Here is a 72089-nt window from a genome sequence, read left to right on the forward strand (position 1 = left end):
TCAGGTCAAATAGTCGTATTAAGCTTTCGTCTCATTTTATTTTATTTAAATTATTACAATTTGTTTAAATTTTAATACAAAATATAATAAATAATTTAATTTTTTTTAAATTTTATAATAATAATAATATTAAGAAATAATATTTTAATAATATTTTATATAATTTTTAAATTAATTCATCTCATCTCAACTCACTATGAAACTTAAATAAGAGAAAAAAAACAATTAGGAGCTTATGCGGACATTATTGCCTTATTAAATTATAACAAATTAATAAATTAAAAAAAAGTGGGAATTGAACCCGACGTGAATCGAACATGCAACCTTCTGATCTGGAGTTAGACGTGCTATCATTGCGCCACGAATCTACCACTGATGCAATTTATTATAATATTAAAAAATAATATTCTAACAATATTTTATATAATTTTTAAATTAATTCATCTCATCTCAACTTACTATTGAAACTTTAAAGAAGGAAAAAAAAACAATTAGGAGCTTATGCGGACATTATTGCCTTATTAAATTATAACAAATTAATAAATTAAAAAATTATTATTATAATATTAAAAAATAATATTTTAACAATATTTTATATAATTTTTAAATTAATTCATCTCATCTCAACTCACTATTAAAACTTCAAAAAAGAAAAAAAAACAGTTAGGAGCTTATGCGGACATTATTGCCTTATTAAATTATAACAAATTAATAAATTAAAAAAAAAAAAAAAAAAGTGGGAATTGAACCCGACGTGAATCGAACACGCAACCTTCTGATCTGGAGTCAGACGCGCTACCATTGCGCCACGGATCCACCACTGATGGTAGTCTGCCAATATTTAATATATAATCATTTATTTGTTGATCTCCGTTCCCAGTTTCCGGGGAAGAACTCGTGGTGTGGGGGTTGAATGAAGCTGTACTGGATGACATTCAGATTTGTTCTCGGTGGTGATCTTCAGAAACCCTAACCCTAAATCTCAATATAGAGCATTGTATTTATGACATTTTTCATATCCACAACCCTGAATGGCATTCATTGACAGACTTCACAGTTCATTCCATTTCTTTCCAGGTAAGCACCCTAATTCCTTTTTTCCTTTGTTTATGGTGTATCTGAGTTGTAATGTTACTTCATGTTTATGATTTAATTAATATTTATTATTTTCCAGCAAATTGTGGATACAAAGCAGTCAATTTGGGGTTCAAAGCATTCGAATTTAACGACCGGCGTTTGGGCTAACTAGTGGTAGGCTTGGCCGTTGCCGACCACAGACCCACCGGAAGTTTTTGGCACTGACAGCGGTTACCGGTTCGGCGAGTTGCTGGGGAGAGGACCAGAGTGACCAAAATGAGGCTGTCATTAAGATTGGAAGAATTTGACGTGGCTGTAAAAGATCGGCTAACAAAATTTCACGGCACGATCAGCTCTTTCCTTCCCATTGCTTTCGTGCTTACATTTTTTTTCACACTTATCTTTTATGTATTTCTTTTTTTTTATGTTTTTTTTTCTATACAAATTTGATTAAAATAAAAGACGATACATGTTAGAGGAGTGGGATTCCCCAACAAAATATCCCAAAATAACAACTACGGTGCAAATGTGGTGAAAAAAAAAAAGATTTTAAGACTAATTTCTTGGTCTCTACCCAAGCCTTACTAAGAGAGAATCATCTTAAAAGACGTTTTAAAGGTAAGCCACCGCTGGAAGTTGTGCAGCGGATGCACTGTAGTTAAAAATCTTGAGGTATTTGTTGGTGAGGTCTTTAGTCTCTCTCATAAAATCATCGGTTAGGGAAAGTAATAACTCCTATATATTGGCAGAAGAATGGCAAATTTGTAGTGGAAGAATAGTCAACCCATGCCTCTAGAGTGGTGCGTGAGGACCACGTGCTGGTGGAATGGAGGAGGGGTCTGTCCGATTCGGAGGGTGAGGAGTCTGCTGGTGCGACGCATGAAGACCACGCTCGAAAACAAACTGCACGTGAGGGCCACACGCAGACATTTTGGGCGCAGTTCCATGTTGTCCCAATAAATCGGCGGGAGGGGAATGTCATGATGGGGCGCATGTCGACTGTTCATAGTCGGAGTGCAACAAATTTGAGAAAATATGTGCCGGTGGAAAAACACTACCATAAAAGCGTATTTACAAATAGGTAGTGGAAAGGAAGAGGAAAAAGAAAAGGAAATGGAGAGGACTTGAAATGATTGGTTTTCTTTCTAGAAAGAAGGTAGAGCTTCTCTGTCTAGAAAAGGAAAAAGGTAAAATGGTTTAAGAGGTATTTCTAATACTTTGTTAGTTTTTTTAAATGTTTTGAAAAAGAGTGGTACTACTCTGTCATTCAAACCGCTGCAAGCGACCTCTAGTTCAAAATTATCTTTTTTATTTTTTTTAATTTTTTATTCATATTTTTTTATTATTTTAAAACTTTTTAAAAAAAAATCAATATACTAATAGTCACTTTCTTAATTATTAAGTAAAGAAAAAATAAAATAAAATAAAATAAAATACATGAGGTATCAAAATGAGGGACAAGTTGAGTAGGCAAAATAACATTATTCTTAGAAAAATGTTTGAAAAAAGAGTAAAATTAAAAAAAAAAAATTACACGGCGAGAATTCTCGATGGACTAAACAATCTTTTAAAGATAATAGGACATAGTCAAGTACGTTGTGTATATAATATATAAGAATAATTCTTTTCATCGATCACTATTTATTACCCCACACTCTATAAAAAAAAAAAAAAATCATAATACGTGAGTAGCTAAGATTTTTAGAACCAAAACAAGAAAATCATACACTGGGACAATTAAAATCCATCACCACCGCCCGAAGGAACAATGTTTTGAAGAAGAAAGCTTTAAGCTCATTCATAAAATGATTAAATGTTACGTTTGAGAATATTGAGTGGGTTGTGACTAGTTGCTTGATTCCTTGTTGGTAAATATGGTTGGTTCGTTCAGGGGAGATGATTAATGCATGTGTGCTACTTATGTTGGTAAATACAGTTGTTTTCAGAGAGATGGATATTTTCGGAAATTCCTGATTTTATTGTTATTAGGATTTATTCTACGGAAAGTTTAGGGCCATTTAAAGGTTTTGGTTATGTTCTTTTTTGGCTTTCTGAAGAATTAGGTATTGGTTATTTTCTTCCACTGCTGATGAATAGATACGGTGGCTCTAATTTCACAATAGGTGTTATGTAATTTGAGTGTCTTTTGGTCATCAGTGTAATAAGAGTATATACCACAAGGAAGTGGCTAAGATCTGATAAAAGAGGAAAGACATGGTGTGTATGATACTGATCTTTAACACCTTTGCTTTTCCCCTTAAGATCATTCTTTTTTTTTACCTTTGAATTGTAAAACCTATGCATGATGTGATCTTAGGAGTGGTTTTTGCTATATGACCCGTTTGCCATTTATTTACTTATTTTTTTTCTCGATAAGCTGGTTGTAGATATGCTCCCAAGTTTCTAGTTATGACATCCTCTTTTCGCCAATAATGGGGTGCTTTTTTTTGTTAATTCCACTCAGTTCAAGGCCTCTCGAGTATGAAGACAGAAGATCCATTCAATAATCCGTTGGAAAAAGTTGTGAAAAGCAATGCAACCACTGAAGTGTGCAGGAAGGTTGATCGTTTAGCCCCAGTAACTCTGACCCAAGAGCAACAAGCCATCCATCAGAAGAGGAGGCCATGAGCGTACCAGTGGAAGAGACCTTGATATGGTGCCTCCTGATGTTGACCCTGATACAATCAGGTGGATTCCTGCAAATCATCCTTTTACAATCAGGTGGAGGCCATGGCCATGGGCCATCTTTAGTCTGGCTGGAGATAGGCAATATTGCCTTCTGAATCTAACCATGTCTCATTGGACATATAGCAAGTCCCTGCTCTACCCAGCATCCATCTATTGGTATAATTGACTACAGAAGTTGTATAATTAGATAGGAGCTTGGTTTAAACTGTATCTATTCTATCGGCATATCTTGCATGCATGAAATTGACGAGACTTCCAGGTTATCAAATCATTTAATGTCACATTTAAGGATGATAACAAAAAAAAAATGATGAATAACACCTTTCAAAAAACAAGTTTATCATCAATACAATATAATAAGAGAGACGAAAATATAATATATAACATAATTGGTGTAAATAATGTAATGATCATAATTAAACCCATCTAGACACCGAAATAGAGAATCTAAACATAGCTTTAAAATAGGTAGTTTGCTTTGCTAGCTGAAGGTATGAAAATTCTTCATAATTTTTGTTCTAACTACTTTCAATAATTTGAAGAAAAGTAAATATATATATATATATATATATATATATATATATATATTTCGCGATACTAAATGCATAGCATAGACTTTAAATGTGTTTATCTCTCTCTGAAGTATTTGGAATAGAAAATTGTAGAAAATCCTAATCTCAAAATACAGGTACTGTTGCACAAGGTGAGGCTCATCTGCTAAAGGATGAGCCGGATTAAAAGTCAATGATTTCACAACACATTACACAATTATGTTTTAAAATGTAAAATACCTTATAAAAGTAACGTCATTTTATAAAAACATCTTCATTTTAAAAAATATGTTGTTAAATCTGTTGCATAGATATCATTACTCTTTCAAAAATAAGCAACTAAGACCAGTGGGCTACATGAGATAGCTAAATATATCAACCTCTTTATTGAAAAAGTTCCCAATAATTTATCATACAATAACCCAAAATTTTTTCAATTTCTTTAAATCTGGAGACTATTTTCATGCATAATGAAACCACAAGAAGAAAAAAAAAATTTAAGAACAGACGACGGATGACATCTTTAGTGGCTGAAACTGCCGACTAACTGCAAAATCTGTTTGAAGTATCCAATTACTCGCTCTTGACAGCAGCAGCTTTGCTTGCACCAACAGCAAACATCTCAGTAATGACTTCCAGTGGCATGCCTTTGGTTTCTGGAACCTTTAAAAAGATGAATATCCAGGAGATGACACAGAAAACAGCATAAATACCAAAGATACCAGCAAGGCCTATTGCACTGAGCAGATCTGGCAATGAGTAGGTGACTATAATGTCTCCAATCCAGTACGCCAGGGCGCAGATTGCAATGCAGAGGCCGCGAACTCTTGTGGGGAAGATCTCAGAGCATAGAATATTAGGAACCGGGCCATATGCCATGACGAAGCAGCAGAAATAGACCACAACACAAGTGACTGAGAATGCTGCATTGACAACTGTGCTTATTTCCACAAGCTGGGAAATTACTAGAATGATGAGAGTCAGAATCAACACTGGAATTGTAGTGAGTAATAGTGTCCTGCAATAAGGGGTTTATTAGTTCTAATCGTCAAGAGTATAATTCATGAGAGCTACATACGATAACATTGATGCAGATAAAAGATGTCGAACTTAATCAACCCACTGAGGAACAGGTGGTAAAGTAAAATCCGCGGGGGGGGGGGGGGGGGGGGGGGGGGGGGGGGGGGGGGGGGGGGGGGGGGTGTGGTTGAATCACCTTCTGCCAGTAATATCCATGAGCCTCATGGCTATAGCTATACAAGGAAGCATCAACAAGGTTGTGAATGCACTGATAAGGAACGATGCGGAATTTGTACTGAGCCCTAAGTCTGCAAGAAGTACTTCAACACCTGCATCTTCCAGAATTTGGGGAGTGTAGTAGAGAACACCATTTATTCCAGAAAACTGCACGTGTATAGAAAAAAAAAATATGGTTATTAACTTCACTACACTAAGCATTATAAGAACTTGATTGACCAAAAACAGATTTTCATGCAGGAGAAACTGGTAGAAGATGACAAAAATAATTCTTTAGTCCATAACTGTAAAATATGAGAGCAATAAGACAAATATGAGTTAGGACTGACAACCCATGAGAAATCCAGTCCATGACTTATCACATCAAATAATCGTGAATGAACTATCACTTCTAAAGAACGGTTTCCGAACAAGAATTCTTCAGTTTTTGAAATTGACAAAAAAAAAAAAAAAAAAAGTATGGGATAGGAACACAATGGTTTATCCCCAGGGATTAAGAATGACTTAATTAAAAGCCTCTGTTCCTTCCAAGATTCCATGAGTTGGAAACCACCATTTTCAATTTAAGATAACAAGGAATGAAGGAAAGCTTGTCATGAAAGACAAAGATATGATCTCAGAGGGAAAAGAAAAATGAAAACAACTTTAATACACATAGATGGGCTGGCCTCGTGCCATCTGGGTCACTGCTTTTAGTTTGAGTGACCAGGAGCGCGAGTACTAAAGAAATCAAACTTAAGCAGTGGCAATGAACAACTGTGACCTGCAAAACAACTGAATTCCAAGCCAAAGTAATGCGTGCTTAACTACTGGTTCGAGAGGACTGGTCCAAATTGGGCTTCTTAGACCAGTTTCCAAACTGGTAAGCCACTATGCAAGAATTGACAGACTAGGTCACCACTTTCATTTTGAAATAAACTGGAGCAAATAAGTATAAAAATCAATGACATTTAAACATTCGCTACCTGCTGAAGTAGCTGAATTCCAACTCCAACCATCAATGCATGCCTAACCCCTGGCTGACGAAGAGCAGCCCAAACTGGTCCTTTTGAAGCAGTTTCAGATGGATGAACCATTGCTGGTCCAACTGGATGCTGCTCCATAAGCTCTTTGGTATACAGAGCAGGCTGGCTTACTAGAGCAGCAGCCTGGATAAACTCACCCTCTGCGGGAACATCTCCTCCAGTAAGTGAAACAAGGGACCCACGTCGGGTTCCAGGACCCCCATCCTGGTGCATATAAATCCTTTTAAACCCTCCTTCCTTCTTTCCATCCTCACCTATTCTCTCAGTCCATTTCCATGCCAACTGCCAGCCACCACCAATTCCTGTACTGCTAACTGCCTCCCCAGTCCCTTGCATGAGACTGCTATGGCGCCTCATGCTCAGAACACTGCCATGGGATTGAGGGGGGATCATGTCTTTCTCCATGCTGGTTGTCTGACGAGAGATCAATGGACTACGCAGATTGTCATCAGAGTCTTCCCCTGCGGCATCTGATGCATACTCCTCACCTTCCCTATGCTGGCTCTCTTCATCCCACTGTTCATTTTTAACATGAGGCTCAGCAGTGCTGAACATGCTGCCAAAATTAGGAAAAAGCATGCTTCGCATACTTCCCGTCTCAGGAAGCTTCTCATGGACACTACCAAAGAGTGTCACAAGTGGGTCCATGAGTGGTACACTTTGGTTCACCATGCTTCCCTGGCGAGAGGCAAGGCCAAGAGAACTCTGTCCAGCGACAGCAACAGGTTTGGCATCCCAGTAGAGACCTTCTTCAGGTCCATATAATCTAATTGTGTCTTTCCGAGCAGTTGGTTCCTGAACATCATCAAGTTCATCTGCAGGTCCTATTATGTACTCTTCTATAGATGTTTCACCCCCAATTCCAAGACCTTCAACGAGCAAAGCCATCTCACCTGTGTATCAACAATGCTTTAGCAAGATAAAAACATAAAAATTTCGGTGAACAAAAAAGATTAAAACAAGATTTAGTTAAAGAAAAACTCCACATGGAAGTAAAAGTTCTTATGTTCATAGATTTAATTGCCATAAGATGCACGAGAAGAAAGAATCTTTTGTTTTCTTCTTTTTTAATATTAACAAACATTACTGAGACGCAAGGAAAAAAACAGATGAAAGGAGAAAGAAAGGAGGTTACTCAATTAAGAATGCCGCAAGTGACACTAGCATGTTGCTTGAAACAATGATTATCTTGGGACATGGTACAAGCACACGAGTTTATTTAAGATTGCTTCTTTAGATCAGAGTATGCATTACACTTTCTTTTATTTAGCAAATTATCTTTCTATGCCTCCCACTCATTATCTATTTCCAGAAACTACAATTTATTAATATATAAGGCTTATATTTTGTTCCCAAACATTTTTTAATACTGCATTGCCGAACAAAGATGAAGCATATTTTGAAAAACAAAATACATTAAGCCATCTGATTTAAAAAATAAGACACATTTGCGTGTCTTGACTTTAAGGGGATTCTCTCGCAAGGAGTTTGAAATATTTGCAATACATTTAAACATATTTCAAATTTAGATTCAAAATGATATAATAAAGTCATTATTATCCATCTACCTGTGATCAAAAACTCAAAAAAAAATTGTCAACAGAGTTTCTTATAGTCAAACAGCACCTATCACTCCATAAAAATTCAACTGTGCTAAACAATGACCAGTTAGAAAAAAGAGAATCTTATTTACAAATTTTTACATCATAAATGTTGAAAGTAATATTTTGAAATGCTTTGAAAGCAAACAAAAATGCAATGTCTTAAATTTTCAAACGAAAAATCAATTATCCATGAACTTGTAATATATATATATATATATATATATACATATATAATTTGGGATAATAATGCACACCAATCGACATCTGAGTCAAGGAATGTAGAAACCAAATGGATCCACAGAGATAAGAAGAGAGGCCTCCAATTTCATATAATGAATTGCATTAAAGAATGAACCTGAAACGTCTTCCCTGCCACGTAATCTCTGGAGAACCTTTTCTGCCTCGGTCATCTTTCCTTTACTCACAAGCCACCGGGGAGATTCAGGCAAGAAAAACACTGTTAGTGCAAAATATATGAGAGAGGGAATGGAAAGAATTCCAAGCATTAACCTCCAGCTGGGTGAGGTCATCAGTGACATCCCAAAAATCATACAATACGCCAAAAACATGCCCCCCGAACCAGTGAATTGTGGAAGTGTATTTAACAATCCCCTTATTTCTGGTGGGGCAGTCTCAGATACGTACACCGGGATAAGAGTAACCGCAAGACCAATTCCAAATCCATCTAAAAGCCTTGCTAAACATAGGACATAGACATTGGGTGACCAAAACATTATCAAACCACTTATGAAGTAGAGCATTGATGATATTATAAGCATTGGACGCCGGCCAACCCAATCTGATACGGATCCTGAGAATGTTGTAATACATGTGGCTCCAATGAGAGACATGGCCACAACAAGACCTTCTACAGTAGTTCCCAGGTCAAAGTCTTTCGTTATATAAACAACAGCCCCTGAAGGTAAAGATACCATCACAGAAAACTTAGCTTTCTATCAGTTAGGCATAAAGATAACATTCAGCGCCAAGTGGGGACCCAAAAAAAAAAACGAAACAAAGCAAGGGAAAAAAATGCCACAGTTGGAGACCATTAAACAGATTCAACTGTCGTAAATAAGAGATTCCAACAAGTTAAAGAAGGGTTACCGGCAATTGTAGCATTATCCCATCCTTGTAGAAAGTTGCCAATTGTAGCAGCAATAGCCACTAGCACAGCTCCCTTCATCTTCGAACCAATCAATCAAAGTCCCAATCTAGAACTAACCTGCGAGAAAAGGGAAATCTAGAGATTACACAAATTAAACAACCAACCACTCCCACCACTAAACTAGATCTAACACACTTATCAGTAACCGACGAGCAGAGTACATTCACAACCACACATTAAATTAAAAATGCCAGCATACCCACATACCTAAATCCATAGTAACCAATCACTACACAACCTATTTAAGAACACATTAGAACACCCATCAATATCAGCAAATCAATACACCAGAAAATTCAGATCTTTCGGACTCCTTACCTCTTCAACTCAAATGGGGACAGGTCAGGCTAATGTGAGAGAGAAGAGAGACCGACAGAATGAGTGAATTTTAAAGTACTCGGGACTCAGAAGAAAAAGGGGTTCCTTGGAAGAGAGGGAGGACTAACCGTTAAAAGAACAGCTCTGTGCCTCTGTAATCTTTCCCTGTATCTAGGGAAAAGAAAAAAATCTCGATGTGAACAAACTGGCTTCTTGAATGGAATCTCTTAGTATAGGAACAAATATGAGCCTGTTTCTAAACATCAATTTGCAGAGGAGATCAAATTAAGACAGGAAGAAAGGTGCGTGAGCAGCTCTGGCCAACAACCTTTCAAAGTCCCTCTACACTCTTCTTTGATCCACTCCACCCGCTGCTTTGCTGCTCACTCCTCGACAACACTTCTGGTCCAGACACCCTCAAACCGCTACTAAAATATACGTTCGGAACTGGAAAGGATTATTTTTTATGGCATAACGATAAAAATCATGAACAAAAAATATTCAAGAATATCAGCCAAGACTGAATAATAAATTATACATACACACACATAAATATATATATATATATAACTATCACACAGAGAGAGAGAGAGAGGGAGCGAGAGAGAGATTGTCTAGTGCATGTGTGCGCCAGCAGTTGCGTCTGACTCTGCGAGCAAAACCTACTAATCTCAAGGCTTCCAACCGGTCCAAGCAATCAAGAACCACCACGGTAATTTTTTTTTTTTTTTTTTTATTTCTCCTGAATTAAAAGTTACTGTACATGGTTTTGTTATTTCTGTAGTCTACCGTATGACCCTTCTCCTCGGGAGGTCTATATACGTATATATACACACAAGGATTGCTTCTACGGAATATGTCTACGTATAAAATAAGAAAAAAAATAATATTTATAATTATAAAATGCATAAATATTATATATTTTTTTAAAAAAATAAGTAAATATAAAATTTACATAAATTTACATAAAAAATTAATTAATTTTTTAATAATAAATTCTAAACTTTTTTTTATAAAAGTGTATAATATTTACATAATTTATAACTTTATTTAATATTACTAAAAAAAACTCAATGCACCCTAGCTTTTTAAGTAAGCCTTCGTCTAAACTTTTTACTACCAAACAAAACAACAAAAGTCTATTCTATGCCCAAAAAGTAACAACATGGAAAGAAAATTCATAGGTTTGTACGGTTTCGAACTGCGTAAAATGCAAAAACTTTATTTTTTCAACCACGAAACGGAACCAAAATTCATAGCTGGCGTCGGTGGCAGAAGATATTTACTTGTGTCCACGATTTTTCAGCCATTTTGTCCAATGCTCTGCAACATTAATTTTTGAACAAGAGTTAAATTATAAATTCTTTTTTAATATAAAATAAATCTAAATATCTTATATTAAATTACATTAATTTATAAATTTATTTTTATAAAATTTTTATTTAAATCTAATAACTTTTTTGTAATCTCGTAATTTAAAAAAAAAATACTAGAGATCATGCATCAATAAATAGATTCATAAATAACTTCTTTAATTATTATTATTTTTCTTTGGTTCAACCAATCGTCCATGCTAGCACTTCTCTCCCGACAGTTTGTATTTTTGGCTTAAATTTTGGTCAACTTTACTTGATTAGATTGGCTGGACACGCTAGGTTTAGAAAGTGGGACACCATCTTCTTTAATTTTCATAATAAATAAAGAAAACTTAGGCTTCATTTATTTTTACAGATAAGATAAGATGAATTGATATTAAAATTAAAAAATTAAATAAAATATTATTAGAATATATTTTTTAATATTATTTTTATTTTAGAATTTAAAAAAGTTAAATTATTTATTTTAATTTATATTAAAAGTTGAAAAAATTATAATAATGAGATGAGATGAGATATTTTCTGAAAACAAACGAGGCCTTAATTTTAAACTCAATTTTCAAATATTTGATTGAATTGATTTCAAACAAAAAGGCCGATCCCATAACTACACCATAATTGGTATTCAATTTCAATCAATATTGTGTTAATGCCTTAATTTGCACAACAAGCCAAAATGAAAGAAAGAATTATCCCCGACCCACGATGGTGATTCGAGTCTTGATAGGGTGCTCTTTGCGTTCATCCATAAAATAATAATAAAGAAGCAAATAGAAATAAATAAAGAGAAACACAGATATTTACGTGGTTTGGCAAAAAAGCCTACGTCCACAGGTTGTTTGAGGTCAAAATCCACTATGATTAGTCATTTTACAATCTCTCATGACTTCACATATTACTCAATACAATTGAGAAATTTCGTCTAGCGTAGAGAATGATAAGAGAGAGAAACCAAGAGAGAATTCTGGAATACCTCATTCTATTAAAATGAATAATATTTACATAGTATTTAGACTGGAATAGAAAATAAACTAAAAAGCACTCTAGCTTACAGTGCACGTGAGTGTAGGTAAGTGAGAATTAAAAATTAATACAATATATACTAATAGCCCCCCTCAAGTTGAAATGTGAAGATTAAGAATACCCAGCTTGCACAAAAGACTACAAAATCTATCGAAACCTAAAGGTCTAGTAAAGAAATATGCTAATTGATGTTCAGAAGAAATATGAAGAGTTACAAGATCTTTATTTTGAACGATATCTCTAACTAGATGACAGTCTATTTCAATGTGTTTAGTCATTTCATGAAAAACTGGATTAGTAGCAATGTGAAGTGCTGCTTGACTGTCACAATAGAGAAATTTTACAATCTCTCATGACTTCACATATTACTCAATACAATTGAGAAATTTCGTCTAGGCATAGAGAATGATAAGAGGGAAATCGAGAGAGAGAAACCAAGAAAGAATTCTGGAATACCTCATTATATTAAAATGAATAATATTTACATAGGATTTATACTGGAATAGAAAATAAACTAAAAAGCACTCTAGCTTACAGTGCACATGAGTGTAGGTAAGTGGGAATTAAAAATTAATACAATATATACTAATAGCCCCCCTCAAGCTGAAATGTGAAGATTAAGAACACCCAACTTGCACAAAAGACTACAAAATCTATCGGAACCTAAAGGTTTAGTAAATAAATATGCTAATTGATTTTCAGAAGAAATATGAAGAGTTACAAGATCTTTATTTTGAACCATATCTCTAATTAGATGGCAGTCTATTTCAATGTGCTTAGTCATTTCATGAAAAACTGGATTAGCAGCAATGTGAAGTGCTGCTTGGCTGTCACAATAGAGAACTGGTGCTGATGAAAAATAGATCCCAAAGTCATGGAAAATATATAGGATCCATTTGACTTCACAACAGGTAAAGACCATAGAGCGATACTCAGCCTCTGCAGAGGATCGTGAAACAGTGACTTGCTTTTTGGATTTCCAGGAGATTAAAGAATCTCCAAGAAATATACAAAAACTAGTAACCAAGCGTCTGGAATCTAAACAGGTGGCCCAATCAGAGTTACGGAAACCTTTTAGCTACAAGGAAGAGTTGTTGGGGAAGAAAAAACTTTGTCATGCAGTAGCCTTGATATATCTCACAACTCAAACTGTTGCATCATAATGTGATTGACGGGACTGATCCATGAATTGACTTAAGGTGGCAACAGAAAAAGATAAGTCAAGTCTAGTAAGAATTAAATAAAAAAGACAACCAATTAATCGTCTATAAGAAGCTAGATTATCAAGTAAAAGACTTCCATAATCAGTTTTAGAAAGTCTTAGATTTTGATCCATTGGACTGCCAACAGGCTTGGCAGCTAATAAACCAGCATCATAAACAATGTCAAGTGCATACTTTCTCCGAGAAAGATATGCCCTTAGTGGATGGTGTACCTTCCAGTCCCAAAAAATATTTCAAAGGATCAAGATCTTTTAATTTGAAATGCAAATTGAGAAAGTGCTTAAGGGCAATAATAGATGGAGAACGATTAGAAGCAATGACAATATTGTCGACATATACCAACAAAACCATAAAAGATGCACCAGAACGTTTGGTAAACAAAGAATAATCATATTTTAATTGAATGAAACCATAAGCAATTAGTGTGGATGAGAATTTAGAGAACCATTGTCTAAAGGCTTGTTTCAAGCCATATAGAGATTTGAGCAATTTACAAACCCGAGTATCTCCAGATTTAGAAAAACATGGAGGAAACTTCATATACACTTCTTCTTCCAAATGGCCATGAAAGAATGCATTATAGACATCCAATTGATATAATTCCCAGTTATTAATAGCAGCTAAGGCAAGAAAACAGCAAACAATAGTTAGTTTTGCAACAGGTGAAAAAGTATCAAAATAATCAATACCTTCGCGTTGGGTGTATCTCTTTGCAACCAATTGAGCCTTATACCTTTCTAAAGTGCCATCAGATTTCAACTTACACTTGTAAACCCATTTACAACCAATTGGTTGCTTCCCAGGGGGTAATTCAGTGAGGATCCATGTGTTATTTTCTTCAAGAGCAGTAATCTCAGCTGTCATTGCATCCTTCCAACGAGGGTATGATATGGGTTGATGGAAGAATTGGGGCTCAAAAAGGGAATCAATAGAAGCACAAAAGTGTTGATAGGAGGGTGAAAAATTAGAATATCAAATAAAAAGAAATAAGATAAAGAATACCTGATGAAGAAGAACCATCAACCAGAGGAGATGGAGTAATTGTTGCATTTGAGAGCAATGAACAATGGTAACGCTGCAAATAATTAGGTGTCTTTCTATTTTGTATAGATCTTCTAAGAAGGACGGGTGGTATGGTGGTTTGGGTGGAATCATGAGAGGGGGAAGAAGAAAGTGGAATATGAGAGGAATGAAGGGATCTAGAAAGTAAGGAATATGGAAATGAAACGTTGGAAAGAGGAATGAGTAAAATAGGATTTAATGAAGGAAAAATATTTTGTGTGTCAAGAGTCAGGTGATGATATGGAAAATTTGATTTAAAAAGAAAAATATGTTCATGAAATATGACGTATCGAGAAACAAGAATTTTATGAGTGTGAAGATTATAAAGTTTGTATCATTTGATGCCAATAGGATATTCAAGAAAGACGCAAACTTGAGCTCAAGCAGAGAATTTATAGGATAGAGAAGTACTAAGGAAAGAAGCATAACAGAGGCAACCAAAAGTTTTAAGGTGAGTATACTGAGATTTAACAGAAAAAAGTACTTCATATGGTGATCTATTATTTAAAACAAAGGTAGGTATTCTATTAATAAGGTAGACAGTAGTGAGGATGCAATCACTCCAAAAATGTAAAGAAATATTTGATTGAAAATGAAGAGATCTAGCAACATTAAGAATATGTTGATGTTTTCTTTCAGCAATAGCATTTTGTTGAGGAGTGTATATACAATTATGTTGATGTATAACCCCCTTACTAGAAAAAAAAATCATATTATATTCTAAACCATTATCAAGACGGACAGATTTGATTCTACAATTAAATTGAGTCTCTACAAAAGTAAAAAAAGATTGTAAATATGATCGTGTTTCATATTTAGATTTTAACAAATAGATCCAAGTACAACGACTGTAATCATCTACAATAGTAAGAAAAAATATGAAATCATCATATGAAGTGACTAAGAAAGGTCCCCAGATATCACAATGAATGAGTTCAAAAAGAGAACTAGTAGTAGAAGAACTCAAAGGAAAAGAAAGTCGTTTTTGTTTAGCAAGTGGACAAACATCACAATGAGTATTATTTGTAGAGCAAGGTATATCAGAAGCTAGGGCATGCAATCTAGAGTCAGAAATATGTCCCAAACGACAATGCCAAAGATAATAATTATTTTTTACAGCATTACAATGAGAAAGTGTATTTGAATTACAAGAAACAGAACTACCGAAAATATGTAGTAAATGATATAAACCTTAAGAAATTTTAGCTACTCTAATCGTCTTCCAATTGAAGAGGTCCTGAATGTAGCAAAAATTATGTAAGAAAATAAGAAAACAAGATAATTGAGAAGTTAGTTTGCTAACAGAGACAAGATTAAAGATAAATGTTGGAACATAAAGAACATCAACTAAAACTAAATAATCCGAGAGTCTTACCGTGCCTTTGTGTGTGACTCAAATGTAAGAACCATTAGGTAATTTCACAGAGATGTTAATAGGAATTGGTGGTGATATGAAAAATGAAAGAGAACTAATCATATGATCACTTGCCCTAGAATCATGAATCCAAGATTGTGAACCAACAACAGAGAATGCTAAAGATATAACTGAAAGGGATTGTGCAGAGGTCAATGGTGCAGTGGAGCTAGTAACAACAGAAGGTATTGTACCTACTTGATTCACAGATGAAATATTAGTTTGAGGTTGAAGAAAATTAATGAGTTGTTGACATTGCTCGAGAGAAAAAGGAAAAGGTGGAACCGTAACCAAATCAGGAACAAATTGGTTAGCAATAGCCGGATTGGCAGTGGCCTGATTAGGGTTTCAAGACTTTGCTCTATATCCTCGTGGATAACCATGGATCTTATAGCATTTGTCAATGGTATGACCTGAGAGGCCACAATGAGTACAGTAAGGGCGAACTTTACGAGGAGCCGATGGCTTACCAATCCTGGATCCAACCACAGAGCCCTTCATCTGACTAGAATTGTGATTAGTCAACATAGCAACAACCTCATTAGAAGATAAAGAATCAGAAGAAATTTCTTGCTGCTTTTCCTCTTGAAGGATAAGCGAGAACACTTTGTTAATCGGAGGAAAAGAATCCAAGAGCAAGATCTGACTACGGAGATGTGTATAAGACTCATTAAGTCCCATTAAAAATTGTAGGACAAAGTCCTTTTGTTGATATTCAACAATCTTTTTGATAGTGCCACAAGAACAAATAGGCATAGGGCGAAATGAACCATTTCTTCCCAAAAACTTTTCAACCGTGTAAAATAAGAACTTACAGATGCATCGGCTTGAAGCAAGCAATAGCCTTCCGGATCTGGAAAATGCGAGGTCGATTGCTCTGTGCAAACCGTTCCTTTAAGTCGTTCCACATCTCTTCTGCAGAATCGATGTAAAGAACAGATGATGCAATTTCTTTAGACAAAGCATTAAGCAACCAAGGAAGAACAACAATATTGCACCAAATCCAAGCATGATACATAGGATCACTCTCAAAAGGTTTGGGCAAAACACCATTAACAAAACAGAGTTTACTTTTGACAATAAGGGCCATGGACATGGATCAGTTCCTTGTGAGAAAATTATCACCAATGAGGGATTGGGAGACGAGCATCGCGCCGAGGTGATCTCCACTCTAAAGATAGTATGGATTAGAATAATCCACAAAAGGGGGAGGACGAAACGGAGGAGGGTGAGCGCAGGAGGCGGTTCTGTAGTTGGAATGGTCATGACGGCACAACAGTGGACTAGGGTTAGGGTTTCATCGCAACTGATACCATGATAAGAGGGAAATCAAGAGAGAGAAACCAAGAGAGAATTCTAGAATACCTCATTACATTAAAATGAATAATATTTACAGAATATTTATACTGGAATAGAAAATAAACTAAAGAGCACTCTAGCTTACAATGCACATGAGTGTAGGTAAGTGAGAATTAAAAATTAATACAATACATACTAATAGAGAAGTCATCTCCAGTCTCTGGAGAGTCTATCCTTTATTCGTGAGTTCAAATCCCACAGACAGCGGCACAAATCTCTATAAAAGGAGGAGATCTCTACAAATAAAGGATGAGCTCTCCAAAGGTTGGGATGACTTCTCTACGCCTAGACGAAATTCCTCCATTGTATTGAGTGATATGTGAGGTCATGAGATATTGTAAAATCACCAATCATAGTAGATTTTGCCCCCAAACAACCTGTGAACGTAGCCTTTTATATTGAACCATGTAAATCTTTATCTCTCTTTACTTATTTCTATTTACTTATTTATTATTATTTTATGGATGAAAGCGAAGTGCACCCTATCGAGGCCCGAATTACCATCGTGGGTCGGGAATAATTCTTTCCTCTCTTCCAGTCTGTTGTGCAAAGTAAGACATTAACACACTGAAAATATAAACTCCAACCTTTTTTCTCCAATCCTAAAAAAAAAAGAAAAAGAAGACTCCATGCCTTTTATTCTTATATCTCCCACATCCCTTTCCGCTTCCTTTCTCTCTTCTATTTATAAAGAGTTATTTTATTTTCAACTTGGAGTATATACTACTAACATCATTTAAATCATAAGATTTAATTTATAAAATATAAATTTTAAAATTTATCTTTTAAATTAAATTATGCTACATAAACAATACAGTTTTATAATAGCAATACTCAATTCCTAATTTTCTTATATATATTTTTTTTCTTTATATCAATGAGATATGATCATCGTGTTAGAGCACTAACATTGATTTCTCTATATGCATATGTAAAATAATATTTTTTGGAGATTGATTTTGCATATCAAGAAAAACTCTCACATTAGATTATGCATCTTTGAGCCAAATAATAAAAAAATATTATTATTTTTTTATTATTTATTTTTTTCCTAATTTTTTTTTTCTTTCGGAATTCTTTTCGTTGGTGTTAAGAGAGAGAGAGCAAAGAGAAAGAAATGTTTCAAAAGAGGGTTTGTTTCCGTTGGTGTCGAGAGAGAGAGGGGGAGGAGAGAGAAATAAGTAGTAAAATAATTTGAGAAAGTTATAATTATGAAATAAGTTGAAATAAGATAAAATGAAACACTTTCATTATCTAAACGAGGCCTAAATTCAAAAAAAGCTTACCGGTTGGAAGAGTAAAGTTCTATCTTTTGGAGGTAAGATAACTCTTATCAAACATGTTCTCTCAAGTATGCCAATTCACATGCTATTGGTCATGAAGTTGCCAAATGGGGTTTTTAAAATCATTTCGTCTATTTTCTATCATTTTCTTTGGAATTCTAATGAAGAACGGATAAAAAGGAAATGGGTAGCATGGCGGCACACTTGTTTCCCAGTTGAGGAAGGTGGGTTGGGATTTTGAAGCCTTGTTGATGTTCAGACATCCTTATTCATGAGATTTGCATGGCAATTGTTGGATGGTAGTTCTTTATGGGCAAAATTTTTCAAAGCAAAGTATTTGGCAGATTATCACCCTACATATGCAATGACTAATGGTAGAGGTTCTAGATTTTGGAAGGGTATTATGGCAGCCTTACCCACTGTTATTAAACATTCAAATAGTCTAATTCGGCAAGGTGATGTTAATTTCCGGTATGACAATTGGCTAGGAGATGGCGCTATTTTTTAGACACAAGAGATGAGAGGGAACCCACGGCTTAGAGTGGTTGATGTATGGACACAGACTGGGTGGGATATAGTTAGTTTACAAGACCTAGTTTCGACAGATTGTGTGCATAAAATAGTGCATTGGAAAGGATCATTAAATTCTGGAAAGGATATACGCATTTGGCAGCCTAATGGAGATGGGATATTTACCACTAAATCAGTTTGGGAGTTAATCCGAGATCATGGGAATATTTGTCCATGGCGTAGTGGCTATGGTAGAAATATGTTCCAAAAAAAAATATTGTGTGTATGTTGGCAAGCCCGAAGAGAAGCTTTACCAGTAGATGAGAGGATTAGTAAGCTTGGTATTTTGATGGCTTCTAAATGCCATTGTTGTATTTCTCCTCAACAAGAAACCATAGATTATGTATTGTGTAATGGTGAATTAGCTTCTAAAGTTTGGAAATATGTTGCTAATGTGGTGGGTGTTAGATTACCTCATTTTAATTCATGGCAAGGTCTTATGAATTTTTGGTGGTTAAGGGAGTCGACATCTACCCAAGTTGCTCTTTGCAGAGGAATTTTACCTATAGTGATTACTTGGGCCTTATGGAGAAATCGGTGTGTAGGTAGAATGGAGGATTTGAAGTTAGACTGCTATGATGTTATTCGGGTGATTAAAGTTTCTCTTGTAGATATTTTTTCCCAACAGCAGAAATTTAGGAAGAGGCGTGTTAATGATGACAAAATTCTGAAGGAGTTAAATTGTCATGTGGTTCCGTTGATTAACAAAATCCCTAAAATGGTGACTTGGAAAAAATCGATTAGAGGAGATTTTAAACTTAATGTGGATGGTTGTTCCATGGGTAATCCTGGTGTAGCAGGAAGGGGAGGATTAATTCGGGATGCAGAGGGTAGGGTCATTGCTGGTTTTACAAGGTACTATGAGGTTGCTACAAACACTTTAGTGGAAGGATGTGCTTTACTTGATGGTTTACGCTTAGCTAAACACCTGGGGCTCACTAATATTTTGATAGAATCTGATTCGAAAGTTGTAGTACAATGGATCCGAAATGGTACTTGTAATTTCTGGTATATGTGAGAGTTTTGGGAAGAAATACAAAGTTTGTTAAGGATGTTAAGAGGCTCTATCAATCATATTTATAAGGAAGCTAACATGTTGACGATTTTTTAGCCAAATAGGGTGTGAAGAATGTTGATCGAATTATCATAGGTGCTGATTTTGGATATGGTATAATTCGAGGCCTTTTACTTACGGATCGGTGGGAATTGCCTTATTTACGTTCATAATTCATTATATTTTTTCATTGGTTTATTGGTTGGTACAAGGGATGTTTTTCTTTGGATCTTTTGTAACTCCTTGTACTTTTTGGTTTAACAAGGTATTCTTCAGCCATAAGTGAGGGTTTTTAATAAACTTTGGGAGAGACCACTCTTGGACAGGTGGTCACCAACTCTTAAAAAAAAAAAAAAAAAAAAAAAAAAACAAGGCCTAAATTTGATACACGCTATTGTCAAGTTTTTCAACTGTATATATTTCTAACTGAAAATATTTTTAGTTGAATTTTTAGATATTTTATTTCAATACTATTCATTATTATAATATTAAGAAAAACTCTATACACCACATGTATTACTATCTCACTCTCATCCTACTATGTAAGATGTGAAATATTTATCATCATTGATTCTTATGATGATAAATATGTCACATCTTACATAAAGAGATAGAAATATAATAAGAGTGTAGAGTATAATATTACTCTATTATTAATAGATTATTTGAGATATTTTTAACATCTAATTTCTACTGCCCTCACCCTATGAAGCTCACATGCCAAAAGAGTAACTCATCCATTCTATAAACTCTTAAACACCCGATCTACTTGACTTGAGATACCTAGCAATCTTACTACTTATTTCTCTAATAAAAAAAATTTGATAACTTCTTCCTTGATCGTTAGGAGTGATATGGATCTATCTAATGAAATTCTGAAAACAATTTACAAAAGCGCACCATCCATCTAAATAGCTTTAAACAAATTAAAACAATCTAATTTTAATACATTATAAAAAAATTGTTTATTTACTGTCAGTTATTTTCTAAAAAAATTAATATATCATGTCAAAATTGTATTCTCATCACAAATAATTTATCATAAATACTCATTTTTCTTATAATAGTATAATGATATATATATTATCAAAACTTACCAACAAATTTAAGGAAAGAAATATCAAATTATACCCATGTATTATTCTAAATTATAGGTGAAGCCCTACATGACGTGACTAGCTATTAAAATATGATCATGTTAAAAAAAAAAATAAACATTGTTTAAATAAGAAATGTTTATTTATATCATGAAACCATTTGTTCTCCAAATACAAAAAAAATAAGTGACTTCTCTTCAAAACATGCTGACTGCTAACGGACGATATAGACCAGTTTCGTCTAAATAGGAAAGAGACATCCTTAAACAGTTTTTTAACAAATACATAAATATTTATAAAAGAAAAAAACAAATACATAAATAAAACGAAAAAAATCAGTGTTTGACTGATGAATGATGTTGAAAAATCACATAAAAACTTAAAATAAAAAGGAAAAGTCAGCACACGAATAGCCCACCATTAGCCCTAAATAAACAATACAAATAATAGCACGAAAAGAATTGATTACATTCCATGGTAAGATGTTTCTGCTTTTGAATTTCATAAATTCACTATTTTTATCACAATATTATTTCTTTTTGATTTAGTCATAAATATTTTTCATAAAAGCTAATTTACGGTTTGATACGATAATTTAGATTACAAAATTATTTTTATTTAAAAATAATAATTTGAACCCAAATGGAGAGAGAGACCAAAGAGGTCCCAAATTTAGATGGTTCAGCAACGGTGGAGCAAATGAATGGGCACCAAGAATTTGAATGAGGGATGATATGACCCAAATTGTACAAAAATTCGGGTTGTCCTTTCCTTTTATGCTAGGTGTGGGACCACGTACCCCAAATTTGGGATGAGGTCTCCCACTTGCCACTGTCTTTTTGGTACCTCCCATTCTTCTCCTAATAACAAATGGTAGGGGTTTTTACTTTTTAAATCAGGGTGATAATATATGATACGACTCGTTAATTTAATACGAACACGATATGATAATAGTATATTTGAATTTAATCTTAACGGATTTAGATAAAAATAGATTAGTCCGTTAAGCTACGATTGCTTAACGGGTTGATAACGGCCGTTATGACTTCCCTCACATTCATCTTCATTCTTCACTCGTAAAAGGCCGCCCCCTTCTTCTCAACCCTGTCTCGCTGCTCAAGCCTCAACCGCCAGCTTCTCTCCAAATCTCTAGCAACAAGATAAGTTAACATCTCAAACCCTAGCACTTGAATCTCAATCTCTGGTATTGAAATATTGCTTTGATTCGATTTGGTGGATGATGATTTGAGATTTCCCATCATTCTTTATTCTTCAAGCTCCCTCTCTAAAGATTTCCATGGTTTCAACTCTCCATTTTCTTGGAGGGAGACAACATCTTGGATCTCTTTCCCGATGATTCACAGTGTCTTGGATCTCTAACTGTGGTGACTCTTTCTTAGTTCTCCTATGATCTCCTATCGTGGCGACCCAAAGAAAGAATTTTTCTTGATTCTCCTACCATTTTTTGGATTTCCTACTATGACGATTCAACATTTTTCTTGGTTCTCCTTTCATTTCTTTGATCTCAGATCTCCCTATCTAAAGTATTTCTTGTTTTTCTTTTCCTACCATTTCTTGGATTTCCTACCGAATGAATGTCGATGCCTTTTTTTTTTCCTTACCGTTATACAAGATAACTTTATGAAGCATCTACTTCGATCAATTTTCTTCATCTTTAAAAATAAAATTCTTACTCAATTTCGAAAAGGTCCAAAATCTCCCAGATTTCAAGCACAAATTCAAAGAAACCTAGGGCCCCATCAAGATGTCGGCACCTTCTTTTTTTTTTAACAAAATTATATGGCCTGGGACTATTCATGAACATTAAGTCGTGCTAGCTTTTAATTATGAAAATATGGCCCGGGACCATTCATTTGCTTAATTCAGCTTATTTTCTTCTTTTTGCTCATTAAGCTTTTTATTTCTTATTTGAATTTGCATGTCTAATGTGGTGTGTGTATATATATTATATATATATATACAAAGTGAAGTAAATGTGAGCTTAATTAGCATGTGAGTTTTTACTGTAGAAGAAAACTACTTGTCATAACATTCATGCATGTGAGCTTAATTAACTTAATCTCTGAAATCTATGCATCTAAATAGGAGATGCTCTCCCAACTTACAGTGATCATGAATATGCATGAATGGGTGCATTATGACGACTTGTTAGTAAAACTTCCTGCAGTCAATTTGAAACTTTTAAACCATGCTTGTTTGTTATGGATTGTGGTAGTGTTTTGGAATGCTGATTTTATTGTTATATTCTTGTAAAATCATGCTAATTTTTCATGTTCGATTTTGTTTTGTTATGTCAGATGTTTGAGGCAGCAGGCGAGAAAGATGATTTGATTGACTTGGACTTGCAGGAAGATGTCTCAACAAGTTGTCAAAATGAGGAAGGGAAGGCGAAACGAAGGAAATGATCAAATATGTGGAGTTTCTTTAAGATGCTTCTTGATTCTGAAAACATTGATGATGATAACATTGACAAGCCATGTGTCAAGTGCAAAATGTGTGGACAAACATATTTCATAGCGAACAAATATGAAACTGAAAATTTGAAGTGTCACATAAACTCATGCCCTAGAAGAAGTTCACGAGATATTAGTCAGTTGATGTTAGTACAAAATAGTGGATCTTTGTTGGTAGGTGCTTCTAAATTTGACATTGAGAAATTTAGAGACATATTGGTTGGCTGTATTATGAAGCATGAATTGCCATTTCGATTTGTTGAATATTCTAGCGTAAGATCTTTATTACAATATTTGCGTCCAGATGTTCCATTGATATCTAGAAATATAACTAAGGTTGACTTGGTTAAGATGTATAATCGAAAAAAAAGGGTTAGATCTTCGTTGTTTGATGCTCCTGGTAGAATTAGTTTGACCTCTAACTTGTGAACTTTCATAACTATTGATGGTTGGTTATATGTGTTTTATAGCACATTTTCTTGATACGAATTGGGTTTTACAGAAAATGGTGTCAAACTTTTCTTTTATGCCACCACCACATAATGGCATATAATTGTTTGAAAAAATTTATAATTTGTTATGTGAGTGGGGAATTGAAAACAAGATTTTTACTTTGACTTTAGACAATGCTTCTTCAAATGATATTTCAGTGGAGATGTTAAGAACTCGATTGAACATTAAGAAAGCCCTTGTTTGTGATGGTGAGTTCTTCCATCTTAGATGTTGTGCTCATATCCTTAATTTGGTAATACAAGATGGGTCAAAGGAGATTGATTATGTTATCAAAAAAATTTATGAAAGTATCAAGTATGTCAAAGGATCACAATCTAGAAAACAGAAATTCTTAGAATCAACCAATCAAATGTCTTTGGATAGTAAGAGAGGGCTGAGACAAGATGTCCCAACTAGATGGAATTCTACTTTTCTGATGCTTGAGAGTGCTATATTCTATCGTCGTGTTTTTTGTCATTTGGAGTTGACTGATTCAAATTTTAAGCATTATCTATCCACACATGTTGGTTTGAAATATTTGTTTGTTTGTTTGTTTTTTTTTTTAATAGAAATTTGATTCATTTCAAGCTTATGATCTTAATGCCCACGTACAAAAAGGTCAATTGGAGCTCTATTTGGATGAACCTAGGCAGATAGAAATGCTCCCCTTGATATTCTTTCCTTTTGGAAAGGAAATGAATTTCGTTATCCTGATCTTGCTTGTATGGCCCGTGACATTTTGAGTGTTCTTATTTTTACAATTGCATCTAAATCAACCTTTAGTGTTAGTGGACGTATCATCGATCAGTTTAGGAGTGCATTAAAACCAAATATTGTTAAAGCATTGGTTTGCATAAGAAATTGGTTATATGGCGAGAAAGATAAGTTATTTTTAATTTTATTAAATAATGTACTGTAATGCTTTTCAATATAATAATTTTATTTACTTATGCTATTTTTTTAAATAGAAACACATGAAATGAAGTTGGATGAGCTAATTGAAGATGTTATAGAGTTCCATACCAGCAAGACGATGGAGGACGCTTCAATTCCTTCTATAAATCATTCAAAAGTTTAGTTGTGTTTATTATTATTCGGATTGTAACTTTAATGTTATTACAATATATTTATGTTTGTCTCGTTTATTGTAAGTTTGGAGTACTTATGTTTAATATTTGGTATTGTTGGGATTTTATTTTTGGTATTTGGTATTGTTGGGACTTAAGTTTGGACTTTGTTATATGGTTGGATGTATTGTTTCTTTATTTGGTATTTGGTATATTTGGAACTTAAGTTTGGAATTTTTCATATTGGCTAGAATTTTACAGGATTGTGTCTTCGTGATATTGGTTAGTTGTATTCAATATATTGTGTCTTTATTGTCAAAGGTCTGTAACCTGATTGATATAACCCCCAACCTTCAAAATAGAAGTCTGGAATTCGAAATCCTCCTCTTCTAACTCAATATATATATATATATATATATATATATATATATATATTGTGTCTTTATTAATAGGAATCGTGTTCAATGGAACAGGGCCTATTCTACTTGTAGTTGGCATTTTCTTTTTGAAGGATATTGAATTGTCATATTGGTTTTAATTTTATTAGATGTTAACATATGAATAATAGTAATGTTTTTTTATTAGTAGTTAGTTTTATGTTTTTGGATGATATTGTGATTTTAATTTTAATGTGAAATTATATGAATTAGGTTAAAATAAAACGGGTTGAAACTGGTTAGTTCAACCCTTTAACATATAACAAGTTGAAATGGGTTGAGATGGATTGTGTCGTGTTGACCTATTTTTTATTAATTAATAACGGGTCATAACATGTCGTGTCGTGTCAACCCGTTATGTTAATGGATTGTGTTAAGGTTTGAAATCTTGACACATTAAGCTTAACGGATAGTGTTCGTGTTGACCTATATAATATAATATTTATGTTTCAATATAACATGAATACGATCCGTTAACACGATTTGTCACCTCTAGACTCTTAAAGATGCATCAAGATTGATCTTTTTTTTTTTTTTTTGTAAATATCTTTTTCCTTTTTATAACTAATGCTAGGATCCATATTATAAACGGAATATTATTATTTTTTAATATATTTTATTAAATTAAAAAATAGTATTATTTTTAAAATTTATTTAAGTTCTATTAGGCTTTGATGAGTCTGAATTTAAAAAAATTATGTAAAGATCTTAACCTAAAAATCTAAACCTCAGTTTGGATTGAGAGTTAATTTTAATTTATGTTATCATATCTTATCATTATAATGTTTATAAATTTTTATATAAAATATAATAAATAATTTAATTTTTTAAATTTTAAAATAATAATATTATTAAAAAATAATATTTTATTTAATTTTTAATTTTTATCTGAATTAATTTCGTTGTTGCAAAACTAGAAAAAAGTGTAATACAAACAATAACATTAACTAACCAGACAAAAAGATGATACAGCACGTTTAATGCATCATAAATCAGAACAGATCAGATGTTAGGAATAGAGCAATAAATGCGAACCAATGAATTAGAGGTTAGCTAAAAGAGATGATAAAGTTACCTGTGTTGCCTGCGATTTGGTGCAGAAAATTCGAGCAGCCAGCCCACTCTGACAATGAGAGGGTGTGTGGGGGAGCCACGTACCCTAATAGCATGATCATTAGATCGGCTATCCCATTAATTATAGCTTAATTTCATATATATATATATATATATATATTATCTTTTATCAATCTTATTCTAGACCTAATATTTCGTACGTTCAATTATCTATTTAAATTCTATATAATGATAGAATATTATTTAATTATAATTTTATTATTTTTAAGAAAATTTTGGGTCATATTTTATTTTTATAAACAAATAACATATATTTTATTTTAATTATCATAATTTATAACACATAATTTTTCAATAATCTTTTTCTTTTGAAACACAACAGTTATATCGTTCATTCTAATTAAATTATTATTTATTTATATTCTCAATAATTATTATTTACAAGTGAGAATGAAGGATAAAATCTAAAACTATAAAAAGCAGTTAATTTAATATTGTACAAACTTTTCTTGTAAGTTGTACTGTTTGATTAGGTAGAATAAGAGAAGAAATTAAGATGACCTTTGTATGGATGAAGTGAAATTAAGATGACCTTCATTTTGTCTATAAGTCAATATTGGTTTTCATTCTAATTATCCATAATTTGTGTTATAACATGATTTGTGGTTGTACCATATTCACTGCAATAATAAATACTAAATGTGTTTCAAATGAGTTTACAGCTCAATGTTTCGACAAAGAGATTTTATAAAAATAAATTCAGAAAATAGCGTGACTTCATACGATTCGTTAAATTTACCTTACAATAAAAGTAACTTTACAATCTGACATATTACATAAGAAAAATTCTACTTATCATTCCCTACATCACACACCAATATGTGATTTGTCATTATTGTTCTTCTATTTAAACACACACATATTGATACGTAAATATGTGTTTATATAGAATGACAAAAATGACAAATCATATATTGGTGTGTGGTGTGCATTCAGGCCATATTTTTTTCGGATCCGGTCCAGAATCCGGATTAATCCGAGCGGGTAAGATATTCAATTACGGATCCAGAACCGGTTACGGATTTGGTTATATAACTGGATATTCGTAACCCGGTTACAATTTAAAGAAACAGTTCACACATTGTTTTGTGCATCATGCCATCAGCATTTCAATTTCCTTCAAAACTTCAGCCCAACTAAATCCTGGGCCCTAACTTCATTTCAGTCTCTCTCTTCCCTAAAAACCCTAGCATCCCTCAACGAAACTTATCGCCGCCATCCCCCCTTAGACAAAGGCAAAACTTTGAGATTTGATCTCTCTTGCTCTCCTTAGTCTTTACTTAGTGTCCTGTTATAGAAGCGGAGTAAGCACAAGGAGCCTTTATTGACCCAGATCTTGGCTTACAAGCAGCTTCGACCAGATCTGCCCAACTTGGCTTCACCATTTGGTTTGGATAGATTAGATCTGGGTTTTATGTTTTTGTTTGTCCATATCCATTTGGTCTGTGAATCTTGGTTGTCGTTCTAGATTTGAACGTTTTATGAGGTTTTTTAAATTTCTTATTATAGATTTGGCGTAGTTTATGGAGACCAGTTGGATGTGTGCTTTGTGTGAAATGTTTCTGTCTTAGTTTTGAAATTCTTGCAGATCTCTTTCATGTAGGACTCATTGAGATAGCTAATGACTTGAATCTATTCTTGATTGTTTGTTCTGTCCTTTCTATTCCTCAATAATCTTTTTGAACTCTAAATGTGAATATGGGTTTTTGTGTTTGTGTTTAAATCTAGATGCAATTTGCCCATATCTGAGTTTTTGTCTTTAAATCTAGATGCAATTTGCCCAGATCTAGATTTTTGTGTTTGTGTGTGTGAATAAACTATATATATGCTTTTGACCAAAAGAGGGCATAAGCTTGTTACCCTAGCAGCTTGATGTCAGAAAATGGTAATCAATCTTTTCTGTGGAAGGGATGTTGTGTCCATGAACTTGTATTTGAATAATATTTTGTTTCAAGTAGAAGATGTATTACTAAATATTTTGCTTTGTTTAAAGACTAAAGTAGAAGATGTTATCTATGTTAACTTGCTTTTTAACATGCATTTTGTAACTATTTAAAATTTTCTGTTCTTTATATATATATTTTTTGTATTTTTGTTTAATGAGCAGTATATATATCTAGCTTGTTGCTGAGAGATTTAGTAGTTTTGTCAAGCTACTAAAACATATGTTCTATTAATATATTTGCATGTTAGTAATTATTTGTCAAGCTGCTGATCATAAATTGAGCATCAATATATTCTTTTCCTATCAACCAATATGTTTGAATATGTGCTGAAGTGTTTTATCTTTGATAGATTAAAAATGACAGAATAGCCAAGCTTATTGTGCTGCCATTGTTTCCCCAGTTCTCCATCTCCACAAATGGGTCAAGCATTTGTTTCTAAATCTATTTTTAATATTTTATCTTTATCGATTTTTAGTATTTTATCATTTACTAAATTTGTTTTCAGAATAGTTTTGGTACTATTGACCAATTTGGATGGAGACAATGAAGAAGATGAGTAGCAGCATCAGTATGACTCTTTGGAAATATTGAGAGAAATATTTCTATCTTTGTTTATATTGGAGGTAGATAGTCATAGCATTGAGTGTTATATCTTGATATTGTTGTGATGTATTATTATTTATTTTGTTTGTAAATTGATGTTTTGCATTGTGATTTAAACAACAATGTAATATGCAGTGTATTGTGTGTGTTGATGTTATTATTAATTAGTTTGTTTTATAAAAAATCTGAATGGTCAATAAAAAGCTTAAAATGCCTATAAAGATATTCATTATATAAAAAATGCATATAAAAAATAATAAACACAATGGCCTATTAAAAAAAGGCCTTTAAAAAGTGTTAAAAATATATATTTTTCTAAAAGGCTTTTAAAGTGTTTAAAAGATATGTTTTTTTTAAAAAAAAAAAAATCAAAAGTACTAAAAGAATTTTTTTTTTTAGAAAGTGATAAAAAAAACCGTTTACAAAGTGTTAAAAAAATAATTTAGAAAAAAATAGTGTCAAACCGGATATAAACCGGATATCCAGTTACAATTCAGATATCCAGGCCCAAATCCGATACCCGCCTGGATTTTGGCTTGATTTATATCCTTCCGGTTTTAAAAAGCTGGATCCAAATGTTCCCGGATATCTAGATCCGGATGCACAACCTTAGTGTGGTGTGAATATGATAAGTAATATTTTTCGTTACATCAAACCACATCGGTTTGTGAACTTACTTTTGTAAAAAAAATTTGTGACTAAAATATTTTTCTTTTTTTAAAATAATAAATTTCTATTTATAAATATGCATATTGACACATTAAGACTCCGTTTGGATATAAAAAATATTTCATCTCATCTTATTTCATCATTACAATTTTATCAAATTCTTACATAAAATATAATAAATAATTTAACTTTTTCAAATCTCAATTTAACTTTTTTAAATTCTAAAACAATAATAATATTAAAAAAATAATATTTTAACAATATTTTTTTTAACTTTCATTTTTCATCTAAAACTATCTCATTTCATCTCTGAATCCAAACTAGCCCACGTCATTATCAAGAAAGTCCATTTGTAAGTTACATAATTTTTGAGTTTTTGAGACTAAGTATTCATTGAGACATGATAGGAAAATGTATTGTACAGTTATAGAATGTGCAAGTCTCACGCATTATTTAACAAAAAAATTAATAAATTTGTGATCTACATGAAAAAATCTATTAAGTTAATAGTAGGCTCTGTCTTTTAATAAAAGTGTAAAATTTACACATTCTAAAATTATATATAGTATATTACTAGTCATGATAACCATGATACTTGGATTATTTTTATTTATTAATGTTTATATATATTTGAAAAAACAAATTACTTGCGCCTTCGTATAATTTGGAAAATAAAAAAGAAGGTAATAAATCAATAAAATTTCTTCAAATATAAAAAAAATTATATAAAATTAAATTTATAAATTAATGCAACGTTATTAAATCTACTCTAGAATGAAAAAAAAATTTAGAATCTTACGCTCGGGCTGTATCGGTTTAGAAATTTCGGAGGCACCCTTTTGGGGTGGAGGAGAGAATCTAACCGTCAAAGGGCATTCATTGATTGGAGAGACTATTAGCTAAACAAGTGTAGGTGGTGCCACGTGGGTTACGATGAGATTTCTTTCCCCACATGGGGCCATGCATGCAAAGATCCCAAAACTGACGCTTCTAAGCTCCGCACATGGTGATGTTTATGCGTATATCGAATTATGCAGAAAACTCAATGATTACTGCAAACAGTTTGAGAAAAAGGAGAGTGGAGGATGTATGCTTCTCTTACTTTAATTCACAAATCATTTTTTACCGTTGCCGTTGCACATCGCATGTTCCATAAATGTGGGAAAAAAGTGTTAAGCAATCTGCGGCATTAATTGATCTCTTTCCTTTCTATTGGGTTGTAATTTAATATAGTTGTAACTTGTAAATATTGATTGATCATGTTTCTTAATTGTACATAGGTTGGAACGTTAAAAGCAGGCCCCACATTAAAAGAGAAACAAACTTATTATAAGCAATACAACATTATTTCTATTTACGACTGTATTTAATATTATTTTTATTTTTATTTATTCTAAATTTTAAGAAAAATAAATGTATTATAACCAATACAACATTATTGAACATGTAATATTGTCCACTGGTTACAAGTATAATTATAAAAGAAAATAAAACTTACTTATTCATATATCAGTTATTGAAATGTTAAAAATCATGAATTTTAAATTTTAAAAATATAATAAAATAAATTTTATAAATAAAAATATAAGTACATATAATACTATTCAATTATAAATACGTACCCTAAACCTTACACATCATCTTTAATTACTTTCTCTCTAAATCCAAGTCCTTAAAATTTGTGAAATATCCATCATTGACGAAACAAACTTATTATAAGCAATATAACATTATTTCTATTTATAACTGTATTTAATATTACTCTTATTTTTATTTATTCTAAATTTTAGATTTTAAGAGAAATAAACGTATTATAAGCAATACAATATTATTGAACATGTAATATTGTCCACTAGTTACAGGTATAATTATAAAAGAAAATACTAAATATATTTCAAAAAAACTTACTTAATCATATATTAGTTATTGAAATGTTAAAAATTATGAATTTTAAATTTAAAAAAAAAAACTAACAAAATAAATTTTATAAGTAAAAAAATAAGTGCATGTAGTACTATTTAATTATAAATACGTACCCTAAACCTTACACATCATCTTTAATTACATTCTCTCTAAATCCAAGTCCTTAAAATTTGTGAGATATCCATCATTGACGAATCAAATTAAGGACATCTACAGAGTGTACGATCAGGAGATCATAAAAAAATCGAAGTGTCTCCAATTCCATGCATGTTACTCCAATGAACACTCTTCTCGAGGGTTAGCACTCTTGCAACTTGGGATCAACAACAGCTTCCGATCGATATTCCAAACTATCTATGGTTTTTGGGTTGATTAGACTTATGCCACTGCTTTGCCTGGATGCCTTTCACATTTTGGATCTTCGAGTTTGATAATAAAAATGATTTTCTTGTTGGTTATAGGGAAATTGTACCACATTTTTGGTAACAATAATCCCCACCGAACTGCACTGCAGCAAGTTGGGCTCACGTGTAGTACGATAATTATTGCGTTATAACATGGGAGTACTTTTGAAATTAAACAAGAAGCATGTGAAAGTTTGGAATGAAAGAAATGCAATCGAAGCATGTGAAAGTACGATAATAATTCAAATTTGACTTCCCACGTTTTCCTTCTCTTGTAATCCTTATTTGAAAGCTTTGGCGACTAACAGGAAATGCAATCAAGAATATTTTGATGAAAATGATAGAGCGGTGCTAGTCGGCCGCCCAACTCTTATCTGTAGACGTTACGGCTAGTTCATTCTTTTTTTTTTTTAAATATAGTTAAATATTTTTTAAAAAAATACAAATTCACTAGTAGTAACTTTTTAAAGATTTAAAAAAATTAAAATGTATTAACGGTCAAATTCAAGAGACATACTAGCATTTTTCAAAACGATATTCAAGTAGAAGAGGATTTTTAAGATTCCATAAAAAATTAAGAGGTTAAGAGTGTTTCTAAAACCCTACCAATTTTTCAATTTGGTTTAAAAAAAAAAACATATTTAAAGCAAAATAACGTTCAAAAACACAAAAAGAAAGAAGACTAAAAACTAGGCTCTTTCTAGCATTTTTGTGTTTGTGTTTTTTAGATGGTCGAGTAGCATTATTCATATTTTTAATCTTGTATAAAGATGATAAAAGATAGAGAAATGTTACTATTTATGTTGTCTCAGTTATACCGCTTATTTTGCCATATTGACGTGGTACCACACGGTGATGCCACATGGTTTATTAAACAAATAAAGAAAATTAAAAATATAAACATAAAAGGGATACAGGGAACCTATAGTTTTAATTTTTCTCTTTTTATATTTTCTAATATCATTTTGTTTTGAATATATTTGTTTCTTATTTTTTATTTTTTATAATAAAAAATATATATAAGACATATAAAGTATACTTTACAGTATTTATAGCTCCCCGAATGAATTTCTCAAAGACTCGCAACAAATCTATCTGGTGGAAAATTTTAAAGGAGCTTTATGGACCGGCTATGAAACTTGTCTACTTCCAAGCCCAACCCAAGTTTGAAGCGGACCCCACATAAAAGTGGGCCTTTACCTTTCGAGTGGAATTATATTCATAGTATCCAGAGATAGAGTACACAGTCGATATAAAATCGAGATCGAATTACGACGACGGAGCGGGGCAATAGCAAATTGGCAATGGCGTTGATGAGGGGAGAGCCGCTGGTGACGAAGCTGGCAGTCTTGGCAAAGTACGTTGTTCTTCCTGGGGCCATGGCCGCTGCTCTCATCTACTCTCCTCCCCATTACGGTTACTCCGACAAGTCCAATAAATCCAACAAATAAAAGGCCCCCACAACCTCTCTTTCTATTTCACTACAAGTTGGGTCCGTCACTTCTTTCTTCCTCTTTTATTGCAACATTTATCTTTTTTTTATTTCTTTTCATTTTTGGTTAGGGTTAGGGTTACAGACTTACAGTGTTGCTCTTATTTTGCGAATGCTTTTGTCTGCTGATTTCCAAGACTGATTTGAGGTCTGATTGTTAGGGTTAGGGCTTTGAGTTGAACGTGTGCGCGCGTGTGTGCGTGCATATATATATAATTTTGGAAAATTAGATCAGCGATTGATAGTGGAGCCCATGCAGTCGCTGAGTGTTCGATATAATCTGCGTTTCCCTCGTCCATAATATGCCAAATATACATTATTTTTTGGTCCATCTCGGTATATATCCAAATTGTTTATTTTTAATTTTTTACGCTTGTCCTCACTCCACAGATTGCCAATGAGATATTCCTAGTTTGGTGAACCGCATAGAAATTAGTACTTTATAGAATTTTCTATTCCCTCGTTCATATTGTCGGGGTATATGTATAGGTCCAAAGGCTTCAGTTTTTACCTGTACACACTGCATATTTAACTGAGGAAATAAAAACAATTCTGTAACTTCTACCTGATAAGAGCATTGCCAAGTCCAAAATTTAGCTAGAATCTTAATTTTTGGCTATAGTATCAATTTTTAACTAAATGAGTCTACATTGGACTAGCTATCTTAAAGTTAAAATAATAATATAATATTATATATATATATTTTGCAAATACAATTCTTATATTTTCAAGATCTTCATGCTTTGTAGAAATTGCTTTGTAGAAATAATGTGTCTACTCTATGAATATTCGCAATCAATAGAATAAATAATATGCATGACATGCATGTTTTACCATTCAAAGAGAGAGGGAAGTGATGAAATAATAAAATATTGCTTTCTATTGTGAATAGTAGCTAGCCATGTTTGGAGAGGACTTAAGATTTACTGTAGCTCAAGTCTTAAGCTTTGGACTATTGGCTAGTCCAATGTGGAGACTTTTTCTCACATCTAGCTAAAGTTTGGACTTGCATTGGCATTTGGCTAGTCCATTGCCAATGCTCTAAGGTCGCTTGCCCACCCAAGGTTATATAAACTCCGATGTTTGAAAATGTTGGTTGTGGGATACTGCATCTAGGCTTCTGATTCCTGTTTTTGGACTTAAAAGATGGCTACAAGAACTGTAGACAAGTTTGGTGTTTGTTCATGATTGTTCATGGTGATTTGGGGTCCTTTTATGTAACGCCTCAATAAAAGGCCTAAACCACATGGCCTATACTCCAAAAAGGACTAGTCAATGATACAATTGGAGCCCTATTGGAATCTTATAAAGAGCAATAACTTTTTCTTCCTAAGCAATGTGAGATCTCATTCACCACCTACCCTTATTCTTATCGTATGGGGTATCACAATCTTCTCTCCTTAAATTCTCGAGTTCTTTGTCTGGCTTGTCCGTTGTAGGTAGCATGGCTCAAGTCCTACATTTCTGGTTGGGGTAGACTTTGATACCATTTGTAACGCCTCATTAGAAGGCCCAAACCACATGTCCTATACTCCAAAAAGGACTAGTCAATTATACAATTAGAGCCCCATTGAAACCTTATAAAGAGCAATAACTTTTCATTCACAAGCGATGTGAGATCTTATTCACCGCCTACCTTTATCCTTATCATATGGGGTATCACATTTTATCTGTTTCAGTTGGAGGTTTATGCTCATAGTATGGTTTTTTAATTCTGTCGAGGCAATGCTTGTGTAATTACAACATCCCAAATGGGAGGATGGCTGCTTCTTTGGGCAATCTATATTTTTAGTTGGGTAACCTCCTATGAGGTTTTCACTCTAGACTATCTTGTGTTAGATAGTCTCTAATGCGTATGGGATATGTTCCTCCCTCCTTCCCCCTCTCTCTCACGCATGCTTACACACCTCTTTGGGCCTGGTTGATTTATTCCCTCTTCTATATATGTTTCATGTTTCATTTCTTGCTTCAATAAATCTAGCACCACACCATATTATCATAGTGCAAACTAAAGTGTTGCCGCTATAGAATTATTACATACCTTCAAGTAGCCTCATATAATGTTAAACAATATTCCATTTGAGTTCTAGAATGTAATTAAGTGCTTCTTTTGTATACTTCCTGTGTACATGAGCTTTGCCTAGTTTCATTAAATAAAGATTTTCTTACTTAATTGAATTAGCAATAGCAATTTCGCATGATAGTCTCCTTTGATGATTGAACAGGGAATGTTTTAGAGTACTAGTGTAGCTTCTGCAGTAAAGTAGCCAATTAGCGGGTGATTGTTTCTATATATATATATATATATATATTTTTTTTTTTTTTAATATTGCCCATGCTGTGACATAAAGATGGCTTGTATACAAGAGAATCATGATTCCGATTGATCATTCATCATCCAAACATTCCAAATAGGAAAATGATTTACAAAATATTTTTCACAACACTTTACACAACTATGTTTCAAGTGGTGTATTTTTGTAAAATTACTTATAAAAGCACATCATTTTACAAAAATTCCCCCACCTTAAAAAATAGTTGTGAAATGTATTGTGTGAATATCATTACTCCAGCTTGTTTGAGAATGAAGAGATAAAGTTCTACTTTCAAACCCCAAGGGGTTGTCCCAAGTGGTGAAGGCCTTGGTCTTGGGCATCATTCTCTTCAAGGTCCAAGGTTCAACACCTCACGGGTGCAAATCTTTGAGAGCCACACCTCCTGGTAAAAAGCCAGCAATTTAACCAGTTCTGTGTAACAAAACTTCTGAGGGTGCGGTGCACGGGGCGGGGGTATACTCTGCAGGGGTGTGTCTGAAGGGTCCTGCCTTGGAGAGGTTCCCCAACATATAAAAAAAATAAAAAAAAATAAAAAAATTCTGCTTTCAATACAGAAAGCGTTTGTTGATTTATCTATTGCTTTTGTAGTTGGTGCTTACTCTACCCTTTTCGTAATTTCTTTCTTGTTCTGTGATGAAGGGACTCTTAAGTTGGTTCTGGGCAACAGCTGTCCCCTGTTATCTTCTGTTTCAATTTGTACTAACTGTTAGTTTTCACTTTTTTCAGGGCCATCTTGATCACTTGGGCATGCATGTTTGTAAAAATACACTATTTTTATGAAACCGGGGGTATGTAATAAATTAATAATTTTCTGATCAATTTTTGAATTTTTCTGTGGTTATTCAGAGAGATAAAATGTGTGGCTCGTTTGGAAGAACTTGAGTAGTAACTTTCTTCTTTCTTTGACTTTGCCCTCAACTAAACTTTATCCAATCAATGCAAGATTGCCTCAATCTTAAAATTGTGGGTTGTACAAATACGTAGTTTACTCATTTTCATGTCTTTGATATGTTTACAAGTGGCCGTCATTTGGCGACCAGCTATTAATTCTACATGCTTGAGCAACCAGAGCATTGCATGGTAGAGTATCAATTACGATGGCCTACTGTGACGCGTTAATACATTTTTAGGTTAAATGCATATACATATGACCGTGCTGTTCCAAGTATGCAGCACCTCATAATACGAGTGTAGTACCTGTTATGACACGTTGGTGTCAATGTTAAGGCTGTGTTTTGGTTTTTAACTCCAAGTTGCTAGGGGTTTGAATGAGTAACTAGGAAATGGTGAGCCTTGGTATATCTGAAAGCTATTGTGTAATGAACACAGGTTGGGAAGTTTTATCTTATTTGGGAATTGGACTGTCGCTGCATTGCTCACATGTGAATTGCTGTAGTTTCAATTAGATGGATCAGGGTTAGAATCACAGGACTGAGTTTAGTAGTTCACTTGTACAGTTTGACAATGAGCTAATTGTATCAACAAGACTTTGTTGCCTTGGATTGGGGCCCCATCAAGTGGAGCATAGCAATCTATCATGCATTTTGTGACAATCTCTAGATAGGGGTCTATCATAGTTTTGAATTCTTTTTTCTTTTTGGTTATTTTGGCTGAAATTTTTCGTTCGTGTGGTAACTAGTACAATATATCTCATTCTGTTTTGCTCTAAATTCCGATCTGTTTTCAGCCTATTCTGGTCAAATCTTGGCCATTCGCACCAGAATTTGCATTTGGCACCCCATTCCATTCCTAATTGTTTTTATGGCAATCGTGTAATTTTCTTGAGTTTTGATAGTATTTTTGTAAATTTTAAATCTAGATGACATTTATGTAATTATAAAATTAAAAATGCATTTATATAATTTGAATTTTTCTTTTGTAACTGAAAAGATCACCTCAATTCTTTTTGTTTTAAATCTCATTTAAAATTTTTCCCAACTCTTTCATTTTTTTTTCTGTTTTTTTTTTTTAATAAATCTCAACTCAAGTCTATGATTTTTATAATATTATCTTTTAACACCAATATTTCTATCTTCTTTTCTCTTAAAAATATATTTTTAATGTATATCCATTTTATAAATTGCCAATTCTTCCACACATATGAACACATGCGCCAGCGCGCACATACATATATATTATAGACTTATATATACATGTATTTTTTCTATTATATGCTCTTATGTGCTTGTGTGTGTGTATACAGGCACATTAGTCACAAAAGGTATAAAAGAACGCACTAGTAATAAAATATCTTATTCCAGTATTTTTTTTTTTTTTGAAGTACAACTTCCTCTTCCATTCATAAAATCAACCATTACAGAGTTTGTCAATAAGGATACATCTCTCAATGACCCCTAGTCCTTACTCCAACCAAACTGTTTCATTTTCATAGTTCAAAGCTAATTTAGCAAGCATATTAGCAGCGTTGTTCCCCTGCCTTGGAGTGTAGTTCAACTGCCAGCATACTCTCTCACTGGCCACCTTCTTAATATCTTCAATGATCTGGGCATACCACGTACAGTTGTAGTCTTGGTTCTTGATATCCTTGATGATATGTAGAGCATCACCTTAAAAAATGACAGAAGTTAACCTAATTTCCATGCAAAGGGTCATAGCTCTCCAAAAAGCATTGAGTTCTGCTATCACAGGTTGAGAGGCAAAAAATTGAGGCATACACAATGTAGCTACCAGTTCACCCTCAGAATTTCGCATCACAACACCTCCACTCATCTTTGAGTTATTCACATCCAATGCAGCATCCCAATTTGCTTTAAACAAACCATTTGCTGGCTTTTTCCAAGTTACATTCCTGTTAGTAGTGCTTCCTGCCTCAGTTGAACCCCTTAACAAAACATATGCATGTTGATATTCATCCAATTCAGCTTTTGCATCACTGTAAATCATCGTAGGAGTAGAAAGCTTCCCCTCAAACACAAAGGAATTTCGTCTAAACCGTATTCTCCTTAGCACACAAGCTACTTGCTCTATAGTTCTTGTTTTTGCAGTGTCACAACCATTTTCTCCCATAAAGTTAAGAAATATTCATCTAAACAAGCCCATTTCTGTAACAGACTTTGTGACTCTACCCATACATTAGAGACAACATTAGACGTCCATAATGAATGACATGTAGTCTCCTTCACCTGCTCACAAATAGGACAAAGAGCATTATCAGTTACCTTCCTTGTATGCAAATTCCTCTTTGTTGGCAATGCCTCATTACTGCTCTCCCAAGAAAGATTTAATACTGTGTTTGGCACATTCATGCTCCGAATCTTCTTCCACCCTTCTGCATTCTTCTTACTTGATGGTTCACCCTTTTGTACTTACAATATATGAACAGCCATGTAGTAGACACTCCTAACAGTAAACAACCAATTTTTACCAAGTCCCCAATACATCTTATCTCCAGAGCTTGTTCTACTCAAAGGTAGACTACATATGACATATGCTTCTTCTTTATCTACGACTTCTCTAATCAAGTTTGAGTTCCAGCCTCCACTACTTTTTATCTAAAAATTCATTGACTGTCGAATTCTGATGGAGCAGCATAACGGGAGATTGAACTTTATGAGAACATGGTGTGGGCAGCCACTGATCACCCCAGATCTTAATTTTGAGACCATTTCCTATACTCCTTCAGATATGTGAAGGGCTATTTCCTAGCTTAGCAACCATAATATCCCCATGCTTATAGTACTTTTCCTTCATAATCTTTGCTGTCAATGAGTTTGGATTTATGAGCAATCTCCAAAACTGCTTTGCCAACATAGCAATATTGAAGCTCTCAATGTCTCTAAAACCCAAACCTCCATCACTCTTTGCTTTCCCAACCTTACTCCATTTCTTCCATTGAATTTTATTATCCTCTCGCATATGACCCACTAAAACTTAGCCATCAAAATCGATATTTCCTTACATAACCTCTGAGGGAGCTTAAAGACACTCATTGCATATGTAGGGACAACTTGTAAAACTGTCTTGATGAGTATCTCCTTTCTAATCTGAGAAAGGAAGTGTTTTTTCAATTGCGAATTCTTGCCCATATCCTTTCTTTAATACTCCTGAAGCTATTATATTTTGATCTACCAACAATTGAAGGCAAACCCAAGTACTATTTTGATCTACCAACAATTGAAGGCAAACCCAAGTACTTCTCAAATGCTCCACTACCCCTTGCTCCTATCTCCTTGCCAATTTGTTCTCTTGTACCTGCCTTAGTATTTGAGCTAAAACAAATAGTTATTTTCTGCATATTCAAACGTTGACCAGAAGCCAGTTCATATACCTCTAGCACATGCTTGAGATGTTGCCACTCCTTTAAATTTGATTTGCAGAAAAAAAAATACAATCATTCACAAAGAGCAAATGATTAACACTCATGCCACCTTTAGAAAAAGATATCGCTATAGTCTTCCTTTCTGTTTCAGCCTTATTAATCAAGTAATTTAGCCCCTTTGCATAAAGAAGAAAAAGGTAAGGAGATGGGTCTCCTTGCCTAAGACCTCTTGTAGGGATGATAGTATCCCCTGGTACTCCATTCACTAGAATTGAATATTGCACTGAGGTCATACAATGTATAATTAGTGTAATCCACTGATCTCCAAATCTCATCTTTTGCATTACGGTCTTCAAATACTCTCACTCAACTCTGTCATAAGCCTTCGACATGTTTAGCTTAAAAGTCATACTCCATACTTGATCTTTTTGTCTAGTTTTCATTGTGTCTAGAGCTTCATAAGCTTTAATGACATTATTTGAGATTAACCTTCCTGGTATAAATGCACTTTTCGTATAGGAAATCATTTATGGCAACACTCTCTTCAATCCATTGGCTAAAGTTTTTGTAATGAGTTTATAAAACACATTACAACACTAATGGGATTTTTTTACTTTTGGCATTAAGGCTATATAAGTGGAATTTACAGATTTATCTAACAAACCACCATTTAAGAAATCAAGTACAACTGTATTGACCTCATTTCCAACTATGCTCCAGTAAGTTTGATAAAAGCAGGCCCTAAACCTATCAGGATGTGGGGATTTTAGAGGGGTCATCTGTTACAAAGCCTCTTCTACTTCTACTTTGGTAAACTCTCTCAGCAAGTTGGTATTCATCTCATCTGTCACACGCATTTCCATCTGAGACAAACATTGTTCTATAGCCTCTGAAGAAGGGTAAGCAGACCGATATACTCCTGTGTAATGCTCCTGAAAAGCATTGTGAATTCCTTGTTGATCTGTTACAATCTGAGACTTCAAGCCCTGCACTTGTAAAATTTGATTCTTTTTCCTTCTCTGTGTGGCATAGAGATGAAAGAAACTTGAGTTTCTATCCCCCTTTTGATACCAATTTCTTTTTTCCCTTTGCCTCCATTTCAGATATTCCTTCTCTAGCAAGATTCCAACTTCCTTTTGTAAACTCTTGATTTCATCAACATTCTGAGGTCCTTCAATGTCTTGCATTTCCTTTAACTTTTATGTTTTCTCTCTTATTAATCTTATACAATCTGTGCTTCTGCTTCTACTCCATCTTTGTAGAGAATTACTACACTGGTTTAAAGTATAATGGACCCTCCCTATAGAACTAGTTAAAGAAGGAATGGAACTCCATTCTTTATCTACAATCTGCCAACACTCCTCCTTTGTCCAGTTGACTTCAAATCTAAACAACCTACTCCTCTTACTACTCGTAATCTTTTTATTACTAATTGAAAATAAGATAGGAATATGATCTGAACACTTGATTGTCAAACATTCAACCACAGCTTCTATGAACACATTCTTCCATAGAAGATTTGCCAATACCGTATCCAGTCTTTCATTCACAAAACCTTCATCAACCTATTTATTACTCCACATAAAGAAATCTCCCCTACACCCCAGATCATATAATTGATTTTATTCTATAGCACATCTGAATGCTTCCATCTGAACCTCTGATCTGTTTCTACCACCTACCGTCTCTTGTTGAGATAAAATCTCATTAAAGTCACCCATTATACATCATGAGACATCCCCTGGATTTAATCTTGACATTAAATCCCATGACTCTTACCCTTTTACTTGCATCCGGTTGGCCATAAAAGCCAATTAGCAACCACTTCTCTTCAAATTTCTCTTCATGGATCGAGCCACTTATATGTCTCAAAGAATAATAATGTAGTTCAAAAGTGACATCTACCTTCCAAAACAATGCAAAACCCCCACTCCTCCCAACAGGATCCACCCCAAAACAGCCTTTATATCTTAACCTCCTCCTCAACACATCCAATTTAGAGCATTTTGTTAAAGTTTCCATAAAAAACAAAACCTTGGGACGCTTATCTTTAACCATCTGGTAAAGATCATGAACTCTCTGAGGGCTCTCAAGCCCTCGGCAGTTTCAGCTTAGCAGAATCATGGTTCCTAGCAAGGCTGATTAACAGCCTCCGTCGATTTCTCCACAAGGATAGTTTGAGAACCACCCACATCAAACTTGAGACATTTTCCTGTCTCCAATTCACAGTATTCATCCACCAATTCCAACTTAGAACATTTTTTACTCAATTGTGTATTAACAGACTGACCTACCTTTCCATTTTCTTGAGCCCTTCTCTTCCATGTAGCTTTAGTCTTCATAGCCTTCCCTTTTTCCACTGATTCATAACCATCCAACACCTCATGAGCTGGAATTTGGCTAAGTGATGATCAAAGCCTATTGACTTCTTCTATGAATGTAATCTGCACTAAGAGATATTGTGTTTTTTGACCCAAATTTCATCCCAAATTATATTTAGAGATGAAAAAATTTTGTCTATATTTTGTCTCGAAAAGACCGTCTCAAAAAGTTTTTGGAGACGAAAATCAAATTTCGTCTCAAAAATCATTTTTAGAGACGAATTTAGGCGGATCCAGTCGAAACTGTTTGAATGGATAATTTTTTTTAGACGAACCGATTTCGTCTCAATACATCGTTCGAATGGAATACTTCTCCGTCCGAACCGAGACGTCTATTCGAACAATATAAAATATTCATTTGAACTAATGACCATATTTGATCTTGTTCAAACGAACAGAGTGTTCGAACAGATTTTATGCATTCGAACTAATAAATTTTTCAAATGACTCGTGTTCGAACAAAAATTATTTCTATTCAAACATAAATCTTATTTTCAGTTCGATATTAATGTTGTTCGAACAAATAATTTATTGTTCGAACGTTCGTATTTCTCGTTTGTTGTTTGAATGGGTTAGTTTTTGTTCAAATGGATCGGTTTTAATTCGAATGGAATTACAAATGGTAATTTACTGTTCGAATTGATTACTTACCGTTCAAACTATATTAATCATATAGATAAGAATTTAATTAAAAATATCATACTAATATTACACAAATTGTAATTCAAACATCAATTGTTCAAATGTTTTGGAACATCATAATATAAATGCAATTAAAGAAAATATAAATTTTAAGACTATGGTGGTGGCATAGAGTTTTGGGACATTATTGACTGGAATTGTTTAAACATTTTTTGGTTATTCAACTGTATCTTCTCTTATAATCTCGCCTCCAAATCTGCTGCTTGATCTAATCGGGTCAGCAACTATTTTTCCTTGGACTTCAATCGTTCTATCTCAAGTGTTGTTTCCTCTAATTCTTTAGTCTTGTCCAGAACGTGATCCAAGAACTTGAGAAAGGATCTGAGCATCGTTGACTGATGATGCATTAGATGGATCTGTAGCAGTTTCCTTAAGAGACATCATATTGTCCTACAAAAATAAAAACATTAAAATTAGTATAAGTAACAAAAATATTATGTGACAATAGAATTAAAAAAACTTAAACTTACATAATTTGCCTCTGCTTTGGGACTGGCCCAAATACCATCACGATTTTTATATGTTTTAGCATACAATTAGGTTAGATTATAGTCAGCGAGACATTCTTCTTTCTGCAAAAGGAAAATATATTAGAACTTAAATCAGAAAAGTGTATTATATGTTAATATTTAACGGACACTAAAATAACTTACCATTTTGTTAGACAAATGATGAAAAGATCGAGAACCTGCATGATGGCTTATCTTTAAATTTGATCTATTTGCTTTATTCACAGTACTCCGTTGCTAAAAAAAATATTAGTCTATATGTTTAATACATCTGTGATATACTATTAAAAAAAGATAGCAACGATATTACCTGATAAGCATGATCTTCAAACATATCACAAACTTTCTCTCATTTGTTTGGTGAAATTGCTTGGAATGGATTTTGGCGCGCCTCTATTGTAATACTGGACTTCTTATAATGTGCATGACATCGACCTTTGTACCTCTGAAATGCATTCGACATCAATTCTACAACCGTTAATCAATTCTCTCTTTGGCCAAAATTAAGTTCAAACTCATCATTTCCAAAATTGTAAACAATTAGTATAAATACAAAGTAACTTGAAAATAACATGTTATATACTTAGTTGTTTGATATGTAGCTTATTACCAAACAACGCTTTTTGATGTGGTCTTTCACATCTTGGGAAACTTTAGGCCAAGATGATGTAGCAATCGGTACATATGTGTGAGTAAGTGTACCAACATAAGAAGTAAGCCCACTGTCGAATCTCCTGTAACACCTCGTATTTTAGTGTATTTTTACTGAAGGAATTATTTTTATGTAATTAAAATTTATTCTCTTATTTTAAATTGGTTGGATTTTTAGTGAGTTTATTTCTATGATTTTAATTTGGTGAAAATTATTTTTATGTGCTTTCTTAATATTTATTTATTGTTATGCATTTAAATTGCTTTTAATATTTAAATTAATTACCGTGGGATTTAATTATTTCAATTTGACTTTACCATTACGTTTAAATTATTTTATTTAACTTGAGGTTTTGAAATCGTTTCCGTTGGATCATTTTTGTGACCCAAGTTATGAGGATTGGACCTCATTTCTTTTCCCTCTATTTTTCTTTTCCTTTTCTTTTTCTTTTCTTCTTTTCTTTTCTTTCTTTTCTTTTTCTTCTTCCTTATTTTTTTCTCCCCGTGCGCACGATTTCTCTCTCCTTCTCTCTCTCCCCGCGTCCGTTTCTTCCCCACCAGCTGCGCCGCCGTCCGTCGGCGGTGGTCGACACCGCCCAGCCCATTAGACTCCCAGTCGCCGGCGACCTCACCCCACCAATATCACCGCCGTTCGTGCCGCCGTTAGCCCCCACGAAGCCCACGAAACCCACGAAGCCGCGGCACACTTTCCGCCATTGCGCCGCCGTCGCACCGCCATTGGCCACCATCTTCCTACCACTTCATCCCCGGCCTCCTGGCAACCCATTGGACCCAACCCCAGCTCCGATCCGTCACCGGTGAAGCCCCACCAATTCCATCTCCGATTTGCACATTTTTGGCCTAAAACCACCCCTTGCGCCGCCACCCACGGCAAACCACCACCACCACTAGCTTCACCGACCTCCCTAGGCCCTACCCTATCAATCTTGGGTCTTCGTTTGTCCTCGTTGAAAAGTTGGTATTTGTGACCCACGGCCACAGTGTATTTTACACTGTGGTGTTGCTCAAACGTCGCATTTTTTCAACTTCGTGATCCTCGAAAAATTATTATATTGCACTGTAAGTATTTCTCCAAAGAACTTTCGTAATTTAAATGTATTTTTGCACTAACCCATTTCACTGTATTTTTGGCATGCCGGACTGAGTCCGAGGAGTTCGGGGGTCGGATGGATTTGTGATTGGAGTTGTTTGGTTGATTTGGTTGAATTGGATATTGGTTGTTGATGGGTTGGTTGGATTTGTTGGTATTGTTCATTGATGGATGTTAGATATTGTGTTGGTACATGTGCATTTCATTATTTCATGCATGATCATGTTTGTAAAAGAAAACTGAGTTTTCGTGTATTGCATTCATGTTCATGTGATTTGAAAAACTATGATTTTATGTGTTAATATTTTTGGTGCGTGTGTATCACGACCCCAAGCCGAGATGGGGTATTAACTCGGTGGAGCTCCTCTGGTTACTCGGGAGCGGAATATACTGAGTAACGTCCCCTGGATTGTCGCCGGGCGACAATGGGATCGGACGAGATGGTCTCGTGCCGACTCCGTGGTCCTTCTGCTGGCGGGGACTAGAGGATGTCTGGCCACGTACGCGCTGGGCGTGGAACTGGGCATCGCTCGTTGCGTAGTGTGGGTGCTTGGCCATGTACGCGCTGGGTGCGGAACTGAGCACCGCTGCGAAGCCAGGACGTGCGGATGGTCCATAGGGGAGGCCATGGTGCATATGGAAATAATGCATGGTGCATTTGGAATTAATGCACTATTTTCTGGAAAAATAGTGCGAGTTGATTTTTGGATAAATCATTTTTTGGGAAAATGTTTTACGGATAATTTGGACCAAAATGGGATTTTGGTGTGTGTTGGAAAATTATCATTTTCGGGGAAAATGATGTTTTGTGGAAAATGCATATTTTCATGTGCATGCATGTTAGTTGCATTTAATGCATTTTATATTACGTTGTTGTTTGGGTTATACTTACCTGCGAGACCATTTTGTGGTAACGCAGATTTTGATGCTGATGAGGAGGATGAGGGCGAGCCTGAGGAGTGATCTGGGATCACTCGTTTGTATATCTAAAATTATTGTAAATTATTTTATGGATGACTGTATAACTGCTATTTAAATCTTTACTGATGTTTGATTGTAAATAAATTCTGGTACTTAGTTGACTATCCGCTGCGTTATTTTATTTGTACACTGTTGCATGTACACACACTGGCACTTCGTTGGGATGTGTGACCGTGTTGTCACCATCCTGGCGTCTCGATCCCTGTGTATTTATATAAGGGGGATTGGGGGCGCCACATCTCCGGAGCCACCGATGTGATTATCAAGAATATCAACCTTGATTTTACACACTTTCCTTACTTTCTCTATACAGACACCCCTTGTAGTGCCTCTACCTCGGCGCTTGCTTACAACAATTATATATACAATAATTAAAACATAACTTTTTAATTAAATTAATTTATTTTATAGATATATTACTTAAATTGAGTATAAAATGTGATATTTAATTTGATAAAATACCTTGTTCTGGGCCTGGTGATGTTGGTTCACTATTCATGACAGGTGAACCACAGGGGGAGTCAGTAATGGATGGGGATGGCACACATGTTTTTTTGCGTTTAGGAGACATATCTATTTGAAATTGTAACAAATTATTATTTAAACAAACGTTACATATATTTATAAGAATAATATTTACAAAAATTCATATTTGCAATTCATTCACTATCTGTTTTGCGGACTAGTCGCCCTCATCCTCACCAGACACTTCAATTGATTCATCTTCTTCCGATATTTCACTCTCAATTACTTCAGGTTGAATATTTTCTCTACCCAATAAGATCATATCATATTGGTTTAGATCAACAAATAGATTGATGTCTACTTCATTTTCTTGATATACTTTTTCATTTGCTGGACTATTAACTTCTTCATATGGTTCGTCTACCTCTGGAATGTAATCATATATATTTTTTGGTGTAAACTTCTCCATTATCTGCCATGGGTTTCTGTACTCCAGATCATCTAAATAAAAAACTTGATTTGCTTAGCAAGCGAGAACGAAATAATCATCCTCATACTATGTACGAGATGTATTGACACTCACAAAATAATCATCGTTACGCACTCCCAATCTAGGATTTGAGGCATCCCACCAATTACATTTAAACAACCAGAACATATATCCCTCCACGTACTCTAACACTATAATATCTTCCACAATTCCGTAGATGTCAATGTTATCATCCCCTTGGCTTCCTTCGACTATGACCCCACAATTTTAAGTTTTCCTATATCATTCTCTATCATTTATGTAAAATCTATATCGATGCACCAAACATCTTGAGTACTGGATGGCCCGTATGCACGGATCACATGCTAAAGCATACAATTTTGGTGAGATTTCTTCTAAATTTTCACCATATTTCAATGCAACCTATATCAATAAATATTATTATATAGAAAAAAAGTGGAGTTTAGTGGTATAAAATTCGTATTATAAAATGAGGCTTAACAGTAATACTATATGTTTAAACTACGAGGCAAATTCCTCTTTGTACGTATTTTCTACGTCAATTACACCATTCGAGCAAAGTAGTTGTATATGTTTGATGCGCATGTTCATGTGAATGTTTAATTTGTATGAAGTTATACTATATTATTATACATAAACTTAAAAATAATGTTGATTTAGAGGATCATCACTAACCTCAAGTAGTGATTAATCTCTGCGCAGTTATTCAAGACATACCATCGAACTCTTTCAAACTCTCGCCCACACAGATCGTAGCCCCCTTGTGTGCATATGGGACTCACGGTCTGAAAAAATATAGTAAATGTCAATGAGACTCCCATCTTTTACCTACCATCATAATTTCGGTCTAGTTTTGTAAATCTAATATCAACCTCATGAAAATACATTGAACAAAAGGTATGCCACTCATTATCAATAAATGACTCTGCAATCGAACTTTCTGGACGAGTTTTATTCCCCATAGATCACTTAAACTTTCCCAAAAACCGTTCAATAGGATACATTCATATATACTGAACCAAGCCAGCGACTAAAGCCTCACAAGGTAGGTATACAGCAAAATAAACCATTACATCAAAAAATGAAGGAGGGTACAAACTCTCCAATTTGCACAATATTACTGCAATGTCATCTTTCATTTTTAACAATGCATCAACTTTCAACGTTCTACTACAAATGTCTCTGAAAAATCTCTCTAATTTTGTGAGAGTTGTATGAACATCTCGAGTAAGCTTTCCACGCACACCAACCGGCAACAGACGTTGCAGAAATACATGAGAGTCATGACTTTTAAGACCAGTTATCTTCCAATCATGTGTTCGAACACATCTTGTCATGTTTGAAGTATAGTCATCGGGTAATTTGATTTTCATAAACCAATCACAAAATTTCTTTCTCTCATCATTTGAAAGTGTATACCATCCAATGAGCATATAAGTTGACGATCTATTATATTGCAAATGCAACTCCGGTCTTATCCCCAGCTCCTTTCAGTCTTTACGAGAGTTAACTGTATCTTTTGTCTTCCCTTCTATTGACATCAAAGTGCCCAATATATTCTCACATATATTTTTCTCGATGTGCATAACATCTAGATTGTGACGCAGTATCAAGGTAGATCAATATCTCAATTCAAAGAAAATACTTTTTTGTATCCAATTCAACTCCATTGCTTATCGTTTTCTCTTTCGAAGACTTGTATTTTTCCCAAATCTATTTTCTGAAACATCCTCCAACTACGCGATAATATCATTCCCAGACAACTCTGGTGGTGATGCCCTACGCTCAACCCTTCCATGAAACATCGCTCTATTTGACGCCATCTATGATCATGTGGTAAAAAACGATGATGTCCCATAAAATATAATTTCCTACCATGACTCAACCATTGAGATTGTGTATCTTTATTGCAAACATGACAAATCATTTTACCTTTTGTGCTCCATCCAAACAAATTTTTATATGCTAGAAAATCATTTATTGTCCATATCACTGTAGCATACATCTTGAACTCCCCCGACGAGGCCGCATCATATGTACTGACACCTTGATCCCACAAATCTTTCAACTCTACAATCAGTGGTTGCAGATATACATCTAATTCATTCCCTGGTAACCTTGGCCTTGGTATTAGTAGACTCATCATAAAATACGGAGATTTCATATCTTTAAAGGTGGCAAGTTATAGGGCATTAATATGACAGGCTAAGTACTATGAGAAGCGCTCATGTTGCCAAATGGATTAAAACCATCCATTGCTAAATCAAGACGTACATTGCGAGGTTCTTTAACAAACCATGGATACTCGACGTCAAATTTCTTCCATTGTAAAGAATAGCAGGATGCAAGAGGAAGTTTTCATTTTGGATTCTTTCTGTGTGATGCTAAGACATATCATTGGCAGTCAACCAGGCGTAAACAATCTTTGAAGTCGAGGAATCAACAGAAAATATCTTAACACTTTTTGGGATACATTATGTTTATCGGATGTCCATCTTGACTCATGACACACTGGGCATGAGTCAAATTCTACATATTGCTGCCAGTAGAGAACACATTCATTTTTACAAGCATTGATGATATTATAATCAAATCCTAACCCTCGCTTCGAGGAATCAACAGAAAATATCTTAACACTTTTTGGGATACATTATGTTTATCGGATGTCCATCTTGACTCATGACACACTGGGCATGAGTCAAATTCTACATATTGCTGCCAGTAGAGAACACATTCATTTTTATAAGCATTGATGATATTATAATCAAATCCTAACCCTCGCTTCAATTGCTTTACTTCATAAAAATTATGGGATACTACATTATCTTGAGGAAGAGCATCTTTAAGTAATTCTAGCAACATGTCAATGGCCTTGACAGAAATACGACAAATAGACTAAATATGAAGTAGCCTCACCTTGAAAGACAACTTGCTATGACGAGTGCACCCCTCGTACAACTCTCTTTGTGCATTCTCCCACAGTCTTGCAAAGTTACCATTTTCCTCAAATGATTGTGCAGATGTTCCTTCTCCATCCCACACCCCAAACATTCATGCCTCCAGATTGCCTAACATTTCAATCATATCCTCTCTATTATCATCACTGTCATCAGGATCATCCACATTAATGTCATCTATGTCGATGTCGCTACCCTCTTCCATTTGATTGGTCTGACTGCTAAATCTAAGTCCTTTGGGAAATGGTTTGCCATGTAAAACCCAAAGTGAGTATTTATGATCAATTTCATTTACAAATAAATGATCATCCACATACATCTTATAAATTCTTGACTGTCAACACTTATGCAGCAAACTCTATAAAAAACTTCATCCTTTGTGCATACTCCTTATAGTTCGCCCAAGTCTATCTCCTAGTAGCATCCAACTTTTATCCATTGTATTTCGTTACTTGTCAGATGTCTATAAAAAAAACATCTAATTTATGGGATAAACACTATAAAAAAAATCTAACTTTTATAAGGTAGTTGATCATATCCCATTCGAGAGGCTATCATCTATATCGCATATATACTCAGTCATAAACTCTAATGTTAGTAAAAATTTCGACAGTATTTCCCTACAATTCTCCAAATATGCTAATCACGATAAGTCGTCGACCCTATTAATAAGCTGAGAAACGTACAGACCACATACCCGAAGAATGTAAGGAATCGCTGAACCAAAATTTTAATTGACTAACACAAGAGTTTCAACTGAATATATCTGCCGTATAGATGATAGAATCTTAAACTATCCACTTTGGACAATTCAAAAGTTGTACCCAAACATTTTTTAAGAGAATATTTGGCCACAACTCTCGAACGGGTCTAAAGTTCAAGTACATATAAAAATAATCCTAAAATTCAAAACTATCTAACTCCTATTACAATTATACAATAAAATCACATTCCAAATTACAAATACATTACTAATCACCAATATTATAAATATTTTTTAAGTATTAAACATTAATTTAACTATTAACAATTGGTATGTTATATTATATTTTAAGTAAATATTTTAATTTTAGTGCAAAATATTTTGTAATTATATTATATTATTTATGAGTTAAATATTTTATAAGTATTAAATATTAATTTAACTATTAACAATTGCTATATTATATCTATATTTTAAGTTTCTAATTTAATTTTAGTGTAAAGTATTTTGTAATTATATTATATTATTTTGTAATTAAATATTTTATAAGTATTAAACATTAATTTAAGTATTAACAATTAAATCACCATTGGCTCTGATACCAAAGGCGTATATCCCATGTATAATAAATAGATAATAGTACAATATTAAGATATTAATGAGAATGAGAATAATAGACGGTAAAATCGGCCATATGCATGATAGCAAATAGAGCAGGCGGTATAACCGACCATATGCATGAGGAAATAAATAATATAGAAAATAGATATGAAATAAACTTCTTCATTAAAAACATAATACTTACAAGGAGACTAATTCTCAAAAGAGTTGGAAGCTAAAGACATGAGGGAAGGGTGATTGGAAGATTTACAAAGTGAGGAGAACATGACTAGAATGGAGAGGTTTGGGCGAGAGAGGAAGAGATTTCAGATCAAGCACAATTAGCATCCATTACCAACAAGAATGATTTGAAAAAATTAGCCGAAACAATATCACAAGTATCAGACAGTGACGATGAAGAAGAAGCACAACTCAGATTATCTCTACTACAGCAACCCGCATTATCACCAGCCCATCAGGCCTCCCCTTCTCAACAGGCCTTTCAATTTCAGGGTAACAAAGTTGCCTCTCCTTCTTAAGATTATTCACCTTACCGTCCAGTACATCTGATGGATTCTCAAGACCCGTTTGAACTGGAATTAGCAAATTATGATCCTCAAAATATATGATTCCAAAATATTATTACTTTTCGATTAGCTAGCATGACAGACGGAAGTTGTCAGGAATATTATCTCCCCAGAAGATTATTCATGACAGATTATTGTCCAGCAAAGCAACAAATGATTTTGTACATACAAAATTTCGTGTCCTGTATTGTGTTTTTTTTAGCGTCGGCTCATACTGTTCTTATTTTTAATGTCGGCCGATACTGTTCATGTATTATTAGAGTTACTGTTTTAGTGTCTATATAAAGAGGTTCACGAGGTAAGAAGGGCATTCAGAATTCTGATCTGAAATCCCTTACTCTCTCGCCTAAACCTCTCCATTCTAGTCATGTCCTCCTCACTTTGTAAATCTTCCAATCATCATTCTCTCATGTCTTTAGCTTCCACCTCTTTTGAGAATTAGTCTCCTTGTAAGTATTATGTTTTTAATGAAGGAGTTTATTTCATATCTCTTTTCTATATTATTTATTTTCTCATGCATATGGTCGGTTATACTGCCTGCTCTATTTGCTATCATGCATATGGCCGGTTTTACCGCCTATTATTCTCATTCTTATTAATATCTTAATATTGTACTATTATCTATTTATTATACTTGGGATATACGCCTTTGGTATCAAAATATTTAGAAGGTATTAATCTTTCTTATATACAATTTAACTCTGCTCCTGTATCTAATAGGGCAATTGTAGTAAAAGAGAATTATGGATTAATTGAAACTGTTACTTCAGCATACCATTTTTGAAACTTTATCTTATTAAGAATATTAATGAAATTGTCTGTTTCATCTTTTATAACTAATGTTGAACATTCTCCTTGCTCTATTTTATGTTCTTTATTATGAAGATTTTTTTCCCTTTTTTTTATTTTTAATAATATCATTTCTTGTAATAATTGTTCATTTGAAACTTCTAATTTAAGATTGGATGTTTTTAAATCTCTAATTTCTTATTTTATCTCATTGATTTCTTGTTGTATATCATGAATCGTAATTTTCTGTTTGTCAGTTTTAAATCTTCTTATTATTTCTGAAAAATTGTAAAGTGTTGAGGATGACGTTACTGAAGTATTTTGATTATTAAATGCATCTTTTAGCTTTTCTAAATAATATTTTCTTTCTTGAGGGTTGTTGATTTTGTCTATTAATTCTAATATAATATCTTCTTGTTTTGAAAGTACATTAATGGTTTTGTTACAGATACAATTATCCTTATTTAGACAATTACAAATATGTACTTCATCTTCTTTTGATTCACTATTGGAAGATTGTTCTGAAAGACTTGATTCTTTTAATTGATAGATTTCTTATTCTTCTGAAGAACTATCTTCTTCTTCACTTGAATGTATTATAAAAATATCTAATAATTTGTCTTTTAATGCTTTGGATATATCTAATTCATTAATTTGTTGTTTTACTTTACAGTTTGATTTATAATGTCCTACTTTTCTGCATTTATAACAAATAATCTATTTTTTCTTTTTATTAGTCTTTTTAGGACTTTTTATCGGCTTATTAAATGTTTGTTTATCTTTTATCTTTTTATAAGATTTTTTGTATTTTCATTTTTTATTAGAATAATTCTTATAAACTCTTTTTCATTTTTTGTGTCTTCTTGAAGGAGCTTATAAGGGAGTATAACTAAATTGTTCACAAAATGTACCTAATTCCTTTCTAGCAAATTTCTTTTCTGTCTCCATTTACTTTTTTAATCTTAAATCGTTGCACGTAGTTAATCCAGTTTTATTAATTTTACTTATTATATCATCATATGTGAGATTATGAAAATCAATAGTACCATCTGATCTTAATAATGATTCTCGTACCTTTTGGGCGAAATAATATGGAAGTCCGGCTATGAACTTTTCCTTCAAGTATGGCTGTTGGCAATCATTTCTGATCAGAACTTTAGTTAGAAATACATCTTTATACCAACAGAAATAAGATAATTGAGGGCATTTGAGATTAATCAATAAATCACTAGTTCTTTCCTTAAATTGAACTGGATCACCAACAAAGTGTTTAGTTAATGCATATATTAATATTTTTACAACATCTTCTAAAGGTAAATTATTTTCTGTTTTAATCACTTACATATTTTCATCATATTTATAAGCTATTAATATTCGTGACATTTCTTCATATGAAAGGTAGTGATTCCACCAACCTTTTAATTGGCCAGTAAACCCTGTGACAATAATGTGTGCTACTTGATGATCAGTTTTTCTGTTACTTTTATAGACGTTAGCAACCATAATCATTTCTTGGAAATGATTTAATATTTCATACTCAGATAATCCGTCTATATTCCATTCGTATAATACATCTGGTGCGACGGCAGATCTTACTATATGTTCCCTTTCTTCGAATTGCATATCCGGTGGAGTAAGTCTAGGATACCAATTACGAGTAATAGAGACATGATGTTTTGAATCTCTGGCTGAAAAACTATTAACATGATCTCCTCTAATCTTGTTTATTTGTAGATCTAGATTTTTAAATTGGTTTTCAATATTACTAATTTCAGAATCAGATATTATAGGTGAATCTGTTTTGCTTAATACATTAATATGGGGTTGTTTTGAGGTGGTAGCAGTGTTACTAATAGTTAGTTTTTCTAATTTACTAGAGATTTGTTCCAATAAATCATTTTTATTTTTGAAAAAATAGTTTTTAAATGAGATGGGATTTCATGGGGAACAAATAAATGGGTTTCTTCTACTTCTTTAATAGTGAGATTTATAGGAGATATTTGGGCTTTAATTCTTTCTAATTGCTTATCCAGGGTTCTTAGATATAGATTAGTATAATTGTTTTGTTGAATTATATTATCAAGGTTTTTATCAGTGCTTCTAATATTATGTTTTTTTATTGGTGAATCCAAAATTTGAGTATTTTTCTGATTGAACTTGATGACTTCAAAAGGGGGATATTCTTCAAAAATAATTTGATTATTTTCTCATTTAATCCATTGGTTAGTAGTCCTGTTTATGGTAGATAATGGATTTGATTTATATATCTCAAACCACGAAAAGAAAGGTATATTAATCTGTATTTTCTCTAAATCTTCGTAATATTTTTCTTGAAAGAGAGAAAAATATTATTCTTTTGTGACTATTTTCTACTTTCATATAATCTTGTTTGAGATATTTTTTGTTAATTTTAAATTCTTCTTTATTCAGGGTAAATATTTGGGTATCATCTCCAACTACTTGAGAATACGTTGGAGAAGAATGTTCTTTTTCAGGATTATGAGAGGTAGATGCTTTATCAGGATGACTAACAGCATATACTAGTGTATCAATAATATTTTCCGGAATAATTCTCCAAATCTGTGTGTCAAGATTCTGGGATCTAGTATCAAAAGATCTGGTGTCAAAATTTTGAGATTTATTTTGAGAGATTGATGTAAGAACAGATCTGGGTGTATGATAACTGGAGGGTGCTGGAGAAGAATAATGTGAAAAAGATCTTCTAAAAGGTTGAAAAGCTATTTGGACTGTCCTGTCCGCTTTTTGATCTATATATTCAAGATTATTTTTAGAATTATTTTCTATCTTAGGTATTGGGGTAATATTCTCTATTTGCCATTCATTTGGAAGTGCAATTTGATTCCAATTGATTTATTTAGGGATTTGTATACTAGAATTTTGTATACTAGATTGTAATAATAATGTATATCATTTTGGACTGGTAATAAGAGCTTGTGGTTCTAATGTTGTTTTCATTAATTTATAATGAATCCTATAGACTACTGTTAAAGGATGTGACCCTTTCATCATTTGATAACCATTTGTCTTAATATTTAATGTTAAAGTGTGTAAAATATTAGCACTGAATAATGATAGAGAATAATTGGGATAACAATTAGAATAGACTGGTCATTCGAACAGGCTTGATTCTACCATTCCAAGTAATGAATCATGAAAGTTATAATGTCTTCCGTCTCTTAAACAGAGCAATACTGAGGTATTTAATCAATTTCTAGTGAGTGGCTTTATAGCTACTTGTACTAGTCCAATATGAATGAAAGAATATTTTTGTTCTTTGTGATGATTAATAGCTTCTTTTGTTAATAGTTGTAATGATTCATAATCATTATTTAAACTAATAGTTTTATCTACTGTTTTAATTATATAATTTGTAAGAAATGATAATTTAGAAGAAAAAGTGGAGTGTTTATATATTTGATTTTTTGGAACATTAGGAATTGTCCAGTCTTGTGGATTTCTTTCTATATCTAATATATTGTAATCTTCTTTGTTGATGTTATCAGGTTTTATATGGATACTAATGGTAGATTCGTTAGGATTGAATAAAAAATTCATTGAAACAGGTTTTAAGCAAAGATTTCCTATTTCAAAGAGAAATAAGTAGATTAAGAACTTGAGGGAACACCACCGAAATCACCCTTATATTCGATAAGAATCTTGTTCAACTAGAACCTTAATAGAACATAACAACTAACATTATAGTGTTCGAACGGGACAAACCCAGATTCCAGACTCGAAATAGAGATAAAAATATTTGCTACAAAATACAATTTTCACAAACACAATCTCATAAGATGTATATTGGCAAAGTGCCTATTTTAAAATTTATTGCACAAACACAAATATGCCGAAAATCTTAACATAATTAATTAAAAACTATAAATTATAAAAAATCTAAAAATTATAAATATTACCTCGAATTTAAACAATCCAAACAAAATATGAATCCACAATACCTACATAAGCATAAAACACATTATGAGAAAACCCTAAATCATGTATAGTAAAATAACATTAATGAAACTCGAAATACAAAAAAACATAGAAAAAAAAGTAATACCTTTTATAAATCTCTCATCTCTCTCAAGAATCCCTTCTCTCACTAAGTCTGTTCCTCTCTCTCTCTCCACAATACTCTCTCACACACACAAAATCGCATGCCGTGATCTACCTCCAAAGAAATTTTCATCAATTGTGAAAATGAACTGGAGGTTGAGGTATTTGAATCTGTGAAGTCTTGTTTGAACTGGACATTTACACAATCGAACACGAAAATTTTGAATTGGCGCCAAATCTGCCACGATTTAATTCACGATCGAACATGTAATATTGTTGTTTAAACTAACAAATCAGAATATTTCTTGGCATATTCTTCAAATGTAGACAAGCTCAAATGGTATTTTCGTAACACTATTCGACTAGTACGTTCGAATGACGAGTTTTCACGTTCGAATAAACAAACATTCAGAGCATTTGGCGCGATGTTTCCCTCCAAACACATTCCACAAGATAAAACCGCTCAAACAGGACGATATTGGATTCGAACTAATGTATAAAATATTTTAATATTATATAGTATATAATATATATACTATATATACTATATCAACTATTTTATATTATAATTGATAATATATAATATACTTTTGGTCTAATAGTTAATATAATACTTATACTATATATACTAACTATTAATATATAGTACTTATTAATATATATAGTAACTATATAATACACTATAGTAGCTATATAACTAATAAGTACTATATATATATTAATTATATTAACTTGTATAGTTATCATGACTTATAATAGTTATAGCTATATAGTAACTATATATAATATTTACACTATAGTAGCTATATAACTAATAACTAGTATATATATATATATATATTAATTATATTAACTTGTATAGTTATCATAACTTATAATAGTTATAGCTATATAGTAGCTATATAACCAATAACTAGTATATATATATATATATTAATTATATTAACTTGTATAGTTATCATAACTTATAATAGTTATAGCTATATAGTAGCTATATAACCAATAACTATATCTATATTTATATTAATTATATTAATTTGTATAGTTATCATAACTTATAATAGCTATAGCTATATAGTAACTATATATAATACTTACACTATGGTAGCTATAGAATAGCTATTTTATATTATAATTGATAATATATAATATACTTTTGGTCTAATAGTTAATATAATGCTTATACTATATATACTAACTATTAATATATAGTAATTGCTATTGTTATTTCTATCTTATTTCAGCTATTTTATTTCACTTATTGTTCTTATTATCTTATTTTTCCTGATATTTACGATGGATTTTTATTATGCTCATAGTACTGGCTTTCGCGATTTGTATGAGTTAAAATGCACAGAATATAATTTAAGAATGGAACTACAAATCTTGATGGATAATATAAAAGATCTTAAAAGACAACAACAATTAATGAGGTAAAATTATACATTAATGATGTCTAAATATCATGTATATCAAAGTAGACAATCTGCGATAGAATACTATAAAGCTGACTGCACTTTCCTAAGAAACGAAATTAATAGCATAAGAAACCATCTGAAGATACTTGCTTTATAAAAAAAATAAATAAATAAAAAAAAGTAAGGGAATCACTGATACAAATTTTACAAAGATAACCCATAACTAGAGAGAAAAATGTATATTGGGAAGCTTGTGTTGGTAAGCCAAGAAAAACCGATGGTCAGCCCATTCAAGCCAGAAGGCTCTAAGGGTAGTCCTAGTGGTGTTCCCTCAAGTTCTTAATCTACTTATTTCTCACTGGAAATAGGAAATTTTTGTTTAAAATCTGTATCAATGAATTCTTTATTCAAACCTAATGAATCTACCACTAGCATCCCTATAGAATCTGATAATATTAATCAAGAAAACTACAGTATATTAGATATAGAAAGAAATCTACAAGACTGGATAATTCCTGAAGTTCCAAAAAATCAAATATACAAAATCTCTACTTTTTCTTCTAAATTATCATTCCTTACAAATTATACAATTAAAACAGTATAGAAAACTATTAGTTTAAATAATGACTATGAATCATTACAACTCCTAACAAAAAAGGCTATTGATCATCATAAAAAATAAAATTATTCTTTTATTCATATTGGACTAGTACAAGTAGCTATAAAGCCACTCACTCGAAATGGCTTAAATACCTCAGTATTGCTTTGTTTAAGAGACAGAAGACATTATAACTTTCATGATTCATTACTTGGAATGGTAGAATCTAGTTTGTTCCAAGGACCGGTCTATTTTAATTGTTATCCCAATTATTCTTTATCATTATTTGATGGTAATAATTTACACGTCTTAACACTAAATATTAAGACAAATGGCTATCAAATGATGAAAGGGTCACATGCTTTAACAGTAGTCTATAGAATTCATTATAAATTAATAAAAACAACATTAGAACCACAAGCTCTAATTACTAGCCCTAAAGGATATACATTATTATTACAATCTAGTACACAAAATTCTAGTATACAAATTCCTAAACAAATCAATTGGAATCAAGTCACACTTCCTAATGAATGGCAATTAGAAAATATTACCCCAACACCCAAGATAGAAAATAATTTTAAAGATAATCTCGAATATATAGATCAAAAAAAGGATGGGACGGTTCAAATAGCTTTTCAGCCTTTTAGAAGATCTTTCTCACATTATTCCTCTCCAGCACCCTCCAGTTATCATACACCCAGATCTATTCTTACATCAATTTCTAGAAATAAATCCCAAAATTTTGACACCAAATCTTTTGATACTAGATCCCAAAATCTTGACACCCAGATTCGAGGGATCATTCCTGGAAACATTATTGATACACCAGTATATGCTATTAGCCATCTTGATAGAGCATCTAACTCCCATAATCCTGAAAAAGAACTATCTTCTCCGACGTATTCTCAAGTAGTTGGAGATGATACCCAAATATATACCCTGAATAAAGAAGAATTTAAAATTAATAAAGAATATCTCAAACAAGATTATATGAAAAAAGAAAATAGTCACAAAAGAATAACATTTTTCTCAACCTTTACAAAAATAGAAAGAGATTATATTAAAGAAATAGAAGAAACTTCCTTATTTGTTCCCCACGAAATTCCATCCCATTTAAAATCGATTTTTTCTAAAAACAAAAATGATTTATTGGAACAGATCTCTAGTAAATTAGAAAAATTAACTATTAGTAACACTGCTACCATCTCAAAACAACCACATATTAATGTATTAAGCAAAATAGACTCGCCCGCAATATCTGACTCTGAAATTAGTAATATTGAAAACCAATTTAAAAATCTAGATTTACAGATAAACAAGATTAGAGGAGATCATGTTAATAATTTTTCGGCTAGAGATTCAAAACAGCATGTCTCTATTACTCGTAATTGGTATCCCAGACCTACTCCACCGGATATGTAATTCGAGGAAAGAGAACACATAGTAAGATCAGCTTTCGCCCAGATATATTATACGAATGGAATATAGACGGATTATCTGAATATGAAATACTAAATCATTTTCAAGAAATGATTATGGTAGCCAACGTCTATAAAAGTAACAGAAAAACTGATCATCAGGTAGCACACATTATTGTTACAGGATTTACTGGCCAACTAAAGGGTTGGTGAGATCATTGTCTTTTATATGATGAAAGGTCACGTATATTAACAGCTTATAAATATGATGAAAATATGCAAATAATTCAAACGAAAAATGATTTACCCCTAGAAGATGCTGTCAATACATTAATATATGCATTAACTAAACACTTTATTGGTGATCCCGTTCAATTTAAAGAAAGAACTAGTGATTTATTGATTAATCTTAAATGCCCTCAATTATCTGATTTCTGTTGGTATAAAGATGTATTTCTAACTAAAGTTATGATCAGAAATGATTGCCAACAGCCATACTGGAAGGAAAAGTTCATAGCCGGACTTCCATATTACTTCGCCCAAAAGGTACGAGAATCATTATTAAGATCAGACGGTACTATTGATTTTCATAATCTCACATATAGTGATATAATAAGTAAGATTAACAGAACTGAATTAACTATGTGCAATGATTTAAGATTAAAAAAGCAAATGGAAAAAGAAAAAAAGTTTGCTAGAAGAGAATTAGGTACTTTTTGTAAACAATTTGGTTATACTCCTATATTAGCCCCCTCAAGAAGACACAAAAAGGGAAAAAGAGTTTATAAGAATTATTCAAATAAAAAATGAAAATACAGAAAACCTTATAAAAAGATAAAAGACAAACCAATATATAATAAGCCACTAAAAAGTCCTAAAAAGACTAATAAAAAGAAAAAGCAGATTGTTTGTTATAAATGCAGAAAAGTAGGACATTATAAATCAAACTGTAAAGTCAAACAACAAATTAATGAATTAGATATATCCGAAACATTAAAAGACAAATTAATGGACATTTTTATAATACATTCAAGTGAAGACGAGGTTAGTTCTTTAGAAGAAGAAGAAATTTATCAATTAAAAGAATCAAGTTTTTCAGAACAATCTTCCGATAGTGAATTAGAAGAAGATGAAGTACATATTTGTAATTGTCTAAGTAAGGATAATTGCATTTGTAATAAAACCATTAATGTACTTTCAAAACAAGAAGACATTATACTAGAATTAATAGACAAAATCAACAACCTTCAAGAAAGAAAAGATTATTTAGAAAAATTAAAAGATACATTTAATAATCAAAATATTACAATAACTTCATCCTCAACACCTTACAATTTTTCAGAAATAATAGGTAGATTTAAAACTGATAAACAGAAAATTACGATTCAAGATAGACAACAAGAAATCAATGAGATAAAACAAGAAATTAGAAATTTAAAAATATCCAATCTTAAATTAGAAGTTTCAAACGAACAACTATTACAAGAAATTATATTATTAAAAATAGAGAAAAATGGGAAAAATCTTCATGAAGAAAAACATAATATTGAACAGGAAGAATGTTCAACATTAGATGAAACGGACAATTTCATTAATATTTTTAATAAGATAAATTTTCAAAAATGGTATGTTGAAGTAACAGTTTCAATTAATCAAGAATTCTCTTTTACTACAATTGCCCTATTAGATACAGGAGCGGACCTAAATTGTATACAAGAGGGATTAATACCTTCTAAATATTTTGAAAAAACAAGAGAAACATTATCCCAAACCAATGGAACAAAATTGAATATAAATTATAAATTATCCAATGCACATATATGTAATAATGGACTTTGCTTTAAAACAACATTCATTTTAGTAAAAAATATTAATACCAAAGTAATCTTAGGAAATCCATTTCTTGCACTACTTTACCCTTTCTCTGTAACAGAAGAAGGAATTTCTACTAAAATACTTGGACAAGAGATACAATTTAAATTCATATTTTTCCCGGTACCAAAAGAAATTAACTCTTTAAAGAAAATTTCATTAATCAGAGAAATTAATTTTTTAACAAAAAATAGAATTAGAAGAAAGGAAAACCAAATAAATTTCTTAAAACAAGAATTAAAATATAAAAGAATTCGAGAACAGTTAAAAGACCCATTATTAACCCAAAAATTTGATAATTTCAAAATTACAATTGAAAATGGAATATGCTCTAACCTACTCAATGCCTTTTGGAACAGAAAATAACACATAGTAGAATTACCCTATGAAAAAAGAATTTCTGAGAAAAACATTCCAACCAATGCTAGACCTATCTAAATGAATAACGAATTACTAGAATCTTGTAAAAAAGAAATTAATGATTTAAAAACAAAATGATTAATAAGGAAAAGCAAATCACCATGGAGTTGTGCTGCATTTTATGTCAAAAAACAGGCAGAATTAGAAAGAGGAGTTCCTCGTTTAGTAATAAATTATAAACCTTTAAATAAGGTACTACAATGGATTAGATACCCAATTCCTAATAAAAAAGATTTATTATCCCGATTACATAATGCTACAGTATTCTCAAAATTCGACATGAAAAGTGAGTTTTGGCAAATCCAAATCGCTGAAAAAGACAATATAAAACAGTTTTCACAGTCCCATTTAGCCATTTTGAATGAAATGTTATGCCATTTTGATTAAAAAATACCCCCAGTGAATTTCAAAATATTATGAACGAAATATTTACTCCATTCACTTATTTTTCAATAGTGTATATAGATGATGTATTAATATTTTCTTCATCTATTGAACAACATTGGAAACATTTAAATATTTTTGTTCAAGTTATCAAACAAAATGGATTAGTTGTCTCCTTATAAAAAATAAAACTATTTCAAGAAAAAATTAGATTCCTTGGACATGAAATTTATCAAGGAACTATTACACCAATTAGTAGAGCAATAGAATTTGCTAATAAATTTCCAGATGAAATAAAAGACAAAAATCAATTACAGAGATTTCTAGGAAGTCTCAACTATGTTGCAGATTTTTACCAATTTCTCAGACCATTATGTAAACCATTATTTAAAAGATTAAAAAAGAATCCACCTCCTTGGACAGAAAAACATACTAATATCATAAAACAAATTAAACCCCATATTAAGAAATTACCATGCTTAGGGCTTCCATCTCCTCATACTTTTAAAATTGTTGAAACAGATGCCTCTGATATTGGATACGGAGGAATTATGAAACAAAAATTATCATCCAACTCAGAACAGATAGTTCGATTCCATTCAGGATGTTGGAATCTTACTCAAAAGAATTATAGTACTATTAAAAAAGAAATTTTAGCTATTGTATTATGTATTTCTAAATTTCAAGATGATTTGTTGAATCAAAAGTTTTTACTTAGAATAGATTGCAAATTAGCAAAAGAAGTTTCAATTAAAGATGTGAAAAACCTGACTGCCAAGCAAATATTTGCCAGATGGCAAGCTATATTAAGTATTTTTGATTTTGATATTGAGCATATTAAAGAAGAATCTAATTCTCTTCCTGATTTTCTATCCCGAGAATTCTTACAGGGAAAATCATGTCATCTTCAAAGTCTAAAATAAAGTCCAAATCCTCATACGCACGGCCGCCATCTCTTCCCTATCCTTCACCTTGTCATTCTGCAACTCCAAGACCTTATACGGTATTGGGGTCATTACCACAAAATATTAGACCCTCTTACAATCCATTTTCACCATTAGCATCTCCAAAATTACCAACCTATTCCAAAGCTGTTTCTCCTTCTTCTCCTTCTCATTCCCAAATTATTAATCCTCCATTATTATCTCAACCTTCTTCATTTCCTATTATTATCAAATCTCATTGGCATCCAGTCTTTCCTATTGAATCTGAAATTCAACATCTGTCTGACCCTCAAAAATTACTTGATGCCTTTCTCCTACCAGACTGGCATTATGTTCCACAAAACATTAAAAAAACCCAGCATTTTTATGAATTTATATTAGTAGATACTGACTCAATTATTCTCTCAGAAATTCCTTGTTCCCTTCAAACCCAACCTTCTCCACCAGCGTCTCCAATTATTGCTTTTCATAAAGTCACTATCAAACAAGTTCTCACCCTGGAACAATGGGGAAAAATCCTTACTTAACAAGAAAATTCTCTCATCCCTATGATCTTCCTTATTATGATTATTACGATTACCAGCAAGCATGGAAAAAAATATTTTTAAAACAAAACAAAAATTTGCGTCATTCATGGTTCCTTCATTTTGATAAACTACAGGAAATTAAAACACTCACGAAATGGTTCTCACTATGGTGGGAATATTATGGACCCGAGCCTCTTCTCCTTCCTCTTCCCCTTCAGGAAAGTCTCCAAAATTTCATTTCACAAAATGACAGCCCACCAGCATTAAACCATTGCTCACCCCTCTTGCTCTTCTTTCTCAAAACAAAATTGAATTGGATTATGAAATGGGAATACGTTATCAAACCTCATCCGTCTCTCAAAACCATTATGTTCCTAACCCGTCAAGTTTCCATCAAATGGTGGGAAAAATACAATTGTGATCATGTATTGAAGATGTTTTCAAAAGTAACCAAAGCTCCGGAAGTCCTAGTCCAACGGAGCAGATTTCAAGCACAATTAGCATTCATTACAAACAAGAAAGATTTGAAAAAATTAGCTGAAGTGATGTCACAAATATCAGACAGTGACGATGAAGAAGAAGCACAACCCAGATTATCTCCATTACAGAAACCCGCATTATCACCAGCCCATCAGGCCTCTCCTTCTCAACAGGCCTCTCAATTTCAGGGCAACCAAGCTGCATCTCCTTCTCAAGATTATTCACCTTACCATCCGGTACAACTGATGGATTCTCAAGATCCGTTTGAACTGGAATTAGCAAATTATGATCCTCAGAATATGTGACTCCAAAAAATTATTATTTGACTAACCAGCATGACATGCAGAAATTCTCAAAATATTATCCCTCTAGAAGGTTATTCGTGACAGATTATTGCCCAGCAAAATGGCAAATAATTCTGTACAAGATTACGTGTTCTGTACTATGTTTGTTTTTAGCGTCGGCTGACACTTTTCTTGTCTTTAATGTCGGCCGGTACTGTGTTTGTCTTTAGCGTCAGCTGATACTGTTCTTATAACGGCTGGTACTGTTCATGTATTATTAAAGTTACTGTTTTAGTGTCTATATAAAGGGGTTCACGAGGCAAGAAGGGCATTCAGAATTCTAATCTGATATCCCTTCCTCTCTCGCCCAAACCTCTCCAGTCCAGTCCTGTCCTCCTCTCTTTGTAAATCTTTCAATCGTCCTTCCCTCATATCTTCAGCTTCCAACTCTTTTGAGAATTAATCTCCTTATAAGTATTATATTCTTAATGAAGAAGTTTATTTCATATCTCTTTTCTTCAATTTTTATTTCCTCATGCATATGGTCGGTTATACCGCCTGCCTACTTTGCTATCATGCATATGGCCGGTCTTACCGCCTTTAATTTTTATTAATACATTTTCTTTTATTAATATCTTATTATTCTACTTGGGATATACGCCTTTGGTATCAGAGCCATTGGTGATAGTATTGTTATTACTATCTTATTGCTATTGTTATTTCAATCTTATTAATTAAAAGTATTATAATACTATTATTAGTTTTATTTTTATACTTTTGTACTTTGTAATATTAGTATTATTATATATTACTAGTAGTAATATAGTTATAAATATGTTAGTATAATAACCGTTCGAATGGTTTTTTATCCAGTTCAAACGAGACGCCACGGTCATTATAGACCTAATTCGAATACAATGAAACAAATCACTCCAGTTCGAACCAGCTGCCGTTGAGACCTCCGATTTTGCCCCTTATCTCCGCTGCGAAAACAGCGTAGCAAGCCCATATTTGAATTTTTAAGAGGTATGGGTCAAGTCTTCACATCTATTATTTGGTTTTATGTTCGAATGGGTTGTGTTTGGGGGGTATGGATTTCGAATCTGAAATCCCCCATTTGGGTGTATTCCCCAAGAAATAACATCAAAATAATAGGTAGAAATGATTATGCTTCACTCCTTAATCATTTCTACCTATTAAAACAAATGATAATATCTAGATTGGGTTTTTAAGTTTGGGGCTGAGTCTACACAGCCATGATTGTTTGGTTTCTTCCCGTTCGAACTAACTCTAGACCGTTCGAATGCTCAGTTGCCAAACAGCATTATTTCTGTTTGAATAAAATAAATTCGTTCGAACGAACAAAGATTGCTGGTTTGAATGAATAGAATAATCCATTCGAATAGATTTTACTAGTTCGAACAAAATATGTTCCGTTTGAACGAATTATTTCAATTAAGTTCAATATAGTATAATTCTTCAATAATATAATTTAAAAATTATGGTTAAGTACATTCTTACGTTCCTTATGGTTAAGATGTATATCAATGGCATCCAGCGGAAGAAAACGTGCGAGAGATCAGCCCAGCCAAAGTAGTAGAGCAACTCATGCTCAAGAGACGAGGCCTACACTTGTCGAGTTGGATGGTTTCTTCCCGTTCGAACTAACTCTAGACCGTTCGAATGCTCAGTTGCCAAACAGCATTATTTCTGTTTGAATAAAATAAATTCGTTCGAACGAACAAAGATTGCTGGTTTGAATGAATAGAATAATCCATTCGAATAGATTTTACTAGTTCGAACAAAATATATTCCGCTTGAACGAATTATTTCAATTAAGTTCAATATAGTATAATTCTTCAATAATATAATTTAAAAATTATGGTTAAGTACATTCTTATGTTCCTTATGGTTAAGATGTATATCAATGGCATCCAGCGGAAGAAAACGTGCGAGAGATCAGCCCAGCCAAAGTAGTAGAGCAACTCATGCTCAAGAGACGAGGCCTACACTTGTCGAGTGTCCAACCATTTTGTCTGACTTCTCCGATCTTTCATGGGAGGGACGGAGCATAGAATCCATCTTCACCGAGCGGAGATGGAGATGGATACCTATCTGTGAGCAGCGGGTGACTGCATATCCAGAGATGGTCGGTGAGTTTTACCGTTCCATGGGAGAACTTAGCGCTGATGCTTTGTTCTACACCTTATCGGTCTAGGGAGTGAGTATTAATTTCTCTCCCCGCATTATTGCTGAATTCCTTGGCATCCCGCGCGTGACCTACACATATCTTATAGCGACTACACGGGGACCAACAGCTGCACTATCTGATTCCGACACACCGGCCGCATCCTTCATGCTAGCCCCGAATGTAGATTCGGATGCTAGTTCGGATGGTAGTGAGGATGAGGATCTACCTGATGATAATTTCACAGACGATCAAGTGCGTCAGCTAGTGCAAGACCCATCGACTCCTCCATATGATGGGAGCAAGGTGATCCGACAGGCTGATTGTATAGCATTTTTCAGAATACTTAATTTGATTGTTGGCTATAACATCGTTCCGAAAAAAGATAAGACTGATTTCGGGATCGATCGAGCCAGATTTTTACTACGGATAGCACGATTGGACCCCATTGATCTGGCATTGTATTTCTTCCTCCGTATTCGATCGGAGTCACGCTTTTCCAGTGGAGGTTGTCTACTATTTGCAATGTTGATATCTAACCTCCTACTCCGATCAGGGGTTACAGTGTCTGTGACTAAGCGGACGTCACCACAAATGGGGCCTCTTAACAAGATCACATTCAAAAGAACAAGGGGCACTTGCGAAAAATTGTACCAAAACAGCTTAGTGATCCTCCCACAGATCCAGCTTCTAATCCAGCTTCTAATAGAACTGCCACTGTTGAGAGATAGCCTCCTGGGGCTACTTTGGATCAGGTATAAGCTCTGTTTGTGAAGTTTGTTGAGCCCATCATGGATAACCTTAGGGATCTTGAAGGATGTATTTAAATGTTGCAGGAGGATGTTGATCTACTAAGGACCCAATGATCGTTTTAGTTATTATTTTACTTTTTTATGTTGTATTGAACATTATATATTTGAGATGTAATTAATGTATGGTTTTTATTTTTCGTGTTTACTACTTTGTTTATTTTTTTTTATTTTACTTGTCGTTCATGATAATATAAAAAATGATACTATTTTTAAAGTTATATTTATATAAATTTAACATAAAAGAAATCACTATAAAGTTTTGAAGTTAATTACATAAAATTAATTTATGAATTTATAAATATTTTAACTCACTGCAAATCATAATATATAATATATACACATTTTGATATTTTGAAAATGATAACAAATTAATAGAAAAAATATTTATTACTTTAATGGAAAAAATATATGCACAAATCCATACTAATAAAAAAATTAATTGAAAAAATATCCGTTCAAACAAAGAAATTTAAGTTCGAATGGTTATTAAATTTTCCCGAGAAAAATAAATTAATTTCCCGCCAATATTATTATTCAAATAGGTTATATACTATTCGAACAAATATTAATTCCACGTTCGAATCTATTTTGTTCCGTTCGAACGGTTTTCTTCTTTTGAGACGAGATGATTATGTTCGTCACAAAATATTTTGTTCGAATAGATATTTCTCCGTTCGAACAAATTTAGTAGCTCAAGTATTTTTAAAGATAAAAATAATTTTTAGGAATGAAATTTAATTCATCTCTAATAAATTTCGTCCTTAAAATTCAAATCTCTTGCAGTGCTGATACGTGAAAGGGCCGCTTGGGCTCTTAGTTTGCCTTCCTGGGGTCTCGGCCCAGCCCTTTATCAAATCAGTCTCGAGGGCAAGTTTGGGGGATGGGATGAGACACAAAATTCTCATCTCATCTCATTTCATCATTACACCTTTTTCAAATCCCCATACAAAATATAATAAACAATTCAACTTTTTCAAATCTCAATACAATAATAATATTAAAACACAATATTTTAAACTCTCAAACAAAACACAAAATTCTCATCTCACCCCCCAAACCTGCCTTAGAGTAGATAAAATCTCAACTGGCTCATCTCCCATACTCCCCATATCCCACGACCTGATGACTCTGCCCCCGTCGCCGCAAACTTCGGTTTCTACCGCTAAGTGAGTTTAGATTTTAAACTTATCTCAATTTATTATTATAATTTATTTAAATTTTAATATAAAATATAATAAATAATTTAATTTTTTTAAATCTCAAAATAATAATAATATTAAAAAATAATATTTTAACAATATTTTATCATTACAACTCAACTTAACTCAATTCAATTCAATTCAACATCCAAACACAGCTTTACTCTATTCCATCTCTGGCCATGGAACTGGACCTTGGACCATCTGCTTGATCATGGTAATCACCACTGCGAAGCATGTCATTATTGCTGGAAGTAACACCCTTACTATTGTAATCTACTGACCATTTGCGCCTGGCTCCACTTTTCGCCCTTAACCAAGATCTGAACCGTCCCTCTGATTCCAAACGCTGATTTCTAGAACCAGATCCAGAATCACATCCCTGCTCCCCATGCCAAATCCTCCCACACTTGAAACAAATTTTCAGGAGTTTTTCATACTTTATAGGTACCCACATGTTTCGATTATTGAGATTAATGGTCCTGCCTCTTGCCAGTGACCTCTTCAATTCCACTTCAACTCGCACTCTCAGAAACCACCCCCACCCTATATAATCTTCCGGCAAATTCACATCTAAAACCTTATCACTGAACTCCCTATTTGTTAACCAATATTCTGATTCATACACGCCATAGGAAGGTTGTGCAATTGGATCCAAAAAGTTCAGTATGAAACTCAATTTGATCCGGTTGTGTGATGCCAACAAATAGCTTCAATGCAAATAAACTTGAATAAAATAACATGGTCTTCCTTCCATAATCCGATCTTTATCCTTATCGTTCGCAAAAGTAACTACAAACGTATTCAATTGAATTTCCTTAAAAACAACAGATTTCTTCACCTTCCATAGCTTCATCATGGTAGATCTCAGCACCTCACTACCTGTGTCTCTCCATGCAGACCTTACCAATCAGACTCCTAGACTCCCTATCTCACAGGCTAGTTCCCACATCAATCTGTACTCCTATCCCAGATTTCTCATCGTCATTTAAGATGGGTGTTAAATTCTGCCATGCCTCTCCCAACTCGTCCATATCCTGAATCGAGGACCTAGCTTGTTCTCTGAAAGGTGGTGGAAGGATCTTTAAGATGGTTGTTGGGAGATCAGCTTCACAAGGGGAGAGAGTGTGTGTGTGTTAGTACTTGGTACTTGGTGACGAAGTTAATGCATACCACAATTAGCACCAAAATTAGGTACCTTCACCAGATTTCGGTCACAAAACGTGAAGGTCGCATATATAATATTAGATGTTGTAGGATTTATATGATGGCTTTCTCTAAAATGATCCTGCCATTCTTATTTATTCATGGATCTAATTAATATCAACATGGGTTACCGCATGTACCTCGCATCAGTATTTTTAATGTTTGCGTGAACAATAACAAGACTTTTACTGTTACCCTTGCTCATTTATTATGTATGCAAGCCAGATTCTGTACTCAGTATCCTCACCAGAGGGGGGCCTCTCATGTGATGGGTGTACATCATGATTCTCTACTCTTACATATGGAGTCTAGATGCCTGGGATTCTAAGCATCTGTGATGGGGCACATGCCATGTCTTTTAGAACCATATGTGGGCCTCACAACGTCTGAGATATGCGAGGATTGAGACTTGTCTGCCGGAACAGAACCTTTTCTTCTCTCTTGATTTCAAAAAGAGGACGATCGATGCTCCGGAACATTGAGAGTCTCACTATCAATAGCAATGATCAATAGCAATTAAGTGATGGATCCCCACTGTACCTATAAGCTCACATTGACAATGCCATGCAATATAAAAGAAGTAATGATTCTAATACAATCCTTGTGAACATTCTGACACTTGTCTCCCTAAACAGAACCTACAAAGGACCCTTTGGCATAGCATGCTGTCGAGGGGACCCCAAACCCAATCCCAATCCCATCGTCAATAGTAAATAAAGGTGACGTCAAATATATAAAAACACCTCCAATCCCATCCATCATGGCATCACATCAAACAGAAACCTGCCCACTCCTCTACACTCCAAGATCGATATACAATGACTAGGCTTCGAATATCCAACCTATAAAGAGGACAAACCAAGAGAAATCCACAAGGAATTGATTTTATACGATAACAAATAGCACT

At 33.2% G+C, this 72089-nt stretch overlaps 3 protein-coding genes, 2 long non-coding RNA genes and 1 other non-coding gene across 9 annotated transcripts in view; 2 read left to right on the plus strand and 4 right to left on the minus strand.

Moving 5' to 3' along the window:
* Positions 1–744: 744 nt before the first annotated feature.
* TRNAW-CCA lies at positions 745–816 on the minus strand. The gene has a single exon. It is a non-coding gene; the product is annotated as a tRNA-Trp (tRNA).
* A 3863-nt stretch (positions 817–4679) lies between these two features.
* On the minus strand, positions 4680–10236 carry LOC121262553 (monosaccharide-sensing protein 2-like). 4 transcript variants are annotated; one of them, XM_041165072.1, is made up of 6 exons: positions 10017–10236; positions 9310–9422; positions 8558–9118; positions 6539–7491; positions 5533–5720; positions 4680–5334 (listed from the first exon to the last, which is right to left on the minus strand). In XM_041165072.1, exons 2-6 carry the CDS (start codon positions 9386–9388, stop codon positions 4890–4892), a joined length of 2226 nt encoding a protein of 741 aa, XP_041021006.1. In that variant the 5' UTR covers positions 9389–9422; positions 10017–10236; the 3' UTR covers positions 4680–4889. The 4 variants fall into 4 exon arrangements, with proteins under 4 accessions (XP_041021006.1, XP_041021003.1, XP_041021004.1 ...); XM_041165069.1 differs by having other exon boundaries at positions 9310–9427; XM_041165070.1 differs by having other exon boundaries at positions 9689–10236.
* Positions 10237–16134: 5898 nt separating this feature from the next.
* LOC121261999 lies at positions 16135–16876 on the minus strand. Its single transcript, XM_041164447.1, has 2 exons — positions 16602–16876; positions 16135–16432 (listed from the first exon to the last, which is right to left on the minus strand). The coding sequence occupies exons 1-2, from the start codon at positions 16874–16876 to the stop codon at positions 16135–16137; spliced, it is 573 nt and encodes a 190-aa protein (XP_041020381.1).
* A 6595-nt stretch (positions 16877–23471) lies between these two features.
* Positions 23472–25249, plus strand: LOC121263471. Its single transcript, XR_005940267.1, has 2 exons — positions 23472–23797; positions 25084–25249. It is a non-coding gene; the product is annotated as an uncharacterized LOC121263471 (long non-coding RNA).
* Positions 25250–33394: 8145 nt separating this feature from the next.
* On the plus strand, positions 33395–37087 carry LOC121263878. The gene is made up of 2 exons (XR_005940367.1): positions 33395–33790; positions 36853–37087. It is a non-coding gene; the product is annotated as an uncharacterized LOC121263878 (long non-coding RNA).
* A 34955-nt stretch (positions 37088–72042) lies between these two features.
* The window catches only part of LOC121262240 (protein CUP-SHAPED COTYLEDON 3-like), a 2918-nt gene continuing 2871 nt past the window's right edge, over positions 72043–72089 (minus strand). The window contains exon 3 of the mRNA XM_041164639.1: positions 72043–72089. This exon is cut by the window's right edge and continues 893 nt beyond it. The gene's annotated coding sequence lies outside the window, so the exon portion shown is untranslated.

This window comes from Juglans microcarpa x Juglans regia, chromosome 4S (assembly GCF_004785595.1).
Source record: "Juglans microcarpa x Juglans regia isolate MS1-56 chromosome 4S, Jm3101_v1.0, whole genome shotgun sequence".
Classification (NCBI taxonomy): Eukaryota; Viridiplantae; Streptophyta; class Magnoliopsida; order Fagales; family Juglandaceae; genus Juglans; species Juglans microcarpa x Juglans regia.

Excerpts from the sequence above, each read along its gene's own strand:
- LOC121261999 (XM_041164447.1), bottom strand. The coding sequence starts at position 16,876 with ATGGCCCTTATTGTCAAAAGTAAACTCTGTTTTGTTAATGGTGTTTTG. Across the intron at positions 16,433-16,601 it reads TGCTTCAAGCCGATGCATCT|TCAGATCTTGCTCTTGGATT; the intron begins GTAAGTTCTTAT and ends ACATCTCCGTAG.
- LOC121262553 (XM_041165072.1), bottom strand. The coding sequence starts at position 9,388 with ATGAAGGGAGCTGTGCTAGTGGCTATTGCTGCTACAATTGGCAACTTT. Across the intron at positions 7,492-8,557 it reads TGGCAGGGAAGACGTTTCAG|GTGAGATGGCTTTGCTCGTT; the intron begins GTTCATTCTTTA and ends GTTGATACACAG. Across the intron at positions 5,335-5,532 it reads ATGGATATTACTGGCAGAAG|GACACTATTACTCACTACAA; the intron begins GTGATTCAACCA and ends CCCTTATTGCAG.